Source organism: Copadichromis virginalis, linkage group LG15 (assembly GCF_057382275.1).
Source record: "Copadichromis virginalis isolate Kocher_CV1m ecotype Utaka linkage group LG15, C_Virginalis_male_GT1.1, whole genome shotgun sequence".
NCBI lineage: Eukaryota > Metazoa > Chordata > Actinopteri > Cichliformes > Cichlidae > Copadichromis > Copadichromis virginalis.
In genome coordinates this window covers 23,847,324-23,918,237 of record NC_140632.1, presented here as the reverse complement: position 1 = coordinate 23,918,237, position 70,914 = coordinate 23,847,324, and the positions used below count along the sequence as shown (strand labels likewise).

At 41.2% G+C, this 70,914-nt stretch overlaps 6 protein-coding genes and 1 long non-coding RNA gene across 9 annotated transcripts; 3 read left to right on the top strand and 4 right to left on the bottom strand.

Annotated features, from left to right (window-relative positions):
* The first annotated feature begins 1,372 nt into the window (after nucleotides 1-1,372).
* On the top strand, nucleotides 1,373-5,629 carry LOC146692512 (uncharacterized). Its single transcript, XM_085432617.1, has 5 exons — nucleotides 1,373-1,426; nucleotides 2,250-2,374; nucleotides 2,555-2,616; nucleotides 3,041-3,379; nucleotides 3,477-5,629. The coding sequence occupies exons 2-5, from the start codon at nucleotides 2,316-2,318 to the stop codon at nucleotides 3,590-3,592; spliced, it is 576 nt and encodes a 191-aa protein (XP_085288743.1). The 5' UTR covers nucleotides 1,373-1,426; nucleotides 2,250-2,315; the 3' UTR covers nucleotides 3,593-5,629.
* Nucleotides 5,630-11,497: 5,868 nt separating this feature from the next.
* On the top strand, nucleotides 11,498-14,180 carry LOC146692511 (protein NLRC3-like). Its single transcript, XM_085432616.1, has 2 exons — nucleotides 11,498-13,880; nucleotides 14,007-14,180. The coding sequence occupies exon 1, from the start codon at nucleotides 11,908-11,910 to the stop codon at nucleotides 12,394-12,396; it is 489 nt and encodes a 162-aa protein (XP_085288742.1). The 5' UTR covers nucleotides 11,498-11,907; the 3' UTR covers nucleotides 12,397-13,880; nucleotides 14,007-14,180.
* On the bottom strand, nucleotides 12,910-18,995 carry LOC146692510 (uncharacterized). Its single transcript, XM_085432615.1, has one exon. The coding sequence runs from the start codon at nucleotides 15,709-15,711 to the stop codon at nucleotides 13,330-13,332; it is 2,382 nt and encodes a 793-aa protein (XP_085288741.1). The 5' UTR covers nucleotides 15,712-18,995; the 3' UTR covers nucleotides 12,910-13,329.
* An 11,546-nt stretch (nucleotides 18,996-30,541) lies between these two features.
* LOC146692509 (uncharacterized) lies at nucleotides 30,542-33,587 on the bottom strand. Its single transcript, XM_085432614.1, has one exon. The coding sequence runs from the start codon at nucleotides 33,404-33,406 to the stop codon at nucleotides 30,962-30,964; it is 2,445 nt and encodes an 814-aa protein (XP_085288740.1). The 5' UTR covers nucleotides 33,407-33,587; the 3' UTR covers nucleotides 30,542-30,961.
* Nucleotides 33,588-46,141: 12,554 nt separating this feature from the next.
* Nucleotides 46,142-49,247, top strand: LOC146692508 (uncharacterized). Its single transcript, XM_085433451.1, has 3 exons — nucleotides 46,142-46,232; nucleotides 46,657-46,995; nucleotides 47,093-49,247. Exons 1-3 carry the CDS (start codon nucleotides 46,142-46,144, stop codon nucleotides 47,287-47,289), a joined length of 627 nt encoding a protein of 208 aa, XP_085289577.1. The 3' UTR covers nucleotides 47,290-49,247.
* A 7,280-nt stretch (nucleotides 49,248-56,527) lies between these two features.
* On the bottom strand, nucleotides 56,528-60,425 carry LOC146692507 (uncharacterized). Its single transcript, XM_085432612.1, has one exon. It carries the CDS (start codon nucleotides 59,327-59,329, stop codon nucleotides 56,948-56,950), a length of 2,382 nt encoding a protein of 793 aa, XP_085288738.1. The 5' UTR covers nucleotides 59,330-60,425; the 3' UTR covers nucleotides 56,528-56,947.
* Nucleotides 60,426-64,337: 3,912 nt separating this feature from the next.
* LOC146692506 (uncharacterized) lies at nucleotides 64,338-68,072 on the bottom strand. 3 transcript variants are annotated; one of them, XR_014915224.1, is made up of 4 exons: nucleotides 67,051-68,072; nucleotides 66,232-66,331; nucleotides 65,092-65,136; nucleotides 64,338-64,533 (listed from the first exon to the last, which is right to left on the bottom strand). It is a non-coding gene; the product is annotated as an uncharacterized LOC146692506 (long non-coding RNA). The 3 variants fall into 3 exon arrangements; XR_014915223.1 differs by having other exon boundaries at nucleotides 64,338-65,136; XR_014915225.1 differs by lacking the exon at nucleotides 66,232-66,331 and having other exon boundaries at nucleotides 64,338-65,136.
* Between the last annotated feature and the right edge of the window lie 2,842 nt (nucleotides 68,073-70,914).

Genomic DNA, 70,914 nt, shown 5'->3' with positions numbered 1-70,914 from the left:
TCTAGCTGTCATGCACATGGCCTCAGATTTGACTGTAGAATACTTTGGTGTGCAGAGATGTTCATGGTCATCTCAGTGACTGCAAGGTGCCCGAATCGCCACCCCTCCACTGATTCTGTCCTGTAGCTTCATAAAGTAAACAAAGGAAATCGCTGCAGTTTGTCAACAGATCAAAGTGAACTTCTCTTTTTATTGAGTGATATTATTGCTAATAATTAGCCTACACGCTGATCTGCTTTCTAGTGGCTGGAGCTCCAACAGAGTAAATGAATGTGAATGCATGCAAATTCCATTCATTGCTGGTTTCATATATAAAGAGTGAACATCTAGGCTTACAGTGTTGTCCGACAGTCCCTCCTTGGGTGTTTGCCATGCATTCTCTGGACACATAGAAGAAGCAGCAGAAGTCATCTGGTAGTTTATAAGCACTGATGGGTCTTAGATTTGGTAAATCACATAGATTAGATATTATATAGGAAATATATCAAAGTTCGCAAAGATTGTGAAATGGGGGTGTAAATGTTGGATTTTGGGGTTCCTGCATATGTAAGTGTAGAAGGAAATGAGGATTTGTACATATTACCAAAACATTAGGTGAAATTACAGTCATTTAATTTACAGATACCATTAGGCAAAGCTGAACTTAAACCTACAGATCATGGCAGGAGTACTGAGACATCAGTGATACAGGAAAGCATCTATACAACATTGAAAAACATGTTGGTTGTGGGAGGAGTGGGTAGGAGTGGAGTAGAAGAAATCATTTGTCTTGGGGTAGGACACACAGGTGCTGCAGCTGATAGGTAAGCACCCAACTAGACAGTGTGTGTACTGCACCTGAGTTTGTTCATGTAAGTGACGGCGAGTGCCTCACTCATGTCATTGCCTGGCCCTATTTGGTTCATAACAGACAGAAAGTACATTACCTTAAAAAGGTACAAGCTGCAACAGGTTTTGGCATTTATCCAGTAAAAACTGTCACTAACAGAGAAAGAGTCAGAAATTGCAACAAATATAACATGACAGTTTCTAAAAATGACTTAAATTGCAACAAATATAACATGACAGTTTCTAAAAATGACTTGACTGATTATAAGTAGAATACAAGGTCCGTACAATAATGCTGAGTCATAAATATACTCGGAAAACCGGTGATTTCTGCCAACATAAGGAAAGATATTGGAATTTAAGGATAAAAACAGAAACTTCGTGAAACACCGCGTGAGTTGAGTACGAGCCAATGAGGGTACGAGCAAAAACAGGGCTCGTACTCAACCGACCAATCAGCACGCCCCTATGGTTTTCTGTCCGAAGGGGGTGAAGCAACCTGAGTCCAGGGTGTCATCATTCGGATTGGAAGTGGTCTGTGTGGTGGGTTTCTTCCTGTATTTATTGAAGGACTTTCTTCTCGGATATGCACTTCTGAGTAAGTTCTATGAACCAGTTGCTGAGTCTGCTAGCTTTAGCTTCCTACATTTGGGTAGTATTTGTGTAACCGGTAACAGCAAATGACCGTACAGTAGTACAGTGACACGTTAGCTCGTCTGACCTGACCGTCTGAAGCCAGCCAAGATGCCAACTTATATTCAACGGTGTCGATTTCCGTAATTGTACAAAGAAAACGTGCGCTCATTATGTGCTGTGTAAATGCTAAGTACACGCCGCATATCTGTGGTGGCAGTGGTGGCTCGCTGTGTGACGCAGTGTTTGTGTTGAAGAGCACCGGAGAGTTTGCTGCACAGAGCTCGTATCGTATACAAGACTGTACTGGGAGTAATCACTGCTAAATCACTTGATGTGACTCATCGGTGTCATTATATTAGGAACTGTTGCACAGATGCTGAGCGTTTTCTTGATGGTCCTTTTGTGATGTGTTGCTCGCTGATTTTGGCATTATGGATATTCACTCGGCATCACAGCAGACTGTACTTGCCAGATCTATCAAATTTAATGAGTTTGGGATGAGCTGGCATAAAGCACAGAGTAATGTAAGGTCCATCATTTAAACTTCCTGCTTCCCTCCCTATAGTGTTAACGGATATAACATCTGAGTCTCAAATTAAAAACCAGGCAGGTAGCCAAGAAGAAAGAGTTTAACATTGTACTACTGCCAAAAAAAATAGGAAACGGACAAATCAGCTGTTTTAGTCATTTGGAAGACACTCTGATTTTTCATTGTTTTGTCTCCTGAAAACCGCAGATATTTGTATTATTTTACATGAAACCGTTTTTTCTCTTATTTCCTGCAGTCTGACACTTGTGCCCATGCTCCATTTCCACACCTCAGCTGCCAATAACCACTCAAGAGGAAGAAGATGATTTTCACAGCCCGTTCAATCCTGTCACCACAAAGATCGTGCAAAAACCTCTCGAAGTAAGTTATTTATTGTGATAGACTTAGTATTAGAGTTGTCATATGTCTGAAAGTTTTCAAAACTGTTAGTTTGAAAGTTCTTTTGAGGCAGAATAAACCAGCTTTTCTAGCAAATAACTTTACCCAGGAAACACTTTGTGATTTAAAGGATGTATCCCTCTGTCTTTATTGTTTCTTCAGGATGTGTCTTCAAATCTGCATATGGCTTTCTTTGGCGCTTACTTCAATAGTTGACGCTGTGGGTAAGTAGGTTTTGCTAAAAAGTTTGTAAACTACTGTTAAATCCTCGGTTACATTAGATTGCTATAACTGAGAACAAGACTAGTTATAACTGACTGTATTAATAGGTTATAAAGTCATTTCTTCCTTCACCCTCGTATTCCTCACACCTCTCTTCTTCTCTTGCTCATTCCCTGCTATGGCTGTGGGATATTATATGTATCGATTTAGAAAATCAACTTTTACTGCACTGCAAACAACTGCACTCAGAAAACAACTTAAATATATGAAAGAAATATGATAGTATTCCCTTAAAAGTAAATACTGGCTAGACAGTGAGCTCCCTTGGTGGAGGTTTGCGCTCTTGGAGTGCTTCTTGTTTAGTACATGCATTTCTGATGTATATTTTTATTCTTAAACCTCTGTCTTGTTTCTTTTGTCCTTCAGACTGCAAAAACATCATATGTTCACTTGGCCAGCAGGTCATTCTGCCATGTAATGCTCCTGGAAATATGGTAGTCCTCGCCATGCAGTGGTCCAGACGTGACCTGACAGAATACGTGCTGCACTATCGTGATGACCAACTTGATCCAGACGACCAGGATCCGTCTTATACGGGCCGGGTAAACCTGACCAATACCCACATGCAGAATGGGGATTTCTCAATGATACTGATGAACATGACGACTGCTGACATTGGAACATACGAGTGTATAGCCTTCCAGAGAAGACCAGGGATGGACTCTGAAATCCTCAGCATCGTAAACCTGAATGTCAGTCAGTCAGGTGAGTTTGTGCTCATGTCAAATGATGACACTTTAAAAGAGTTTTCACCTCCCTGACTCCTGACAATTCACACCAATGCATTTTTTTTTCTCGACAGATGAAGGAAGCAGGAATGGAGTCAGCAGTGGCGCAGCTACAGGAAGAAACCATCTTGGTCTCATTGTGTCACTGTCAGTTATTGCAGGGATCATTCTGGTGGCTGGTATTCTCTAATCTATATTAGGTGCCAAACTAACATTGGATCCTCAGCTTCCCCCCACTATGAAATGACATCAACATCTCAGCATGTCTAAATTAGAAAGACCCTCAAATTTATTCCAAACATCTAAAACTTAAAATGACAGTTAAAAGCTGAGGTGTGGCTTGTAGTAAAAAGCACAGAGAAGTTAATTAGAGTAGAATAATAGAAGCTCGGATCCATTTATCGTTTAACCTACATTAAGCAAATTCAGATTGTGGTTTGGCTCGGAACCACTTTGATTTGTGCCTTTGTCATATGTTTTCTAATGCTGGCCGTATATATGTCACGTGATAGATTGGCTGGGATTTTTTAGAGATTTCTTTGCACTGTTTACCATTAAGAGCACTGTGGAGCCCATCGAGAATGAAATTTTAACTTTGGTTAAAAAAAAATTACCGAAAGAATTTATATTTCATAACGAAGTCAACAGAGCAAACATTATGGCGCACAACAAGTTCATGCACCAAATTTGGAACGAGTCCAAATTAAGTTTCTTTCAAAGCTTTACTTCACAACATGAACCTTAACATGTCATACACTAAATGTGTAAACCTTATGCAAAAGTATTTATTATAATGCACTGAAACTTTTTCTTATTTATTTATTTGGTTTTTAGTATAAAGGTGCTTTTAAAACTCCTAAATGAAAAAAGGTCCTACGTTTTCCCGACAGAATTTTGTGTGTTTTACATCCAAGCACAAATTTCCTGAAAAGAGAAACATGTTTTTATTGAAGTTACTTTCTGCCAGTAAAATGTTTTCATGTTTGCAGATCCGTTTTGTCTTTAGGTTGTTCTAGCTGCCAAAAACAACAGTGTTGTGGTGCTAAGAGGGAAAAGTCCCGTAAATTGTTTAGTAAGATTTAAATTATGAGGGATTTTTACTGACACCGTCTTGATGTTTTCGAACTGGACATGACAATGAGGGATGGATCTCTCTGAAAAACTGAGTTTACTTACAGGGTACCCACACGCTTAAGGTATTACCCTGCTTCATCTCCCTTATGACTCTCATGGGGATCATGGTTTAGAAAGTGAGCATCATGTTTATCTCATAAGACTAGAAAAAGGTGGTTGACAGCATGAACTCATCTGGGAGATGTTTACAGAGTTCACAAAGTAAATCGCCAGTCGACCCCAAGCTGTTCAAGTATTTAAGCATTATTGTATTTTCACTAAAGCACTGCATTATACTGAATAATAGAAGTCTTTAACTTTGAGTAGCATTCCAGATGTGGTTATGTATTATGTGATACTGTATGGTAGACAATGTGCCCATTAAGCATTAGGGCACTTTATTAGATACTTTATCAAATGTTGAAAGTTGAATGTGAAGGATCATAGTCAGAGGGCTGTGGGACATTGGCTACCAGCTGCTTATCACTAAAGGAAAGAAAGGTGATTCATGCCTTACGTTTTTATCTTCTGTCGTTTTCTGCTTCATGGCCTGATTACAGTGAATTTGTGGGACCATACTGTATGTTTTTTGACTCCCCAAGAAATGCATTAGGCACATACAGAGTATACATTTTTGTAGCAATAATAACTGCTCTTTAACTGTTGAAATGGATGTTTTCAGGTACATGATCACATTTTTACCTGGTTAATAAAATTTCCTTGGTATCTCTAACAAAAGGGTAATGATAAGTGGCCCTATCATTATATTTATAGCGACAGTTTCATGTCTTTCAATGTGCTTTCCTATGTTACACTATTTAACATTGTGTTTGTTTTTATTTCCTTGGTCCAAAAAAGTTTGGGTTTAGTATTTTACAAAGGGCAAAGCATCCATACTTTTTACTGTGATGATGACATGATGACACTAAAGCCTTGAAACAAACTTTGAATATTTGTTCTTACTTTGTGAGTCTGTATATTGCTATGAACTGTGCTTTTTTAAAAAACATTTTTACAATGGAACATTCCAAGTGCCATCGTTTCTTTTGTATGTTCTGCACATGCTCTGTACAATCATGACCCTGAGACCAATAAAGATCTATTTATTCTTTCACTTGAGTGTGCTGCTCTTGTTGAGTCTTTATGGTTCACATAAAGATAATGTAGAGCAGAATTTGCGTTTTATTTTTTTTTATTAGTTTACATTTTTGTTTCCTCTTTAAATGTTTAGCTTTTGTTATTTTCAATGTCTGTTTTAGTTTTTAATTGAGAATATGAGGACTGTCAAATGGAAGATAGGTGTGACGATACACATATATACTAGCCTAATGATAAAATGGATCAGTTTGGCAAATATATTTTACAGTGTTTATTTATTCGACAAAATACGTTAAATGTCACCGTTATTATTGGCTGGCCGGAAACAGCGGGGGTGTCCAAATTCAGAGGCTGCTTCCACCTGAGGACCCGCCTTCGCGGTCTAAAGAAAGCCGCGTAGTACGTCACGAGCTCCCTCGGTGGAGTGAAACTGCGTCTGCTCCTTGCTGTCTAAAATGTAACCGGGCGCTGGCGTCAATTCTCCACCGTCTCACACTTTGTTTAATCAGTTTTCTGTTTGACGTTTATTCAGCTTTGTGAAAACCCCAGAGGACCCCTCCCGAGGGATTAATAAAGTTACATTTAAAGGAGCCAGCATCAGCTGAGAGATATAGAGGAGAACAGGGGGACAACAGACAGCTCTCTGTAGTTGACAGACTGGTAAAAACATTGAAAACAGTTTTTAGATATTTGCTTCCTGTATTTGCAGAAGTATCTCCAACACAAACTGTAACAGCTGCATGCAGGGAACCACTCAGTCATGTTTATCCTGCAGGACAGGATCTGACAGGGAAAGAAGGAAAAATAAGGGAACCACGGACAACTTTGATAATGCTTTGATTTATCCACAGTACATTTAGTTCAAATATTGTTTCCATCACAGAGGGATTGTGCTGGTTTCAGTGGGGAAAGTATGCAGCTCATTTAAATGTTCAAAGAGCTGTGAAAAGTTGTCCGTTCATAAAGTGTGTCAGTATTTTATAAGGATGCCATGTTTCTGTATCATCTCTCTCCTGTCAGAGCCTCTTCCAAACATCAGCCTGTTTAATGCTCTCATATCTTCAACATCTCGAGTAAATTATACTGCACAGTTTTCTCTCCAATAAAAGAATATTTACTGCATGAGTCTGTTTTCCATTTTATCTGAAACATTCAAGGAGGAGATCTTTTACTGTATTTTGGTGATATTGCCCTTAAATGTGACTAAAGCTTTCATACAGTGGTGATCACGGACATAACTCTGAGATCAGTCTGACTGAACTCTGAAAATCACTGAGTGTTATTTCACAGAACCATAATTAGATTAACTCAAACGGAAACACGCGGTGTTAAACAGTAGTATAATTATCATTAACTGTCAAAGTAAGTGCGTATTTTGCTTGTTTCCGTTTCCATCAAAAATCGAATTAATTAATAATTGTTTGATTTGTGTTGATGAAGGCCTGCCTCCTTCTCCTCACAGTCACTTTTTACGAGACCATGAGTGTGTTTCATTTTTTGTTCTGTCAGTCTTGGATGTGACTCCTGAAAAGAGATTCACCATGATTCTGGTTCTCCTTTCACAGTCAGTACTGCTGGTTTCTCTCTCAGACTGACTGAAGATGAGTGATCTGGAGTCTCCAGGATCCAGCCATCTGTCTGTGACCGACACAAAGTAAGATACTGTCTCTAATGTACACGAAGGAAATAGAGAACATAGGTGAAATCAGTATGTAGAAACAATTACAAGTTTAAAAGGACAAGTAAGATTGAGTGGGAGAGGACTGGTTTAACAGGAAGAAGAGAAAATTCCACAGTATCCGTGCAAAAAGTTTCACTTTGAAATCTTTAAAAGAATGTGGACAAACAGGTGGACTTGGTGTCAGTGGAGTTTACTCCTGGAAGTTTGAGATTATGATGATTATTACTTCAAAAACACCTGTACAGACGTTTATCACTCATTCCATACCAGCGCAGTGCCCAGTAACACTTTGAGGTGACTGGAGCTTTATATATAAAATGAATGCAGTCCGATCAGTTTATGAGAATAGTCAAAGTGACTTTGGTAATATTAGTTGCCAATTTTTAGTTGGTATTGGTTTGTAAGATTAGTTTAAAATAAAGACTTCATTTTAACTGAATTTTGTTACGTCTCAAGAATTTGGACGTTTAGCCTTAAGGACAAACCTAAGGAGGAGGTTGGACTTTAGAGTTGAGCCCAGAGATGTACGGCTGAGTGAGGGGCTACTTTTTGTCATCAAACTAAAAAGAAATAAAATGTAGGCTTAGAAGACACGGTTGGTTGTTTGGTTCAGCATCTCTGAATATCTTCAGAGCTGTAGAGGCTTCAGAATGTAGAAGTTTGGATGGAAACTCCAAATACTTGAAGCCCACAAGATGCATCTTTAAAAAGTCAAAAAGAAGCGAAGAATTGCTGTCGCTAAAACCAAAATAACATTTATAACAACAACAAAAGTGTATGATTTGGTAATATGATTGGAATGGAACAAATGGATTCTGAAAATCAGAGATTGAGTTTCCAAGTGAATAATGCAGCTGAAAAATTTTCCTGTTATATGAAGACTTTTAACCTGTAGTTCAGTATTGATCTGCCACAGTCAGCGAACAAAACTGCCAAAAAGGAAAAAGACATTAAGATCCTCAAAAGCTTGGCATAATATAGTCGTACATTTTCACCTGAATACATCTGCCCTGTGCAAATCCGTTTCGAAGGCCTTTGCAGCTAATAATGGTCAATATATTAATTTAAAGAACACAGAAAAACAGCTGGTTCTTTTTCAGGGTTTCATAGCTTTTTTGTGTAGAATGCCAAGCTTTAATATTATAGAGATTTGCAAGTATCTACAAAGCATGATATGATGTGAAGTTCAACATCTGGGACATGTGTCCCGCTATGCATTGCAGAAAATGACTCAATCTCTTAGTACAGCAAACAAACAATGCAGGAGGGCGGGAAAATAATGGTCTCCTCTGCCGTGGCATCAGAAGTTGAGAATTGACGGGACAAAGTGTTGGGTTTCTCGTTTTGGGTTGCCGGGTCTATAGATCATAACACAGTTGAACCAAGCAAAGGAGAGGGCCCACCTGGTTTGTCTTGAGTGGCTGCTGTGAGATATGCAAGATGCTTGTGGTCAGTCAAACGATGAACAATGAGCAGGTGTTCTGCTCCCTCCCGCCAGCTAGCAGTTCCACTTCTCCCACGTCATAGTTTTGCTCAGTTCGAGAAAGACAGCAGAAGGGAAAAAGCTGCATTTTCCCTTCCTTGTTCTGGAACAAGATGAACTCCATCAACGATAAATTGTTGGGTGGTCACACACAGCTGACTGCAGCTTTCCAGTCTTATAAACAGTACATTTGTACAATGACTGAAACCAGCCCACTGGCTGTGACGTCAGTTCCTTGATCATGAATATGCAAATTGTCATGACCATTGATCAACAATCATTGATCAAAGACCATTGATCGTGGAATAATCTTCCACACTGCACCTAACGTGACAAACTGAAAGCAGTCATTGGGTGGGAAACCTTGAGGAGAACACTTTTGACCTTAGAGAAGAGCTCTGCATAGAAAAGGATCAGGTTTGAACTTAGTTTGTGCAGCTGTACCTTTAACTAAGGCAAGTTCCTGCATCAACTCGTCCTGTTGTCTTTTTGAACTGTGCTTCACTATTCACTACAGATGAATGCACTGTAAACACCTGCGTGTGAGTCACTTTGGTCACTTTGACAGTTGCACTGGTAATAATAATTTTCCCTTTGTGTCCTCAGAGAGAACAGTGATGTTGGTGTGGAGGAGGAGGAGCAGTTGTCCTGCTGTGCTTTGGGTCAAGATGTCTCAGAGGATTCAGTCGCTACCAGTTGTGGCATCTCTGTCCAAAGTAAGAGTCGGTATCCGTGTGCTGATGAACACATTTTTGAAAACTTGACTTCTTGTTTTGTAGGTGCATGAAAAAGATTTCATTCGATTTTTTATGGTATAGGTTTTTTTCCTGTTTTACTTTGAATGTTGTTTCCTTTCATGTCTCACGTTAGTTTTACTTCCTGCTTTGTGATTGTCTTAATTATTTTTCACCTGGTTTGCTAAAGTTCAGCTGTCATGTTCCCCACCTGCTCACAATATCAGGCAATCCTCAATATATACTACTCAAAACAATCAGAGGAACACACTGAAAACATAATGGCTCTCGCGCGGAGAAAAACATGCTGGAGATCAATACTGATGCAAACTGGGTGATGTGTTAGAAACGAAAGGATTCAATTGTTTGTTGGAAATAAATGATCAAAATACTGGATACTGGCTGAATCCAAATACAAACAGAAAATCAGAGTAAAAAACGCTGCAGCAGGCTTTTCCATTTGGCTCTGATTTCATAGCAGCAGCTCAAAATGAAATAGTTTGTATGGCTGCGTGTGCTGCTGGGCCAAAAGTTTAGCTGGTCATTTGTAGATTTTTAGATGAAATAAAAAACAAAAAAAACACTCAACAAAAGATCATCTAAAGAAGAGCAGAGTTCATGTACACACTTTATTAAGCAGCTACTGTACAACAAGAACAGAATCATGTAAATGGCCAAACAACAGCAACAGTAATCCCAGGGTGTAGCACAGCAGGCAAAGAGACGCAGTAGCACAGAGAGAGTAAAGGATCACATGGAGAACAAATGGAGCGCGCTCACGAGCCCTCTCTTCGTACAGAGCCAGAAACGTCTGACCCACAGAGCTCACTAAGACGACAATAACTCGTTTTTCCCACACAGATTACATATAACATCACACTGAATGAAATTACATGTAGCAGATTACATGAACTATATAAGATGAGGATTCGCGTATTAAGCATATTCAGAACTATTTCCTTCCATTATTTTCTTGGGTTAACAGTTTTTGTTGCTTTTCTGCTATCGCTTAAATTTTATTCATATAGCACCAAGTCACAACAGCCACCTTAAGGCACTTTATAGTGTTAGGTAAAGCCTCAGTAATAAAGCCTCAGACAACTCCCTACGAGCAACGACTTGGAGACATTAAGAAAGAAAAACTCTCTCTTTGTACAGTCGAACACTGAGACGGAACCAGGTTCAGTGACGGGCCGCCATCCACCACGACTGGTTGGAATGAGGGGAGGAGGGCAGGATAAAACCTGCAGGCTGAGAGCAAAGTGCTCCATCTATCTGATATGATACTGTGAGGCCTCTCAGATAAGATGGGGCTGTTTTATTACGGCCCTTTTTATGTGAGAAGCATTTTGAATTCAGCTCTGGATTTAACAGGGAGCCAATGATGTGAAGCCAGTATGAGGGGGATTTTCCCTCCTCTTAAAATGTCTCATTAGGAACATTTTTAACAGTTGCTTCTTGTCTCTGCTGTGACAAAAAAAGGTTCTGATTATGAATCAAAATGTTTTAAATAAGTCACACACTGGTTATAACTTAATGCCGAAAATGTCATGTTACACTATTTTCTGAAGCTTATTTACAATTTACAATGCTTAACACCATTCCCATCCCTCCCGTCAAAAGATAAAAGTCTGTTTTTCATGCAGTTTCACACACTAAAGACATTTCATTCTTTTTGGTTTCTTGTTGTCAATCAGCAGATGCGAGTCTGGAAGAGGTTTTAGAAGAATATAAGATCAGTCTGAGGAGGAGGTTTGAAAGTGTGACTGAAGAAACTGATAATACAGGAAGTGGAACCCTCCCGAACAGGATCTACACTGAGCTCTACATCACAGAGGGACAGAATGAAGACGTTCATAACCAACATGAGGTGATGCAGCTGGAGACAGCTTCCAAGATGGAGGCTCTTGATGACATTACAGTCAGGTGTCACGACACCTTTAAAGCCTTACCTGACCAACAGAGACCCATCAGAGTGGTTCTGACCAACAGCGTCGCTGATCAGAGACGAGCAGTACAGTCTTCTGGAGCTGCTCCATGTTTTCCATCCAACATTACAGAAGGTCACAGCAGAGAAGCTCGCTGTCTGTAAACTTTTGTTCATCTTTGACGGCCTGGATGAAAGCAGACTTGGATCATTGGATTTCACCAACGGGAAGCTGCTGTCTGATGTCACAGAGAAGTCATCAGTCAGCCAGCTGCTGACAAACCTCATCCAGGGGAATCTGCTTCCCTCGGCTCTCGTCTGGATAACTCCCCGACCTGCAGCAGCCAATCAGATCCCTCCTAGACGTGTTGACAGGGTAACAGAAGTACGAGGCTTCACTGATGCCCAGAAGGAGGAGTACTTCAGGAGGAGATTCAGTGATGAAGAGCTGTCCAGAATCATCTCCCACATGAAGACATCCAGGAGCCTCCACATCATGTGTAGAATCCCAGTCTTCTGCTGGATCACTGCTACAGTTCTGGAGCACATGTTGACTACAGAGCAGAGAGGAGAGCTGCCCAAGACCCTGACTGACATGTACTCACACTTCTTGTTGGTTCAGATGAAGAAGGGGAACAAACATGTGGGGGGACATGAAACAAGTGAGATGGCTGAAAGGAAATTTCTTCTGAATCTGGGGAGGCTGGCATTTAAACATCTGGAAAAAGGAAACACCTTCTTCTACCAAGAAGACCTAGATCAGTGTGGTCTGGATGCTACAGAGGCCTTGTTGCACACAGAAGTTTATACGGAGCTCTTTAAACAGTGTTTGTTAATCTTGAAGGTGGCTTTTATTTGTGATTCAGGTCTCAATGTCTCTTTGTGTATACTTATATGCAGAAGTAACACAAAAGAAGAAGTGGGAGCTGGCCTGACACCAGTAACTGACTTCCAGTGAAAGCTTTGGCTAATAATATTTTTTAGCGAACATTTTTCTTGTAAAACAAAGGGGGGCCTAGCAAAAAAGGTTTGGGAACCACTGCTCTACAAGGTTGGCGAAATAAAAAAAAATGTATTAACATTTTTTTATTTGGACTTTTATTAGTCCAAATTTTTTTATTTGGACTAAAAAAAATGTTCGAAGTGGACTAGGTGCTAATTTTCAGATGTCAGGTCTACATCTAGAATCAAAATGAGCACATACATAAACAACCAAAGTGAAGCATTAAGACAAAACATAGCAACGTCAAACAGCGTCCACACATTTTGCCACAAATACATGCAAAACAACTAAATTGGGCCACAAAAGTGATGTAAATTGACCAAACTAAGACACGAATCAGACAAAAACAGATGCAGGATGATCACAAACAGACACGTCGGCTACAAACTGATGCAAAATGACTAAAATCACACGTGTAACACTTTCTACATATTTGACAACAGAAGAAAAACACAAACAAACTTGGAATGCATTTTTAATTTGGATTTTTTTTATTTCATGCCGAATTAGATATTTTAAAAATCAAGCCAAAGTCTCCTCCCTGTTTGTACTGTAAGGTCGAAGCCCTACTGTACTACAGAGAACCCCAACAATCAAATGATCCCCCTCTGAGCAAGCGCGAGGCGACTGTGGGGAAGAAAAACTCCCTTTAACAGGAAGAAACTTCCAACGGAACCGGGCTCAGAAGGGACGGCCATCCGCTGCGACCGGTTGGGGGGATGGAAATCAAAAGGAGACGAGATGGCGTGAACTACAGTTCTAAAATTTGGATTTGAGGGCTGATCCCAAAATTTTATGGTGATGTTTTTAAAAAAAGGATTTGGTGCTAAAAGTCTGCTTCAAGATTTTAAAAGAAGCAGGGCAGTGGGAAAAGCCAAAATGGTCATTTTAATGATCTCTGGCTTTAGTGAACCACCTGAAGGGTTTTAGCAATGTTTTTCCCACCGCAGAAAAAAACCTGGATATTTTGGACGTCTTTGGGGGACCCGGGATGACTCCGAGAGTGATTTTTAGATGTCTAATCAGAGCCTCATCAAAAGATGAATCATTTGCCATCAAAGCCTTTAAGACATTGTCTGGGGAGCCAAACTCCTTGATGAGGCGTTTGGCTATTTTCTTGATGAACTTTGTCTTGTCATTTGTCAGACTTGTGGCAGACGCTGTGCTGCTGAGTTCAGGCTGCATTAGATTGCTCAGACGGTTGATGACCGTGTCTATTTCTTTTGTAGTAGTTGCGATCCGAGCAGCAAACTTTTGGGTCTCAGGTTTAGATTTATAGATGACTCTCATGATAAGGAGCAACGCAAGGTCATTGGAAATTTTCTCAACATCAGAAGATGAACCTGACACAGAATCCATCTCTGATATTTTGGAGGAATCTTTGAGAGAGTGTTTCAGGCTCAAGGCTCCAGATGATTTATCTGGAGAAATGCTCCCAGGTTGTGGCGTTTGAGGTGACTTGTCAGATGCCACAGAGCATTTATCTGGAGAAATGCTCCCAGGTTGTGGCGTTGGAGGTGACTTGTCAGATGCCACAGAGCATTTATCTGGAGAAATGCTCCCAGGTTTTGGTGTTGGAAGTGATGCACCAGATTCTTTTCCTCTGCCATCTGAATCAGGGCTTTTTTCCTGTGTTGTGGTCTGTGCTCTTTTAATAAAGTTGTGGATGTCTTCCAGGGCCCCAGAAATCTTGTCCATTTGAATCATTTGATCTTTCTCTTCATTGCAGAAGAGTAAAAGCTTCTGCAAAAACCTTTCTACTGTGTCATCTATGAGGACATAGAGGACTTCAGCAGAAATGCGACGCTTTGAGCCCTGTACTGATTTCGGAGTCCTGGAGATGACCGTGTCTGAGAGGGACCTACCCATTAGAGGTATGGGGATTTGATAGCCTCGATCCACCGTAAGTAGATCAAACAGGTTTGCCACTAAGTCCTCCGTAAAATTCCTGATATGCCCACTATTTTTAAAGTCCCCCAAGGTCTTATCGATGAGGAAGAGTTCTTCTTTCTTTGTTAATTTGTCAAATAACTGATTAACGTCTGATCTAATGACGTTAAAGTCGACTGAAGAAGAACGTTTAATTGCGGTTCCCAGGCTTGCCGTATGTGGAGAAGGGGAGCGATGAGCCTCTGTACTCTGGGGAGCAGCCGTTTCAGGTACTGACCCTGGGAGAATGAAAACTATACTTTCATTGGAGGGCGCAGTTTCCTTCTTGGGGTGATTGCAAATGTTTTGTAGACAAACAAAATGTTTCCTGTTTGCCTTTATTCTTTTTTTCAGCTCTGTTTTCATTTTTTCAAATTGTTTTTTTGCAAACATGGAAAAGTTGTGTTTGCGTGCTTTGAGCCTGGCGTGTGAGGTGGATGGCACACATTTGGAGAAGAAGTGTCTCACCTTGTGGATAATTAAGCCTGCATTAAAGGCAGGTTTGGGTAAGTTACATTTCTCACAGAGCTCTTCACTGCTTGAATCCATGTTAGCAAGTATCTCACCTACGATGTCAACTGCAACCATTTCTACAGGGGTTGGAGCCTGGATACTTTGTGTTTCTGCAGTGGGTTTTATATGGCTTTGTGATTCTTCTGGGAGCTCATCTTTATCTTTTCCTGTCATCTCTCCATCTGAGCTCCTTGTTGACAGAATAACAGAAATCTCTGCGATTGCTGATTTCACTGATATTTTTGAACCAGTACGTTCTGTACTGGAATGAGACCCATTTGTCCCACACTGGCAGCGCAGCTTACATGCTGCATACCTTTTCAGGCATGAGGCAGCGCAACAAACCATGCGGTGTAGTTTCTTAATACTACTAAATTTGCCGCTAACATAAACGGCAGGGTCTACTGGGAAATCGGGGCTTTTTTCAATCAGTGCAATGGTTGAGCTGACCTTTTCTGAGATCTCTTCCTCAACCATCAGCGTCAGCTTGTCAGCGCTCTTATCTTGCTGTTTTGAGACATTAAGAGCGCCGGCGATGGCAGCTGAGATCGAGTCTCCGAGGGACACCCTTATTTTCCCCTCATCCATAAACTCTTCCCTTATCATGGGTTCCTGAATAACAGAAAGGGCAATCCTCAGGATGCTGGCAGAGGCGATCTGAATGATTTCAGAAATCATATCAGCGAGCACGGCATGGACGCTGGAGTCGCATTTTCCATTTTCTATAATGCTCCACTGAACTTCAGAGAGCCTTTCAAAGCACCTGTTGATTGGCGGGATAATCTGGTCTGGTGTGACCACGATTGAATTTTCGTTGATGGTTTCCATTGTTGTGTCACAAATTAGATTTTCTCCGTTTGAGCGTGTGAGAATTTTCTTGTATTACAGAGCGCCGACTGCTGAACGTTTTGCAAACACATGAGCATCGAGTTCTGATTTTTCTGTCTGAGAGCCGTTATTTATAGGCTCGGTTGTCTGTGACGTTACTGACAGACCAGCGCGAACGCCTTTGATCTGCCAGTGACGTCACAAGAAACGCACGCGGAGAGGCGGCGTTCCTTGCGCGCTCACAGATTTGAATGACGCTTTGGAGTTGACGGCACGCCGCAATGCATTGTGGGAGCCCGGCACCATTTTCGGGGTCTACGAATCAAAACAAACACGCTGTGTTGGAACGACGATTACAAGATGCTTAAAAGCAGTTCCTGACCCACCAGGATTCATTGGAATCATAGGTTGGAGGACGTTTTGGGGAAATGGCCGACGGTCGAAGCGGAGAAGAAATAAACTCTTAAAAGTTAGTTCTGGGTTTTTATCCCACTTCATATATACACCAGGACACATGTTAGCATAATGAAAGAATTGTAGAATTAAGTGGAGTCAACAACAGCAGCATAGTGCAGTCATATCACAAATGTTAGCGTAATGAAAAAGTCTTACAAAGTCAAATTTAGCTAACCTTCGGCTAAGTTACGTGACGTTAGTGATATCGCCACTTAACGCGGCTCTTTGGTCGGTTAGTTAGTGTCATCCAGGGAAGACGGACGTTGTTTTGCTGTGCTGTATTTTTATGTGAAGTGTATATATTTATTTTTTATATTGCATGTATTTTGTGCAGTGTTTTATTTAGTTTGCATGTTTTTAGTTGCCGGCAAATTGTCCTGGAGAGACTCCGCCTTTTCCCCCGTTTTTACTAATTGGACACACCTGAGAGAAAAGAAAAGGTAATTTACAGAGTGCTCAAGGACACATAAGAGGTTTGGAGCCGGTGTTCAACAAAAATGTAACACGGAGAATGCGAGACAGACAGAGGAAAGACACAGACGATCAGAGGGGAGAGCGAGAGACGATCAGAGAGTAGAGATGATCAGATGGAGCAGACGACCAGCGACTGGGAAGAGAGATTACCAGCGACTGGAAAGGGGAAACGATCAGAGGAAAAAAAGGCAGATGACCAGCGACTAGGGACGCGTAGCGGCAGTCTGGTGGCAATAACGACAAGAGCCAGCTCGTGCACTGCGGGAGAACAGAAGCAGTGAGACCGCGGTGCCGATTGCAGTTTGAGGAAGCGGCGGGCGGAGTTGAGAGCTCTGCCCACCCGGGTAAGTCTTTGACTTATCCTTTTTATAAAGTAAACTGCCAAAGGAATAGTGACTGCCGCTCCCTCCCTTTCTTCAGTGCACCAGGACGTGGAATGCGGGGAGGAAGGCGAGGACTCCGCTGGGTTTCCCTCTTTTAATACTACGCTGGACCTCTTAGTTTTCTGTGACTTTTAGGCCGTGGTGGATTCCACTGGACTTCTAATGTTGTGTGTTATTGATTTTTATTGTGTCTTCCCTTGGCCAAGGTTGTTTTAATTCATTTTATATTTTTAACTATTTAAACATAATAAATTATATTTTTAATTCTACAGTTTTTGTATCGTGTGCTTTTCCCTCGGCGGCTCCACTGCTCTGCCCGCTTTGAGGAAGGTTTCCTTCCTTTTAAAAAACACAAACCATCTTGGAAACATAATCAGCCTTTCCGCTCCGGTGTCATATTAGTTTAGGTTTGTGCCGAAGCTGGGTCTGTTTGTCAGTGTGAAGCCAAACGTGCTTTAACGTTTTAGGAAACACCGAGCAGACGGTTCATACTTGCCAACATTCAAAGGGCTGTTGGGGGGGGCAAATATATTTTACAGTGTTTATTTATTCGACAAAATACGTTAAATGTCACCGTTATTATTGGCTGGCCGGAAACAGCGGGGGTGTCCAAATTCAGAGGCTGCTTCCACCTGAGGACCCGCCTTCGCGGTCTAAAGAAAGCCGCGTAGTACGTCACGAGCTCCCTCGGTGGAGTGAAACTGCGTCTGCTCCTTGCTGTCTAAAATATAACCGGGCGCTGGCGTCAATTCTCCACCGTCTCACACTTTGTTTAATCAGTTTTCTGTTTGACGTTTATTCAGCTTTGTGAAAACCCCAGAGGACCCCTCCCGAGGGATTAATAAAGTTACAGCTGAGTAGTGAGTTGTATGTGAGGCTGGACACTAAGGAGAAAATGATTTTTAATGAATGGCAAGGCACATAAATTGTGCTGGAAGAGAGTAACCAAGTATAGAGATGGAAATGTGCTAATGTGAAGAAAGTGTGTTGAGAAGGGAGAAGGAGTACTTTGGACGAAAATTGAATTAGAGAAGGAAGTGAGGCAACTCTGAAGAGGATGGAGACGGGAGGCATAGAGAGGGTAGGAGTGAAGGCTATGATAAGGTGCGAAGAGAGTAACTGTGGTGCTGCATAAGAAAGTCCTGAGGGGCAGAGAAGTATGTGATGGGTTGAGATTACATCAGAGAGAGGCTCTGAGCCCCTTCTTGTTTGCACTGGTGATGGAGAGGCTGACAGATGAGATCAGGCAAGAGTCTCCGTGGATGATGTTTTCAGACAACCACAGAAAGGATTTGTGGATGTAGTGAAGGTGGACATGCAGGGGGTTGGTGTGACTGAGGAGGATGCTAGAAATAGAGAGATGGAGGCGGATGATCCACTGTAGCGACCTCTAAAGGGAGCAGCCGAAAGAAGAAGAAGCACAAATAATTCTAATCATGCTTTTCTTTTATTCTCAGTACTAAGCTATGTAAAGGAAGTCAAGGTTGTTTCCTCCTACAATCACTTTGGTCATGCTGTTCTTACAAGTGTGGAGGTGCCAGATGGTTTAGACTTGTTTAGATTGGTGCTCTGTCTCCCTTTATCCAAACTAAAACTTTGATGGGGTTTTTTATCTTCACTAAACACTTTTTTGCTTTGTGTTTATTATTGTGCTACTGCAAGTATTTCATATATTAGTCAGTTGATTGTTACTGTAGGGCAGCTCTAGGACAATCCCAGATGTGATGTAGCTTGCTTTTATCCAGCAGATACGACATCTCATGAGGAGGTTCGAACCCTGTACCCTGACCCTCCTGCTGACGCACAAAGTCTGGACATCCAGCAGCAGGCCCTTCTACGTGAACAACAGCACAACAGTTTCTATTTCTTTTAATATTGGAAGTCAGTTATTCATTAATGAATACAAATGGTGACTGAAGTTATTTAGACAGGACATTAAACAATAAACTTCCAATAAATGATGAACAATGTGTGACTGAATGTGTTCAGTGAAAGACTTTGAAAATATCGCAGCATAAAACCAGTGTAAAAGTACTCAGACTACTTTTGGGGGTATTTATTTGATGATGCAACCAGAAAATGTGCAGGTTGTGAGTTTAACATTTTCAACACTGGAGAAGAAGTACATGTACACAGACTAGCTAATGACAAACATTTTTTTTAAATTAACCTTTATTTAAACAGGTTGTTCATTTTTCTGAGCTTATCTGGTGTCCAGTTTCGGTGGCAGTAGCATAAGCAGAGAAGACCCAGACCTTACTCTCCCGAGCCAGCTCCTCCATTATTTGGGGGACACTGAGGCATTCTCTGCTGAGTGCTGTGATCTCCCCAACATGTCCTGGGTGTGTCCTGTCTGTCCTGGTGGGACATGCCTGGAACATCTCACCCAGGAGGCGTTCAAGAGGCACCCTTGTCAGATGCCTGAACCTCCTCAACTGGCTCGTTTAGATGTAGAGGAGTAGCAGTTAACTCGGAATGAGACAGACAGCACCTACTGCTGGGGTGGGCCTACAGGAGGGAGAGCTCATGTCGTCTCTTCAGGACACATCACTGGACCCCAAGAAGCTCTCCCCGGAGCTCCCTTTGGCTGCTGGGGTCGGCATACGTTCAACTTTAAAATCACTCTTGGTTCTTGGCTAGCTTTGTGTTAGCATCCTTTGTGTACTGATGCTTGCAAGAAGCTAAAGTTGCTTTGGCAGAATTTTCTTTCTCATATATGCACACATAAGGAGAGAGATGTTTTATAAGCTTTAGTCATCACCGTGCACTTTTCCTGATTCACACAAAATACAGCAATCTGGCACCTTCCCACAGGGTCTTGCACGAGTATTAAACATGTTCATTTGTGCTTTGGACTGTCACCAGATTTCTTCTAGAAGTTTCTTGCCAGTCAGCAACTATCTTGGCAACACCACTTGAGTTTGTGTGTTGCATGCTAACATCCTTATCATATGTGTAATAATACTAAAGCTTCATCTTATGCACACACAAAAAACAAATATGGCTCCTTCGTGCAGGGTTTTCTGGTATGTTCATTTATGCTTCCCAATTTAAAAAAAAAAAAAAAAAAAAAAAAACAGACAAAGCAAAGTTCTTGCTTCTCAGCCACTGCGGCCACATCCTCACCGTTTTTTAGGCAGTTATATAAACATACTGTGAGTGAGTCATAAGCTTAAATACAATAGTTGAAGGAACAAAAACTTAATGTTTAAAAATACCAGTCAAATCTGATTAAAGTAAATAAATAATAAGTATACAATGTAGTTTTAAGACTTCTCAATGTTTCGTAACATTAATGTTCTATGAACTCGTGAGTCCAGAAATCTGAATGTCATGAAAAGTATTTATTATTCGTGTATTATTATTTTACAATACAAGGTTGTTTTTTTCCTGATACTTCATGCAAACCACATTTCTCCAGGCCTGTCCTAATCAGCTTACTCAGTATCACTAGATCCAATGCTGCTCCTCCAGCAGAGCACACAAAAGTAGGAGAGACCAGAGATGCCATGGCTTAGTTAGGAGACTGTTTGCTTCAAGGCCACTAGAGGGTGCTGCCATAAAACTACAATAAATGAATTGACCTTTTGACCTGCTCACACTCTTTTATGCAAAACCCTGTTGATGTTACACACACACAAAGAGATTCTAGGTCTGACCAACCGTGGGCAAAAAGATGACAGTCAATAAAATTCTAAAATTTTATTTATAAACACAATGAATAGTAGTTAAAAGTCCAGTGTCCCATTTAGGTACAAAGTAAAAACACACAGTCCAAGGCCAGAGCCAGCTATGCCACAAAGCCAGTTGCACTCCACACGTTGTTCACTTCAACAGGGGTAGCAATTGTCCTCTGAGACCCACCACCCTGTAAGTAGAAAGCCTGCACAGAGCGACAAAATAAGACAATTCACTATATAATTCACAGCCCATCCATCCCAAACATATCAGATCATTAGAGGTTTTGTCACATTACATACCTGCACTGAGAGACAAAATAACACAGCAGTGTTTGTAATGTGGGCTATAAGTAGACTAGCATATCAGTGCAATCAATTACACCTGCCTCCAATTAGTCCAGCCCTTTTACAGTCATTGACTGGGTGAGAAAACACGAGCAAATCAACCCAAGAGACAAGCAGGAAGACTCTCTGAAGGCTCCTGTGGCTGCACAGGCAGTCTTACAATTACGAGGTTGGAGAGTTGTTGTTTCAAAATGTTCACACTGATTTCACATGCTCATTAACTCACAACCAGCTGACCATATATATTTCTGCTGCTGAGCTGCTTTTTGATGGAGATTTTCTGAATTTATTTTGCTACCATAAGAGCAGACTCCATGCTGAAAGCATGTGCACTGTCACTTGCAATGAGTGGCACTAATGACGCTAAATTTAATTACAGGTCATGGACAGCCTTCATAAATGCTCATATTACTCACCCACACTGAATTCCAGCACAGGTTCATCTGGGTCCTGACTATTTCCTGCAAAGTAACACAAACGTCATCAGAACATTAAGTCAGAGAAACAACATTTGGAGCTTTTGTACATGATAAATTATACTGCAGTAGTAAAACAAAGTCAAGCAGCAGTACATTTATTAAAATCACCTTCAGCTGTAATATTTAAACTGATTTAGTGTCAATTTAGATTATGTTTAGATTAAAATGAAACTAGTACCCTTGTAATGTCTTTTTAAATTAGAGGTAAATATTTGTATATTTTTTACATAATATAATTATATTTACTGGATTTTCTCTCTATTGTAGTTTAGTATTATAGTTATTACTTGTTTTTTATTGACTTGTCTTGTTTTTACAATGATTTGCTCTGAATGCAGCCTTTAAAGAAAAGACTATCTGTTCAGTAACTATCCATCAGACTGGGTCCATGTTACCAGCCAAATGGGTAATAATTAAAGTAAGTTTTGAATTACGTATATTTGGGTGTTTAGGTGACACTTTTGCAAAAAAAAAAATAATAATTAGGTTTAAAAGAACTAAACATGTATGTATTTAAAAACAATAAGTGTGTTAGAATTACTACAGCAACAGCTTGTAGCTCACTGTACTATTTTTGAGCACAACTTTGGTGCTTTTGCCTCATTTTTAAATCAGTGATCCCAGTAGCACAGTCTAAGCAGAGACCTCAGTGCTTGGCAAACAATCAATAGAATCAATATAATTATTAAAAAGAAACAAAATAAATGCCAACCATATAAAAAAAAAACATAAACTTAAGGAAAAAACTAAACTTGATTTTGTGTCTTTAGGCTATTGTTAACAGCAAGCATGAGGTTAGTGCATATGTATTATTATTGGAAAGATTACTGCAAAGAAAAAAAGGTTGAACCAGGAGGGGGCGATATTGCTCTTCTTACCATGAGTTACATGCAGGCTATTACTTACCATGTCACTCACATTTATTTCACAAAACAGCTGAACCCACTTAATTCGATTTAATTGTATTTATGCAGAGCTGAATCACAACAACAGTCTCCTCGAGGTGGTATAGATTGTAAGGTAGAAAGTCTACAATTAAAAAGAAAAAACCTCAATACAGTGGGAAGGAACAACTCACTTTTAACAGGAAGCACCCTCTGGCAGAACCACGGTCAGGGAGGGGCAGCCCGCTGCGACCCTTTGGGGATGAGGAGACGAAAAAGGGGACAAAAGACACACTGTGGACGAGAGCCAGAGATGAACAAGAACTAATTATTGAATGCAGAGAGGTGTATAAACACATGGTGGGAATCCCCCAGCAGGGTAGTCCCAGGGTAACTAAGGGAGGATTCATGGTCACCTGATTCAGCCCTAGCTATATGCGTTGGCAAAAAGGTAACTTTGAAACTTAATCTTAAAAGTAGAGATAGTGTCCGTCTCCTGCATTCAAACTGGGAGCTGGTTCCACAGAAGGATGATCCCCTTCTACTTCTAAATATCCTAAAAACCACAAGGAAGCCCACAGTCTGAGAGCAAACTATCAAACTACGAGGTCTTTAAAATAAGATGATTATTCAAGACCTCATGTGTGATGGGAAGGATTCTAAATTTGATGCTGGACCCACAAATCATAAAAGAGAAACACTAACTCACACACACCAGAAAGTGCCAAGAATTATAATTATATGTAATTTAGTTTTGCGTTCCTTTATAATGCTTTCAACTATACAAATAAGACACTTCATGGGGGCGCCTGAGCCTTGTAGACACAACAAATACTGAACAAACCTCATGCGCCCTGTTGTTGACAAAACGATAAAAATGAATGTGTACTTCTGTCTTATTTAGGTCATTTTTGTAGTTTTTGTAGACAGACTACTGTAATTTCTCAATAAAATGTCGCTTATTATCGCTCACTCTCAAGAACAAAAACGTGAGTAATTTCCCAGTAGCTCACCATATTTGGGATCTTCTAACATCCACACTTCATGTTTAAACGGTGGTGCGGAGGCGGTGTACCGTCGCAGGCCGGATGTAGCATTCAGCGCGGTGTGCCTTTTTTTCAGTTGCTAAGCAACAGATTTGTCCCGCCCCTTTCGTTATGACGGGGCGGGCCAGTCCTTTGACTGGTGACGTTACAAAGAAACGTCAGGTGACGTTACAAAGAAACCTTAAACCGACCTTATATATAGACCTGGCTGTTCAGTTGAAACGCATTCACACAGCGGGACAGCAGCGCTTTAAACGTTCAAACACGGAGTTTAACACAAAACAACATTTTAGACATAAAAAACAAAAAAGTGAAATGGCAAGCTCGAACTGTAACACAATGACAAATGATGAAACAGTTCAGACCAATGGGGATAATTCTACAGTACATGCTTTGGTATCCCTCTTGAATAACTTGTTCAGTAGTTTTTCGATCAAGCAGTGGGGAGAGCTTATCTCAGGCTATCCGGATTGCTTCACTGCTAAGCGGCTTGTAGGTTTTGTAGAGGACGCAATGGACCTGTGTGCACAGTCAGTAGCAGTATCACCACTGAGGTCTTCCCAGAACTCCCCTGTACATGAAAACTGTTCTGTCCACACCACTACTGGCAAAACGGTTTTGTCATGTGTGAAATTTTTGGACGATTCTGCTGAGCAGGAGTTTGATACAGCACAGAATATAGATGCTAACAGCCAAGAAACAGCTAACACAGAAGAAAGCTGTCAAAATGCTGACCAACACAGTGCTGCAAAACCAGAAAACAATCCAATTCCAGATCCCCAGCAGCAGAAATCCTGTGTTGAACATGAAGCCAGCATCCCACCGTTAACAAACGTAAGTCAAACGGAGTCATATAAAAAGATACAGCATCACAGATCTTCTGTAGACTGTGAGCCACCTGAAAAAACCTTAGACTTTGAAAGATGGTTAGAGACATTAATTCAGGCTGTGCTTTCAAAGCTTGGTAAACTTTTAAAGTGCCCTCATTCTCACCAAAAACGTTTGTTGGATCTACTCTTGGACAAATTCAAGGGGATGGATTTGCATTTAGACCGAAAAGTGCAGAATTATTTTGACTGCATTGCTAATGCGATTTTCACTGATATTTGTGACAAATTACATAAATTGTCACTAATATCATTGAAAATGGGGAGGAGTGGGGAGGAGGATTCAATGAATTTAATGGAACAACCAATATTTAATATCATAACTACTTCAGTATTCCAAGAACACCTGTTGGCAGTAACAGTTACTGATAGACTGGAATCATATGAAAAGAAAGAAAGATGCAGACTTTCAGTGGAAATCTTTGTGGAAGGACTGATTTCCCAGGTTTCAAAAAAATCAGGCACAGTCTTCAGCATTGAAAGTGCTGAAGCTATCTCCAACCGGCTTACCATGAAAATCTGGACTGAAATCAGGGCCAGATACGACAAAATCCCACCAGAGAAGTTCAAGAAACTCAGCGAGAGGGTTTTCAAATCCCTCTGTAAAAGATGGAAGCATGCATCTTTGGTGACATTCTGGCAATTAAACTTCCAAGATCTTGATGAAGATATTGTTAAAACTTTCAAAAGAAAGATATTCACAGAACCAAGTTGCATATCTAAGTGCTTCTCATCGGTGCGTGCATTTTTTGGGAGGTGTAAGGGAAGAAACAAAGTTTCCACTTTATAGTGACATCGTGATATCAACAGCAAAATATTTTCTAAAACTCACTGGACACTTTAAATGAGCTAGTTTTACATTTAGATCAGATCAAGTCATTTTTGAAATCCCCAGGAATGGTCGCGGCAGATGGCCACCCCGCCCTGAGCCTGGTTCTGTCGAAGGTTTCTTCCTCTTAAAAGGGAGTTTTTCCTTCCCACTGTCGCCTCGTGCTTGCTCAGAGGGGTTTGTTCTTTTGGGGTTTTCTTTTTAATACTGTAAGTTGTTACCTTACAGTGTGAAGCACCTTGAAAACACCATTGTTTCCTTTGGTGCTATACAGATTGAAGTGACTTGCACTGATAACATAACTAAGCTGGGACTTTAATTTAACATCAATAAAATTATAAAAATATTACATCTTGATTTCTGCTTGTTTTCATTGTCTGTGACTTAATGAATACAAATGTGTAATTTAACAGATTCTTTCTTTATGTTAGTCTGACCGGTGATTCCACGTTGGCCTTAGGTGTTGGCGCGGATACGCTGCAGCCCCTGAGCCATTAATGGCCCAGCACACTACAGTAAAAACAAAACAACAGCCATCTGTCCAACTAGGAAAGGAAAATAATAAACTGCCTCCTTGGAGGCAACCTGACTCAAAACAGTTGCAGTCCAACTCAGACCGACTGCAATCACTCTCAGGCAGATTGATGAAGATCTGCAAATAACTGTTGTCTAATTTATAAACGCAGACAGATTGCCAACACGTCTGTTCACAATAGAGGACTGTACTTACATGGTTGCAAACTGGTTGTTATCTTGCTTATATGAAAACATTGCTTTGGAGCAATGAAACTCAAACACATTCATTTTTAAAATGCTTCAAAATGAAATTTTGAAGCATTTGGCTTTATGCTTTGAAAGTGCCGTTGTGAGTGGGAGTGTGAAATCCTTACTTGATGTGTTCCCTTTGCCTTTACTGTTTTCAGTTTTATCAGTTTTCAGTTTTATTTGTCATATGCAAGTTAGCACAGGGTCAACATTGCAATGAAATGTGTTTGACGAGCAGCAGTCACTCAGCAGCATGGTACAGTAGAAGAAAATATAATAAAATATAATAAAATAAAATAAAAAATAGAAAAATAGTAAAGAGCAAAATATTTGAAAGACGTGGTAAAAGAGAAAAGATGACTAAATATATATATATATGTATCTATAAATATATGTACACTAGTGATTAAATAAGAAAATCTTGAAAAGAAATATGACGGGAGGTCAGATGGGATATTGCACAGGAATGAGCAGCAGAAAATTACAGTATTACTCAGACTTTTAATAGTCATATTGTCAGTTTTGGCCGACGGTCATGGGTCACTTCCACTAAAATAGCACGAGACTGGAGTAAAATGTACTTTATTAATGAGAACACATGGTGATACAGCAAAGAATCCAACCCTTCTGAAAAGCAAATGGCTTCCTGTTATACTCTACCTGATTCAGGTGAGCATCTGGAATAGACCAAGTCTGGGGGTCAGCAAACCAAAGGGAAACAAAACCCTCCCCATAAGAAAACCACTACAATATAACCAACACCATTGATCGTGGAATAATCTTCCACACTGCACCTAACGTGACAAACTGAAAGCAGTCATTGGGTGGGAAACCTTGAGGAGAACACTTTTGACCTTAGAGAAGAGCTCTGCATAGAAAAGGATCAGGTTTGAACTTAGTTTGTGCAGCTGTACCTTTAACTAAGGCAAGTTCCTGCATCAACTCGTCCTGTTGTCTTTTTGAACTGTGCTTCACTATTCACTACAGATGAATGCACTGTAAACACCTGCGTGTGAGTCACTTTGGTCACTTTGACAGTTGCACTGGTAATAATAATTTTCCCTTTGTGTCCTCAGAGAGAACAGTGATGTTGGTGTGGAGGAGGAGGAGCAGTTGTCCTGCTGTGCTTTGGGTCAAGATGTCTCAGAGGATTCAGTCGCTACCAGTTGTGGCATCTCTGTCCAAAGTAAGAGTCGGTATCCGTGTGCTGATGAACACATTTTTGAAAACTTGACTTCTTGTTTTGTAGGTGCATGAAAAAGATTTCATTCGATTTTTTATGGTATAGGTTTTTTTCCTGTTTTACTTTGAATGTTGTTTCCTTTCATGTCTCACGTTAGTTTTACTTCCTGCTTTGTGATTGTCTTAATTATTTTTCACCTGGTTTGCTAAAGTTCAGCTGTCATGTTCCCCACCTGCTCACAATATCAGGCAATCCTCAATATATACTACTCAAAACAATCAGAGGAACACACTGAAAACATAATGGCTCTCGCGCGGAGAAAAACATGCTGGAGATCAATACTGATGCAAACTGGGTGATGTGTTAGAAACGAAAGGATTCAATTGTTTGTTGGAAATAAATGATCAAAATACTGGATACTGGCTGAATCCAAATACAAACAGAAAATCAGAGTAAAAAACGCTGCAGCAGGCTTTTCCATTTGGCTCTGATTTCATAGCAGCAGCTCAAAATGAAATAGTTTGTATGGCTGCGTGTGCTGCTGGGCCAAAAGTTTAGCTGGTCATTTGTAGATTTTTAGATGAAATAAAAAACAAAAAAAACACTCAACAAAAGATCATCTAAAGAAGAGCAGAGTTCATGTACACACTTTATTAAGCAGCTACTGTACAACAAGAACAGAATCATGTAAATGGCCAAACAACAGCAACAGTAATCCCAGGGTGTAGCACAGCAGGCAAAGAGACGCAGTAGCACAGAGAGAGTAAAGGATCACATGGAGAACAAATGGAGCGCGCTCACGAGCCCTCTCTTCGTACAGAGCCAGAAACGTCTGACCCACAGAGCTCACTAAGACGACAATAACTCGTTTTTCCCACACAGATTACATATAACATCACACTGAATGAAATTACATGTAGCAGATTACATGAACTATATAAGATGAGGATTCGCGTATTAAGCATATTCAGAACTATTTCCTTCCATTATTTTCTTGGGTTAACAGTTTTTGTTGCTTTTCTGCTATCGCTTAAATTTTATTCATATAGCACCAAGTCACAACAGCCACCTTAAGGCACTTTATAGTGTTAGGTAAAGCCTCAGTAATAAAGCCTCAGACAACTCCCTACGAGCAACGACTTGGAGACATTAAGAAAGAAAAACTCTCTCTTTGTACAGTCGAACACTGAGACGGAACCAGGTTCAGTGACGGGCCGCCATCCACCACGACTGGTTGGAATGAGGGGAGGAGGGCAGGATAAAACCTGCAGGCTGAGAGCAAAGTGCTCCATCTATCTGATATGATACTGTGAGGCCTCTCAGATAAGATGGGGCTGTTTTATTACGGCCCTTTTTATGTGAGAAGCATTTTGAATTCAGCTCTGGATTTAACAGGGAGCCAATGATGTGAAGCCAGTATGAGGGGGATTTTCCCTCCTCTTAAAATGTCTCATTAGGAACATTTTTAACAGTTGCTTCTTGTCTCTGCTGTGACAAAAAAAGGTTCTGATTATGAATCAAAATGTTTTAAATAAGTCACACACTGGTTATAACTTAATGCCGAAAATGTCATGTTACACTATTTTCTGAAGCTTATTTACAATTTACAATGCTTAACACCATTCCCATCCCTCCCGTCAAAAGATAAAAGTCTGTTTTTCATGCAGTTTCACACACTAAAGACATTTCATTCTTTTTGGTTTCTTGTTGTCAATCAGCAGATGCGAGTCTGGAAGAGGTTTTAGAAGAATATAAGATCAGTCTGAGGAGGAGGTTTGAAAGTGTGACTGAAGAAACTGATAATACAGGAAGTGGAACCCTCCCGAACAGGATCTACACTGAGCTCTACATCACAGAGGGACAGAATGAAGACGTTCATAACCAACATGAGGTGATGCAGCTGGAGACAGCTTCCAAGATGGAGGCTCTTGATGACATTACAGTCAGGTGTCACGACACCTTTAAAGCCTTACCTGACCAACAGAGACCCATCAGAGTGGTTCTGACCAACAGCGTCGCTGATCAGAGACGAGCAGTACAGTCTTCTGGAGCTGCTCCATGTTTTCCATCCAACATTACAGAAGGTCACAGCAGAGAAGCTCGCTGTCTGTAAACTTTTGTTCATCTTTGACGGCCTGGATGAAAGCAGACTTGGATCATTGGATTTCACCAACGGGAAGCTGCTGTCTGATGTCACAGAGAAGTCATCAGTCAGCCAGCTGCTGACAAACCTCATCCAGGGGAATCTGCTTCCCTCGGCTCTCGTCTGGATAACTCCCCGACCTGCAGCAGCCAATCAGATCCCTCCTAGACGTGTTGACAGGGTAACAGAAGTACGAGGCTTCACTGATGCCCAGAAGGAGGAGTACTTCAGGAGGAGATTCAGTGATGAAGAGCTGTCCAGAATCATCTCCCACATGAAGACATCCAGGAGCCTCCACATCATGTGTAGAATCCCAGTCTTCTGCTGGATCACTGCTACAGTTCTGGAGCACATGTTGACTACAGAGCAGAGAGGAGAGCTGCCCAAGACCCTGACTGACATGTACTCACACTTCTTGTTGGTTCAGATGAAGAAGGGGAACAAACATGTGGGGGGACATGAAACAAGTGAGATGGCTGAAAGGAAATTTCTTCTGAATCTGGGGAGGCTGGCATTTAAACATCTGGAAAAAGGAAACACCTTCTTCTACCAAGAAGACCTAGATCAGTGTGGTCTGGATGCTACAGAGGCCTTGTTGCACACAGAAGTTTATACGGAGCTCTTTAAACAGTGTTTGTTAATCTTGAAGGTGGCTTTTATTTGTGATTCAGGTCTCAATGTCTCTTTGTGTATACTTATATGCAGAAGTAACACAAAAGAAGAAGTGGGAGCTGGCCTGACACCAGTAACTGACTTCCAGTGAAAGCTTTGGCTAATAATATTTTTTAGCGAACATTTTTCTTGTAAAACAAAGGGGGGCCTAGCAAAAAAGGTTTGGGAACCACTGCTCTACAAGGTTGGCGAAATAAAAAAAAATGTATTAACATTTTTTTATTTGGACTTTTATTAGTCCAAATTTTTTTATTTGGACTAAAAAAAATGTTCGAAGTGGACTAGGTGCTAATTTTCAGATGTCAGGTCTACATCTAGAATCAAAATGAGCACATACATAAACAACCAAAGTGAAGCATTAAGACAAAACATAGCAACGTCAAACAGCGTCCACACATTTTGCCACAAATACATGCAAAACAACTAAATTGGGCCACAAAAGTGATGTAAATTGACCAAACTAAGACACGAATCAGACAAAAACAGATGCAGGATGATCACAAACAGACACGTCGGCTACAAACTGATGCAAAATGACTAAAATCACACGTGTAACACTTTCTACATATTTGACAACAGAAGAAAAACACAAACAGACTTGGAATGCATTTTTAATTTGGATTTTTTTTATTTCATGCCGAATTAGATATTTTAAAAATCAAGCCAAAGTCTCCTCCCTGTTTGTACTGTAAGGTCAAAGCCCTACTGTACTACAGAGAACCCCAACAATCAAATGATCCCCCTCTGAGCAAGCGCGAGGCGACTGTGGGGAAGAAAAACTCCCTTTAACAGGAAGAAACTTCCAACGGAACCGGGCTCAGAAGGGACGGCCATCCGCTGCGACCGGTTGGGGGGATGGAAATCAAAAGGAGACGAGATGGTGTGAACTACAGTTCTAAAATTTGGATTTGAGGGCTGATCCCAAAATTTTATGGTGATGTTTTTAAAAAAAGGATTTGGTGCTAAAAGTCTGCTTCAAGATTTTAAAAGAAGCAGGGCAGTGGGAAAAGCCAAAATGGTCATTTTAATGATCTCTGGCTTTAGTGAACCACCTGAAGGGTTTTAGCAATGTTTTTCCCACCGCAGAAAAAAACCTGGATATTTTGGACGTCTTTGGGGGACCCGGGATGACTCCGAGAGTGATTTTTAGATGTCTAATCAGAGCCTCATCAAAAGATGAATCATTTGCCATCAAAGCCTTTAAGACATTGTCTGGGGAGCCAAACTCCTTGATGAGGCGTTTGGCTATTTTCTTGATGAACTTTGTCTTGTCATTTGTCAGACTTGTGGCAGACGCTGTGCTGCTGAGTTCAGGCTGCATTAGATTGCTCAGACGGTTGATGACCGTGTCTATTTCTTTTGTAGTAGTTGCGATCCGAGCAGAAAACTTTTGGGTCTCAGGTTTAGATTTATAGATGACTCTCATGATAAGGAGCAACGCAAGGTCATTGGAAATTTTCTCAACATCAGAAGATGAACCTGACACAGAATCCATCTCTGATATTTTGGAGGAATCTTTGAGAGAGTGTTTCAGGCTCAAGGCTCCAGATGATTTATCTGGAGAAATGCTCCCAGGTTGTGGCATTTGAGGTGACTTGTCAGATGCCACAGAGCATTTATCTGGAGAAATGCTCCCAGGTTGTGGCGTTGGAGGTGACTTGTCAGATGCCACAGAGCATTTATCTGGAGAAATGCTCCCAGGTTGTGGCGTTCGAGGTGACTTGTCAGATGCCACAGAGCATTTATCTGGAGAAATGCTCCCAGGTTTTGGTGTTGGAAGTGATGCACCAGATTCTTTTCCTCTGCCATCTGAATCAGGGCTTTTTTCCTGTGTTGTGGTCTGTGCTCTTTTAATAAAGTTGTGGATGTCTTCCAGGGCCCCAGAAATCTTGTCCATTTGAATCATTTGATCTTTCTCTTCATTGCAGAAGAGTAAAAGCTTCTGCAAAAACCTTTCTACTGTGTCATCTATGAGGACATAGAGGACTTCAGCAGAAATGCGACGCTTTGAGCCCTGTACTGATTTCGGAGTCCTGGAGATGACCGTGTCTGAGAGGGACCTACCCATTAGAGGTATGGGGATTTGATAGCCTCGATCCACCGTAAGTAGATCAAACAGGTTTGCCACTAAGTCCTCCGTAAAATTCCTGATATGCCCACTATTTTTAAAGTCCCCCAAGGTCTTATCGATGAGGAAGAGTTCTTCTTTCTTTGTTAATTTGTCAAATAACTGATTAACGTCTGATCTAATGACGTTAAAGTCGACTGAAGAAGAACGTTTAATTGCGGTTCCCAGGCTTGCCGTATGTGGAGAAGGGGAGCGATGAGCCTCTGTACTCTGGGGAGCAGCCGTTTCAGGTACTGACCCTGGGAGAATGAAAACTATACTTTCATTGGAGGGCGCAGTTTCCTTCTTGGGGTGATTGCAAATGTTTTGTAGACAAACAAAATGTTTCCTGTTTGCCTTTATTCTTTTTTTCAGCTCTGTTTTCATTTTTTCAAATTGTTTTTTTGCAAACATGGAAAAGTTGTGTTTGCGTGCTTTGAGCCTGGCGTGTGAGGTGGATGGCACACATTTGGAGAAGAAGTGTCTCACCTTGTGGATAATTAAGCCTGCATTAAAGGCAGGTTTGGGTAAGTTACATTTCTCACAGAGCTCTTCACTGCTTGAATCCATGTTAGCAAGTATCTCACCTAGGATGTCAACTGCAACCATTTCTACTGGGGTTGGAGCCTGGATACTTTGTGTTTCTGCAGTGGGTTTTATATGGCTTTGTGATTCTTCTGGGAGCTCATCTTTATCTTTTCCTGTCATCTCTCCATCTGAGCTCCTTGTTGACAGAATAACAGAAATCTCTGCGATTGCTGATTTCACTGATATTTTTGAACCAGTACGTTCTGTACTGGAATGAGACCCATTTGTCCCACACTGGCAGCGCAGCTTACATGCTGCATACCTTTTCAGGCATGAGGCAGCGCAACAAACCATGCGGTGTAGTTTCTTAATACTACTAAATTTGCCGCTAACATAAACGGCAGGGTCTACTGGGAAATCGGGGCTTTTTTCAATCAGTGCAATGGTTGAGCTGACCTTTTCTGAGATCTCTTCCTCAACCATCAGCGTCAGCTTGTCAGCGCTCTTATCTTGCTGTTTTGAGACATTAAGAGCGCCGGCGATGGCAGCTGAGATCGAGTCTCCGAGGGACACCCTTATTTTCCCCTCATCCATAAACTCTTCCCTTATCATGGGTTCCTGAATAACAGAAAGGGCAATCCTCAGGATGCTGGCAGAGGCGATCTGAATGATTTCAGAAATCATATCAGCGAGCACGGCATGGACGCTGGAGTCGCATTTTCCATTTTCTATAATGCTCCACTGAACTTCAGAGAGCCTTTCAAAGCACCTGTTGATTGGCGGGATAATCTGGTCTGGTGTGACCACGATTGAATTTTCGTTGATGGTTTCCATTGTTGTGTCACAAATTAGATTTTCTCCGTTTGAGCGTGTGAGAATTTTCTTGTATTACAGAGCGCCGACTGCTGAACGTTTTGCAAACACATGAGCATCGAGTTCTGATTTTTCTGTCTGAGAGCCGTTATTTATAGGCTCGGTTGTCTGTGACGTTACTGACAGACCAGCGCGAACGCCTTTGATCTGCCAGTGACGTCACAAGAAACTCACGCGGAGAGGCGGCGTTCCTTGCGCGCTCACAGATTTGAATGACGCTTTGGAGTTAACGGCACGCCGCAATGCATTGTGGGAGCCCGGCACCATTTTCGGGGTCTACGAATCAAAACAAACACGCTGTGTTGGAACGACGATTACAAGATGCTTAAGCGGAGAAGAAATAAACTCTTAAAAGTTAGTTCTGGGTTTTTATCCCACTTCATATATACACCAGGACACATGTTAGCATAATGAAAGAATTGTAGAATTAAGTGGAGTCAACAACAGCAGCATAGTGCAGTCATATCACAAATGTTAGCGTAATGAAAAAGTCTTACAAAGTCAAATTTAGCTAACCTTCGGCTAAGTTACCTGACGTTAGTGATATCGCCACTTAACGCGGCTCTTTGGTCGGTTAGTTAGTGTCATCCAGGGAAGACGGACGTTGTTTTGCTGTGCTGTATTTTTATGTGAAGTGTATATATTTATTTTTTATATTGCATGTATTTTGTGCAGTGTTTTATTTAGTTTGCATGTTTTTAGTTGCTGGCAAATTGTCCTGGAGAGACTCCGCCTTTTCCCCCGTTTTTACTAATTGGACACACCTGAGAGAAAAGAAAAGGTAATTTACAGAGTGCTCAAGGACACATAAGAGGTTTGGAGCCGGTGTTCAACAAAAATGTAACACGGAGAATGCGAGACAGACAGAGGAAAGACACAGACGATCAGAGGGGAGAGCGAGAGACGGTCAGAGAGTAGAGATGATCAGATGGAGCAGACGACCAGCGACTGGGAAGAGAGATTACCAGCGACTGGAAAGGGGAAACGATCAGAGGAAAAAAAGGCAGATGACCAGCGACTAGGGACGCGTAGCGGCAGTCTGGTGGCAATAACGACAAGAGCCAGCTCGTGCACTGCGGGAGAACAGAAGCAGTGAGACCGCGGTGCCGATTGCAGTTTGAGGAAGCGGCGGGCGGAGTTGAGAGCTCTGCCCACCCGGGTAAGTCTTTGACTTATCCTTTTTATAAAGTAAACTGCCAAAGGAATAGTGACTGCCGCTCCCTCCCTTTCTTCAGTGCACCAGGACGTGGAATGCGGGGAGGAAGGCGAGGACTCCGCTGGGTTTCCCTCTTTTAATACTACGCTGGACCTCTTAGTTTTCTGTGACTTTTAGGCCGTGGTGGATTCCACTGGACTTCTAATGTTGTGTGTTATTGATTTTTATTGTGTCTTCCCTTGGCCAAGGTTGTTTTAATTCATTTTATATTTTTAACTATTTAAACATAATAAATTATATTTTTAATTCTACAGTTTTTGTATCGTGTGCTTTTCCCTCGGCGGCTCCACTGCTCTGCCCGCTTTGAGGAAGGTTTCCTTCCTTTTAAAAAACACAAACCATCTTGGAAACATAATCAGCCTTTCCGCTCCGGTGTCATATTAGTTTAGGTTTGTGCCGAAGCTGGGTCTGTTTGTCAGTGTGAAGCCAAACGTGCTTTAACGTTTTAGGAAACACCGAGCAGACGGTTCATACTTGCCAACATTCAAAGGGCTGTTGGGGGGGGGCAAATATATTTTACAGTGTTTATTTATTCGACAAAATACGTTAAATGTCACCGTTATTATTGGCTGGCCGGAAACAGCGGGGGTGTCCAAATTCAGAGGCTGCTTCCACCTGAGGACCCGCCTTCGCGGTCTAAAGAAAGCCGCGTAGTACGTCACGAGCTCCCTCGGTGGAGTGAAACTGCGTCTGCTCCTTGCTGTCTAAAATGTAACCGGGCGCTGGCGTCAATTCTCCACCGTCTCACACTTTGTTTAATCAGTTTTCTGTTTGACGTTTATTCAGCTTTGTGAAAACCCCAGAGGACCCCTCCCGAGGGATTAATAAAGTTACATTTAAAGGAGCCAGCATCAGCTGAGAGATATAGAGGAGAACAGGGGGACAACAGACAGCTCTCTGTAGTTGACAGACTGGTAAAAACATTGAAAACAGTTTTTAGATATTTGCTTCCTGTATTTGCAGAAGTATCTCCAACACAGACTGTAACAGCTGCATGCAGGGAACCACTCAGTCATGTTTATCCTGCAGGACAGGATCTGACAGGGAAAGAAGGAAAAATAAGGGAACCACGGACAACTTTGATAATGCTTTGATTTATCCACAGTACATTTAGTTCAAATATTGTTTCCATCACAGAGGGATTGTGCTGGTTTCAGTGGGGAAAGTATGCAGCTCATTTAAATGTTCAAAGAGCTGTGAAAAGTTGTCCGTTCATAAAGTGTGTCAGTATTTTATAAGGATGCCATGTTTCTGTATCATCTCTCTCCTGTCAGAGCCTCTTCCAAACATCAGCCTGTTTAATGCTCTCATATCTTCAACATCTCGAGTAAATTATACTGCACAGTTTTCTCTCCAATAAAAGAATATTTACTGCATGAGTCTGTTTTCCATTTTATCTGAAACATTCAAGGAGGAGATCTTTTACTGTATTTTGGTGATATTGCCCTTAAATGTGACTAAAGCTTTCATACAGTGGTGATCACGGACATAACTCTGAGATCAGTCTGACTGAACTCTGAAAATCACTGAGTGTTATTTCACAGAACCATAATTAGATTAACTCAAACGGAAACACGCGGTGTTAAACAGTAGTATAATTATCATTAACTGTCAAAGTAAGTGCGTATTTTGCTTGTTTCCGTTTCCATCAAAAATCGAATTAATTAATAATTGTTTGATTTGTGTTGATGAAGGCCTGCCTCCTTCTCCTCACAGTCACTTTTTACGAGACCATGAGTGTGTTTCATTTTTTGTTCTGTCAGTCTTGGATGTGACTCCTGAAAAGAGATTCACCATGATTCTGGTTCTCCTTTCACAGTCAGTACTGCTGGTTTCTCTCTCAGACTGACTGACACACGTTGAACCCGAGCTCATCTTCGAACAGGTAAAGCCACTTATTACCGCACAAAGTAACTGATTTTGTTGTTAGCAACGACTGAACGCTGGGTCTCGCTTTGAGTAACCGGAAGTATAAAACCGGACAACGGAAGTAGTGGTCTGTCATGGCAGCCTACGTACGCTCTTACAGAAACCTGTGGATACAGCTAAAAAACTGCGACCTCAAAACCGCTAGGGAGTTATTGTCACCATATAGAGAATCTAGATATGCGAATATTTTCCTAATCTGGTCTCTATCTTTTTCTTCTAACACGCTTACTTGACGCTTTGCCTCACCGCTTAAAGCCCCAATTAAAATTTCTACTTTCCGGGCCTCAGCTATTTCTTGAGCATTCAATAAACCTTGTATTTGTTCTTTCCAATCTCCATATGAAACATCTGCTTCAGGACCCTTATATTTTGGTACCCAAGGGGCACCCGGATACACCGGCATCATCATCTCTATATCTGCACTCCAGGTGCGGAACACTGCTCCCCAAACTTGTATCCTGTCGACAAACGCCAAAATTATGTAGCCGCTAAACTGGTGGAACTAAATCTTCACCACCACGCCTATACAAGCAGAAAGGGGAGTGAGTGGGTCAGAGCTCAGAGGACAGAAATTTAGCTGGCTTCAAACACACCATTTATTTTCAGGATAAAACACAGAACCCCAAATACAAGCTAAAATCCCCGTATACAATAAAAATAGTGTTTACAACCCGCTAAAAACCCTGCCGGCAGGAATGATTAAACGCTAAAAACACAAAGCTAAATGAATGTTTTTCCCTATACTAAAAACTCCCCCCCAGGGTCCTAATTCTCCCAGTCCCGCAACACACGGGCAAATTCTCCTGAGCTGAGAGAGACAGGAGAGGAACTCCTCTTCCGGGATGTGGACTCTCGCCAGCAGAAGACCAGGGAGGAGGCTCCTATCTCCACCTGACTGTGCGCAATCGTGCAGTCCAGCTACTCTCCACCTCCGCGCACGGCCTCCCTCGTAGCTCCGCCAGATGCAGGCAGAGGCGTACCCCTGCCCTACTGTGGATTTCACGCGTCGCCTCCCACGGTCGCTATTCTGTCCGTCGGGACTGGATCGCCGGGTTGTGCTGGCCGATCGCCGAATGTCTCGTGGCGCCCCACAGTCAGGCCAGAGGTCCTTCTTCTCATATGCTGGCTTGCACACGTTTTGTTTTCCAGCTCTCCACTTTTCGTGTGTCTCTCTCTTTTTAGTCTTTGCGCTCACTATCTCCCTTAAGTCAGTTTGGTGGCTGATAGGCCACCTCGGGGAACGCCCCCACCTCACAGGTGCCTACAATTGTCCGCTTAATCCACAGTGGAATAATAAAAAACATATTGTTCAATCAACACTAAACACACACTATAAATATGGAGATAAAATCATGCAATAGGAATATCAATAAACAAACATGCAATATCACTATTACAATAAAATCATGCAAATAAAATCGACACCCTGTACCAACACAGTCTGATCCAAAACAAAATATAAAAACACAATTTTCCACTGTGTGACATTAATAAGTTTGAAACCACCACTCAACCCATTTGAGTTCAGATATATACACTTAAAAGGGCAGGTGCAACAAGCCAAAAATAAAATTAATAATAATGTTGTCCCCTGTTGAAGAAATAGACAAATCTACAGAGGCACAAGAGGCCAGGTCCAGCTCCATAGAGCGAAGACTAACAGAAAAGGGGCAGGAGATGCATGAACAGGAAGCCAAGAAAAATGAAAGGTCATTTAGCAAGGCATATGAGTCCTGGAAGGAGTTAGCAAGAGGAGTTAGAACAAAGCTGAAAGGTTTCTGCTCAAACGAAGACCTTGTTAGAACACAAACGGACATTAAGGCTAAAGAAGTATTAATGCATGAACTGTATGAGCCTATCCGACGTAATCATACTTCTACTCCAGATGTTGTCAAGAAAATGCGTGTGTTGCCCTAACAACAGAAATTTGTGATCTCATTAGTAAACGACTAGAAGATATAGATAAGACTTTTAATGACAGGCTCGAGAAGGAGCGTGTAAGGATGATATTAAGTAAGGAGGAGTATGGATCTGTTTTTGGGAAAACAGAAACCGTTATTTCAGAGCATTCAAAGGGCTCAGATTCATACTCTGGAGCCACCTCTACGACTTCTAGCAAACGTGTGGATGCCGAAGCTGACCTTGCAGCTAAACTAGAACAGGCGAAGGCAATGCAACGAATACATGAACAGCAAGCCAAGTTGAGTAGCTTAGAGCATGAGTGGAAAATCAAGGAAGCACAAATGATTGCAGAAATGACAGCAAAGCTAGAGGAAGAGAGAACTAAACTGCAACAGCTACAGGCAGAAAATGAGGTAAAAGTAGCAGCAGCCAGAGTGAGAGCTTACAACAACTACGATGGATTGGAAAGCCTTAAGTATGAAGCAGATGACAAATCACAACTTGATAGCCAAATCATTGAATCTCAGAATCCATTGAATCCACAGGCTGAATCATTTCGACCTCAGTGTGCACCACCTGAGATTTTGCAAAAGCAACAGGAGGTCAGCTTAACACAGGAGCTTGCAAGCTTGTTCGTCTCCAACCGTCTGCCTGCACCTGAACCCACAGTGTTCACTGGTAACCCTTTAAAGTTTATACACTGGAAGATATCCTTTATGGCATTGATTGGCCACAAACCCCTCCCCGCAGGAGAAAAAATGTTGTACTTGAAAAGTTATCTTGCAGGTGAGGCACGGAAGGCGGTCGAAGGATTCTTCTATCGAAACTCAGAAGATGCATATCAGGGTGCCTGGGAGATTCTTCAGGAGAGGTATGGAAGTTAATTTGTCGTCCAAAAGGCTTTCAGGGATAAACTGATGAAATGGCCAAAAATAGCTCCCAATGACCCAGTAGCCCTCAGAGAGTTTTCAGATTTCCTTCAAAGTTGTGCCGAGGCCATCCCTCATGTTAAAGGGCTGGCAATTCTAAATGATTGTGAAGAAAATCATAAACTTCTCAAAAAACTACCCGAATGGCTGGTACGCAGATGGGGTCGCGTTGTTGTGGATGAACTAGACAGATGTCAAGAGTATCCACCATTTGCTCATTTCACCAGATTTCTACAAAGGGAAGCTAGAATAGCCTGCAACCCCATTGCTTCTCCCTTCTTATTAACCACTAAAGTAACAGATGAAAGGCTTCCTAAGAGAACCAAGGCACTCAGCACCAATGCTCAAGCTAAGCACTCTGCAGGTAAACCAGGGACCTTAATTTCAAAGCCAAGACCACCATGCTTCGTCTGCAACGATGAAACACACGGTGTCGCCAAGTGCCCAACCTTTGCCACAAGGCTTCCTGATGAAAAGAGAGCTTTCATTCGTGAAAACCGTCTTTGCTTCGGCTGTTTAAGAAAGGGCCACACTAGTAAAGAATGCAAAAGAAGGCACACATGCACTATATGTGGTCGAAATCATCCAACTTGCTTGCACAGAGAGAATTGAGGGAGCCAGTGAAATGTTAAACAGTGATTCACCATCTGCAGGAAATGAGACAAAGGAAGTCCGTAATGTCATGTCACACACATTGACAAGATACTCCTCAGCTACGTCTAGCATTGTTCCAGTTTTTGTGTCATTGGCAGAAGACCCCCACAGTGAGATTCTCACATATGCTCTGCTCGACACACAGAGCGATTCAACTTTCATCTTGGGAGATCTGGTCTCTGCACTAAATGTGAAGACTCAGCCAGTGCAATTAAGGCTCAGTACAATGACAGCAGTAGACACAGTCATAGCTAGCAAAGTGGCTTGTGGATTGCAAGTTCGTGGGCTCCATAGTGAGTCGCATGTTCAGCTACGCCAGGCATACACAAGGGATTTCATCCCAGTCGATAAGTCTCACATTCCTACAAAGGACACCGCACTTCAGTGGCCACATCTGAGGCAACTGGCAAACAAGCTGCAGCCACTTCAAGACTGTGAAGTGGGATTGCTGATTGGCTATGATTGCCCATCAGCACTGGCCCCTCTAGAAGTCATTGTAGGGTCAGAAAACCATCCATTTGCTCAAAGAACCGTGCTTGGCTGGAGCATCATAGGATCAGCAAATCCATATCTTGATAGAAAGGAACATCAAAGCTTTGTACACAGAGTGGCAGTAAAGGAAATGCCATTGCCTCCGGTCAATGATGTGTTAAAGGTCCTAGAAATGGATTTCAGCGAAAGAAACTATCAAGATAAATATGTTTCTCAAGATGATGTTCATTTTGTAAAACTCCTCGGCAGCACAATCACAAAAAGGAAGGATGGACACTATGAGATGCCACTTCCTTTCAAGGGCAGCTCTCCACCCATGCTGCCAAACAACAAGCGACTGGCTGAAGCTCGTTTGCAACACCTCAAGAGGAAGTTAAGGTCCAATAGGCAGTACCATGACCTAGAGCTGGGCGATATGAGATTTTTTCATATCACGATATGTTTTTTTTCATTTCAGGCGATAACGATATCTATCACGATATAAGCCAAATAACTATATTTGTAAGATTTAAATGTGCCGTTGCTCACAAGTAAAATGTGAAATAATCAGCAGCTTGTTTTTATTTAAATATTTATTTCCCATAATAAGTTCAACAGGGTAGATGTACTTAAGGAACATGAGACTTTTTCAGATAAATAAAGGCAAATATTGCAAACTACACAAAAGGCAGCCGCTAAAGCGTTTAAGTTTCAAAATAGAACAAACGAAACAGACTAAATTGTCAATTCCACTTATTCTAAAAATAAATCTTAGTTTGTTTTACAGAAGAACAGACAAAACTGACTAACTTTTGTCAATATCAAATAAACTGAAAACTAAAAGGAAATTCTCAATCTCTCCTTGTTGTATAGCTGAGCTTTTCAAACAGTTTTAACAGTTACTTTAGTCTGACAAAAGCCGAATGACGAATTAGCGCTTCCAGTCAGAGACTGAGGCTATGTCCACACGTACACGGGTATTTTTGAAAACGGAGATTTTCCGTTTTCGTTTAAAAAAATAATCCCGTCCACACATAAAGGCAGAAATGAAGGAAAACGCTGCTATGAACATGCCAAAGCAGCAGGTGGCGCTAGATTCCTAACCGTGCGGAAATGTTGGCCAATCAGAAGTCTAGAAGCCTCGGTGGGAAAAAGTAAACAAAGCTGGGGCATAGAAGCAGAACCGAGTCGTATGTGTGGAGGGACAGTAACTGTGTGTATATGTAAGCATTTAAACACTGCAGAGAGTAGAATTAACAGTATTGTATTGACGACAAACACCGACAACTAACGCCGAGGAGAGGGGCGGTGCTGACTCACGAGCGAAGCAGCGAGTGAATAAAATCAAACAGCCGTACCAGCCTTATGCTGTTCTGTGGTTTCTAAAGATGCTTTATCACTGAGTAAATTAAGGAAATTATTTCTAAATGTCGCCTGGAGGACAAACAGATGTTAAATAATACGTCACGTTTCATTTGAGGTTTGATGCTAAACAACAGCAGGACTGTTAGAGCTTATGTTTTTACAGGAATGAATTATTTATGACGTTACAATAAGAGGCAGTTCCAGCAGAAACAGAGCCAGTCACAGGCTGTCACTGCAGAGAAGAAGTTAACTCATTTTTACTTTACTTAGAAAGCTTAGGTCTACTTTTCTGTGCATGTATTTATCCACACAGACAGATTTGGTCTTGATTACGGTTACAGTTTAAAAGCGGCAGAGGTGAATTTAACTGTGTAGCTTTGAAGCGCTCAAAGCAAAATTGTAGAAAAAAAACACACAGATGAAACATGGTGGATACATAGACGGACCAACTACAATGACAAGACGCGACTTAAATACACACAGAGAACACAGGGAGATTACACACAGGTAGGGAACACAGCTGGGAGTAATCAACAAGACGAGACAGAGGTAAAACTGAACACACACACACGAGACGCAGACCTTCACAATAAAACAGGAAACAAGAACACTACACAAAGACGCAGACTCGACACTGAGAGACAGACAGAAAATGACACATGGAACTAAACCCACACAAAACATGAGAACACAAATAAATAGAAACATGGAACTCTAATAATAATCATCATAGCACCCAAAACCACAACAATCATTCAAAAATAAACTAACAATCAAAACTCAAAATACTGGTTCGAAACTGACCCAGAACCGTGACAGTACCCCCCCTCCAAGGGCTGGCTCCCGACAGCTCTAAACAAAAACCCAGAACAAAACCGAGCACCAGACCAGGGTGGGCGGAGGGGATCCAGGAAGGAGCGTCCGAAACAAAAAACAAGGAGCACAAGAGTCCAGAGTAAACCAAAAACACAAGAAAACAGTCCAAGAACACAGGACAACAGATCAAAAACAAAACCAGAGCTCAACAAGAGTCCGAGAAAAGTTCAGGGGGTCGACACGGGGGTCGACAACACAAGGACCAAGACAGTTCCGGAGGCCGACCGTGCACACGGCAACGGCGGCAGAGCAGGCAAAACCAATCAGGAGATTTGTAAAATAGCAATTGTGTATTTTGTTCACCTTGTATATATTGTTCACTGCAGCAGCCTAGTAGGCGTGACAAACCATTTTTGTTGATTAAGTTTTCTCCTGTTTTTCGTTTAGAAAGTTAGGTAAGTGAATTGTCTTTTGGTTGGTTTTCATTTTGTGTAGGAAAGTGTAGGGACCATTAGGGAGTTTTGTTTGTTATTTTTGGCACTGCTCACTGCTGAAGCAAATAAATGGCTTCTTAGCGCTTTAAAAGATACTACTGTTTGTGTTCTTTCTTGGGTGGTGCGTGAGTGGGGCCAATTTGTTGTTGCGTTCAATACACGCCTAGACTAAGAACGTAACACATTGAAGAAACCTGTAGCATGGCACATGGTGGACCCACTTTTCAGTCGGGTTGAGTTCTGGACTTTGACTGGATCGCTGCAGTACTTTGATTCTCTTTAAGCTCTTCTTATGGAGATTTGCTGCTGTGCTTCGGATCATTGTCCTGTTTCCTGACCCATTTTGGTCAAACTCTAGCTGTCATGCACATGGCCTCAGATTTGACTGTAGAATACTTTGGTGTGCAGAGATGTTCATGGTCATCTCAGTGACTGCAAGGTGTCCGAATCGCCACCCCTCCACTGATTCTGTCCTGTAGCTTCATAAAGTAAACAAAGGCAATCGCTGCAGTTTGTCAACAGATCAAAGTGAACTTCTCTTTTTATTGAGTGATATTATTGCTAATAATTAGCCTACACGCTGATCTGCTTTCTAGTGGCTGGAGCTCCAACAGAGTAAATGAATGTGAATGCATGCAAATTCCATTCATTGCTGGTTTCATATATAAAGAGTGAACATCTAGGCTTACAGTGTTGTCCGACAGTCCCTCCTTGGGTGTTTGCCATGCATTCTCTGGACACATAGAAGAAGCAGCAGAAGTCATCTGGTAGTTTATAAGCACTGATGGGTCTTAGATTTGGTAAATCACATAGATTAGATATTATATAGGAAATATATCAAAGTTCGCAAAGATTGTGAAATGGGGGTGTAAATGTTGGATTTTGGGGTTCCTGCATATGTAAGTGTAGAAGGAAATGAGGATTTGTACATATTACCAAAACATTAGGTGAAATTACAGTCATTTAATTTACAGATACCATTAGGCAAAGCTGAACTTAAACCTACAGATCATGGCAGGAGTACTGAGACATCAGTGATACAGGAAAGCATCTATACAACATTGAAAAACATGTTGGTTGTGGGAGGAGTGGGTAGGAGTGGAGTAGAAGAAATCATTTGTCTCGGGGTAGGACACACAGGTGCTGCAGCTGATAGGTAAGCACCCAACTAGACAGTGTGTGTACTGCACCTGAGTTTGTTCATGTAAGTGACGGCGAGTGCCTCACTCATGTCATTGCCTGGCCCTATTTGGTTCATAACAGACAGAAAGTACATTACCTTAAAAAGGTACAAGCTGCAACAGGTTTTGGCATTTATCCAGTAAAAACTGTCACTAACAGAGAAAGAGTCAGAAATTGCAACAAATATAACATGACAGTTTCTAAAAATGACTTAAATTGCAACAAATATAACATGACAGTTTCTAAAAATGACTTAAATTGCAACAAATATAACATGACAGTTTCTAAAAATGACTTGACTGATTATAAGTAGAATACAAGGTCCGTACAATAATGCTGAGTCATAAATATACTCGGAAAACCGGTGATTTCTGCCAACATAAGGAAAGATATTGGAATTTAAGGATAAAAACACAGAAACTTCGTGAAACACCGCGTGAGTTGAGTACGAGCCAATGAGGGTACGAGCAAAAACAGGGCTCGTACTCAACCGACCAATCAGCACGCCCCTATGGTTTTCTGTCCGAAGGGGGTGAAGCAACCTGAGTCCAGGGTGTCATCATTCGGATTGGAAGTGGTCTGTGTGGCGGGTTTCTTCCTGTATTTATTGAAGGACTTTCTTCTCGGATATGCACTTCTGAGTAAGTTCTATGAACCAGTTGCTGAGTCTGCTAGCTTTAGCTTCCTACATTTGGGTAGTATTTGTGTAACCGGTAACAGCAAATGACCGTACAGTAGTACAGTGACACGTTAGCTCGTCTGACCTGACCGTCTGAAGCCAGCCAAGATGCCAACTTATATTCAACGGTGTCGATTTCCGTAATTGTACAAAGAAAACGTGCGCTCATTATGTGCTGTGTAAATGCTAAGTACACGCCGCATATCTGTGGTGGCAGTGGTGGCTCGCTGTGTGACGCAGTGTTTGTGTTGAAGAGCACCGGAGAGTTTGCTGCACAGAGCTCGTATCGTATACAAGACTGTACTGGGAGTAATCACTGCTAAATCACTTGATGTGACTCATCGGTGTCATTATATTAGGAACTGTTGCACAGATGCTGAGCGTTTTCTTGATGGTCCTTTTGTGATGTGTTGCTCGCTGATTTTGGCATTATGGATATTCACTCGGCATCACAGCAGACTGTACTTGCCAGATCTATCAAATTGAATGAGTTTGGGATGAGCTGGCATAAAGCACAGAGTAATGTAAGGTCCATCATTTAAACTTCCTGCTTCCCTCCCTATAGTGTTAACGGATATAACATCTGAGTCTCAAATTAAAAACCAGGCAGGTAGCCAAGAAGAAAGAGTTTAACATTGTACTACTGCCAAAAAAAATAGGAAACGGACAAATCAGCTGTTTTAGTCATTTGGAAGACACTCTGATTTTTCATTGTTTTGTCTCCTGAAAACCGCAGATATTTGTATTATTTTACATGAAACCGTTTTTTCTCTTATTTCCTGCAGTCTGACACTTGTGCCCATGCTCCATTTCCACACCTCAGCTGCCAATAACCACTCAAGAGGAAGAAGATGATTTTCACAGCCCGTTCAATCCTGTCACCACAAAGATCGTGCAAAAACCTCTCGAAGTAAGTTATTTATTGTGATAGACTTAGTATTAGAGTTGTCATATGTCTGAAAGTTTTCAAAACTGTTAGTTTGAAAGTTCTTTTGAGGCAGAATAAACCAGCTTTTCTAGCAAATAACTTTACCCAGGAAACACTTTGTGATTTAAAGGATGTATCCCTCTGTCTTTATTGTTTCTTCAGGATGTCTTCAAATCTGCATATGGCTTTCTTTGGCGCTTACTTCAATAGTTGACGCTGTGGGTAAGTAGGTTTTGCTAAAAAGTTTGTAAACTACTGTTAAATCCTCGGTTACATTAGATTGCTATAACTGAGAACAAGACTAGTTATAACTGACTGTATTAATAGGTTATAAAGTCATTTCTTCCTTCACCCTCGTATTCCTCACACCTCTCTTCTTCTCTTGCTCATTCCCTGCTATGGCTGTGGGATATTATATGTATCGATTTAGAAAATCAACTTTTACTGCACTGCAAACAACTGCACTCAGAAAACAACTTAAATATATGAAAGAAATATGATAGTATTCCCTTAAAAGTAAATACTGGCTAGACAGTGAGCTCCCTTGGTGGAGGTTTGCGCTCTTGGAGTGCTTCTTGTTTAGTACATGCATTTCTGATGTATATTTTTATTCTTAAACCTCTGTCTTGTTTCTTTTGTCCTTCAGACTGCAAAAACATCATATGTTCACTTGGCCAGCAGGTCATTCTGCCATGTAATGCTCCTGGAAATATGGTAGTCCTCGCCATGCAGTGGTCCAGACGTGACCTGACAGAATACGTGCTGCACTATCGTGATGACCAACTTGATCCAGACGACCAGGATCCGTCTTATACGGGCCGGGTAAACCTGACCAATACCCACATGCAGAATGGGGATTTCTCAATGATACTGATGAACATGACGACTGCTGACATTGGAACATACGAGTGTATAGCCTTCCAGAGAAGACCAGGGATGGACTCTGAAATCCTCAGCATCGTAAACCTGAATGTCAGTCAGTCAGGTGAGTTTGTGCTCATGTCAAATGATGACACTTTAAAAGAGTTTTCACCTCCCTGACTCCTGACAATTCACACCAATGCATTTTTTTTTCTCGACAGATGAAGGAAGCAGGAATGGAGTCAGCAGTGGCGCAGCTACAGGAAGAAACCATCTTGGTCTCATTGTGTCACTGTCAGTTATTGCAGGGATCATTCTGGTGGCTGGTATTCTCTTAATCTATATTAGGTGCCAAACTAACATTGGATCCTCAGCTTCCCCCCACTATGAAATGACATCAACATCTCAGCATGTCTAAATTAGAAAGACCCTCAAATTTATTCCAAACATCTAAAACTTAAAATGACAGTTAAAAGCTGAGGTGTGGCTTGTAGTGAAAAGCACAGAGAAGTTAATTAGAGTAGAATAATAGAAGCTCGGATCCATTTATCGTTTAACCTACATTAAGCAAATTCAGATTGTGGTTCGGCTCGGAACCACTTTGATTTGTGCCTTTGTCATATGTTTTCTAATGCTGGCCGTATATATGTCACGTGATAGATTGGCTGGGATTTTTTAGAGATTTCTTTGCACTGTTTACCACTAAGAGCGCTCTGGAGCCCATCGAGAATGAAATTTTAACTTTGGTTAAAAAAAAAATTACCGAAAGAATTTATATTTCATAACGAAGTCAACAGAGCAAACATTATGGCGCACAACAAGTTCATGCACCAAATTTGGAACGAGTCCAAATTAAGTTTCTTTCAAAGCTTTACTTCACAACATGAACCTTAACATGTCATACACTAAATGTGTAAACCTTATGCAAAAGTATTTATTATAATGCACTGAAACTTTTTCTTATTTATTTATTTGGTTTTTAGTATAAAGGTGCTTTTAAAACTCCTAAATGAAAAAAGGTCCTACGTTTTCCCGACAGAATTTTGTGTGTTTTACATCCAAGCACAAATTTCCTGAAAAGAGAAACATGTTTTTATTGAAGTTACTTTCTGCCAGTAAAATGTTTTCATGTTTGCAGATCCGTTTTGTCTTTAGGTTGTTCTAGCTGCCAAAAACAACAGTGTTGTGGTGCTAAGAGGGAAAAGTCCCGTAAATTGTTTAGTAAGATTTAAATTATGAGGGATTTTTACTGACACCGTCTTGATGTTTTCGAACTGGACATGACAATGAGGGATGGATCTCTCTGAAAAACTGAGTTTACTTACAGGGTACCCACACGCTTAAGGTATTACCCTGCTTCATCTCCCTTATGACTCTCATGGGGATCATGGTTTAGAAAGTGAGCATCATGTTTATCTCATAAGACTAGAAAAAGGTGGCTGACAGCATGAACTCATCTGGGAGATGTTTACAGAGTTCACAAAGTAAATCGCCAGTCGACCCCAAGCTGTTCAAGTATTTAAGCATTATTGTATTTTCACTAAAGCACTGCATTATACTGAATAATAGAAGTCTTTAACTTTGAGTAGCATTCCAGATGTGGTTATGTATTATGTGATACTGTATGGTAGACAATGTGCCCATTAAGCATTAGGGCACTTTATTAGATACTTTATCAAATGTTGAAAGTTGAATGTGAAGGATCATAGTCAGAGGGCTGTGGGACATTGGCTACCAGCTGCTTATCACTAAAGGAAAGAAAGGTGATTCATGCCTTACGTTTTTATCTTCTGTCGTTTTCTGCTTCATGGCCTGATTACAGTGAATTTGTGGGACCATACTGTATGTTTTTTGACTCCCCAAGAAATGCATTAGGCACATACAGAGTATACATTTTTGTAGCAATAATAACTGCTCTTTAACTGTTGAAATGGATGTTTTCAGGTACATGATCACATTTTTACCTGGTTAATGAAATTTCCTTGGTATCTCTAACAAAAGGGTAATGATAAGTGGCCCTATCATTATATTTATAGCGACAGTTTCATGTCTTTCAATGTGCTTTCCTATGTTACACTATTTAACATTGTGTTTGTTTTTATTTCCTTGGTCCAAAAAAGTTTGGGTTTAGTATTTTACAAAGGGCAAAGCATCCATACTTTTTACTGTGATGATGACATGATGACACTAAAGCCTTGAAACAAACTTTGAATATTTGTTCTTACTTTGTGAGTCTGTATATTGCTATGAACTGTGCTTTTTTAAAAAACATTTTTACAATGGAACATTCCAAGTGCCATCGTTTCTTTTGTATGTTCTGCACATGCTCTGTACAATCATGACCCTGAGACCAATAAAGATCTATTTATTCTTTCACTTGAGTGTGCTGCTCTTGTTGAGTCTTTATGGTTCACATAAAGATAATGTAGAGCAGAATTTGCGTTTTATTTTTTTTTATTAGTTTACATTTTTGTTTCCTCTTTAAATGTTTAGCTTTTGTTATTTTCAATGTCTGTTTTAGTTTTTAATTGAGAATATGAGGACTGTCAAATGGAAGATAGGTGTGACGATACACATATATACTAGCCTAATGATAAAATGGATCAGTTTGGCAAATATATTTTACAGTGTTTATTTATTCGACAAAATACGTTAAATGTCACCGTTATTATTGGCTGGCCGGAAACAGCGGGGGTGTCCAAATTCAGAGGCTGCTTCCACCTGAGGACCCGCCTTCGCGGTCTAAAGAAAGCCGCGTAGTACGTCACGAGCTCCCTCGGTGGAGTGAAACTGCGTCTGCTCCTTGCTGTCTAAAATGTAACCGGGCGCTGGCGTCAATTCTCCACCGTCTCACACTTTGTTTAATCAGTTTTCTGTTTGACGTTTATTCAGCTTTGTGAAAACCCCAGAGGACCCCTCCCGAGGGATTAATAAAGTTACATTTAAAGGAGCCAGCATCAGCTGAGAGATATAGAGGAGAACAGGGGGACAACAGACAGCTCTCTGTAGTTGACAGACTGGTAAAAACATTGAAAACAGTTTTTAGATATTTGCTTCCTGTATTTGCAGAAGTATCTCCAACACAGACTGTAACAGCTGCATGCAGGGAACCACTCAGTCATGTTTATCCTGCAGGACAGGATCTGACAGGGAAAGAAGGAAAAATAAGGGAACCACGGACAACTTTGATGATGCTTTGATTTATCCACAGTACATTTAGTTCAAATATTGTTTCCATCACAGAGGGATTGTGCTGGTTTCAGTGGGGAAAGTATGCAGCTCATTTAAATGTTCAAAGAGCTGTGAAAAGTTGTCCGTTCATAAAGTGTGTCAGTATTTTATAAGGATGCCATGTTTCTGTATCATCTCTCTCCTGTCAGAGCCTCTTCCAAACATCAGCCTGTTTAATGCTCTCATATCTTCAACATCTCGAGTAAATTATACTGCACAGTTTTCTCTCCAATAAAAGAATATTTACTGCATGAGTCTGTTTTCCATTTTATCTGAAACATTCAAGGAGGAGATCTTTTACTGTATTTTGGTGATATTGCCCTTAAATGTGACTAAAGCTTTCATACAGTGGTGATCACGGACATAACTCTGAGATCAGTCTGACTGAACTCTGAAAATCACTGAGTGTTATTTCACAGAACCATAATTAGATTAACTCAAACGGAAACACGCGGTGTTAAACAGTAGTATAATTATCATTAACTGTCAAAGTAAGTGCGTATTTTGCTTGTTTCCGTTTCCATCAAAAATCGAATTAATTAATAATTGTTTGATTTGTGTTGATGAAGGCCTGCCTCCTTCTCCTCACAGTCACTTTTTACGAGACCATGAGTGTGTTTCATTTTTTGTTCTGTCAGTCTTGGATGTGACTCCTGAAAAGAGATTCACCATGATTCTGGTTCTCCTTTCACAGTCAGTACTGCTGGTTTCTCTCTCAGACTGACTGAAGATGAGTGATCTGGAGTCTCCAGGATCCAGCCGTCTGTCTGTGACCGACACAAAGTAAGATACTGTCTCTAATGTACACGAAGGAAATAGAGAACATAGGTGAAATCAGTATGTAGAAACAATTACAAGTTTAAAAGGACAAGTAAGATTGAGTGGGAGAGGACTGGTTTAACAGGAAGAAGAGAAAATTCCACAGTATCCGTGCAAAAAGTTTCACTTTGAAATCTTTAAAAGAATGTGGACAAACAGGTGGACTTGGTGTCAGTGGAGTTTACTCCTGGAAGTTTGAGATTATGATGATTATTACTTCAAAAACACCTGTACAGACGTTTATCACTCATTCCATACCAGCGCAGTGCCCAGTAACACTTTGAGGTGACTGGAGCTTTATATATAAAATGAATGCAGTCCGATCAGTTTATGAGAATAGTCAAAGTGACTTTGGTAATATTAGTTGCCAATTTTTAGTTGGTATTGGTTTGTAAGATTAGTTTAAAATAAAGACTTCATTTTAACTGAATTTTGTTACGTCTCAAGAATTTGGACGTTTAGCCTTAAGGACAAACCTAAGGAGGAGGTTGGACTTTAGAGTTGAGCCCAGAGATGTACGGCTGAGTGAGGGGCTACTTTTTGTCATCAAACTAAAAAGAAATAAAATGTAGGCTTAGAAGACACGGTTGGTTGTTTGGTTCAGCATCTCTGAATATCTTCAGAGCTGTAGAGGCTTCAGAATGTAGAAGTTTGGATGGAAACTCCAAATACTTGAAGCCCACAAGATGCATCTTTAAAAAGTCAAAAAGAAGCGAAGAATTGCTGTCGCTAAAACCAAAATAACATTTATAACAACAACAAAAGTGTATGATTTGGTAATATGATTGGAATGGAACAAATGGATTCTGAAAATCAGAGATTGAGTTTCCAAGTGAATAATGCAGCTGAAAAATTTTCCTGTTATATGAAGACTTTTAACCTGTAGTTCAGTATTGATCTGCCACAGTCAGCGAACAAAACTGCCAAAAAGGAAAAAGACATTAAGATCCTCAAAAGCTTGGCATAATATAGTCATACATTTTCACCTGAATACATCTGCCCTGTGCAAATCCGTTTCGAAGGCCTTTGCAGCTAATAATGGTCAATATATTAATTTAAAGAACACAGAAAAACAGCTGGTTCTTTTTCAGGGTTTCATAGCTTTTTTGTGTAGAATGCCAAGCTTTAATATTATAGAGATTTGCAAGTATCTACAAAGCATGATATGATGTGAAGTTCAACATCTGGGACATGTGTCCCGCTATGCATTGCAGAAAATGACTCAATCTCTTAGTACAGCAAACAAACAATGCAGGAGGGCGGGAAAATAATGGTCTCCTCTGCCGTGGCATCAGAAGTTGAGAATTGACGGGACAAAGTGTTGGGTTTCTCGTTTTGGGTTGCCGGGTCTATAGATCATAACACAGTTGAACCAAGCAAAGGAGAGGGCCCACCTGGTTTGTCTTGAGTGGCTGCTGTGAGATATGCAAGATGCTTGTGGTCAGTCAAACGATGAACAATGAGCAGGTGTTCTGCTCCCTCCCGCCAGCTAGCAGTTCCACTTCTCCCACGTCATAGTTTTGCTCAGTTCGAGAAAGACAGCAGAAGGGAAAAAGCTGCATTTTCCCTTCCTTGTTCTGGAACAAGATGAACTCCATCAACGATAAATTGTTGGGTGGTCACACACAGCTGACTGCAGCTTTCCAGTCTTATAAACAGTACATTTGTACAATGACTGAAACCAGCCCACTGGCTGTGACGTCAGTTCCTTGATCATGAATATGCAAATTGTCATGACCATTGATCAACAATCATTGATCAAAGACCATTGATCGTGGAATAATCTTCCACACTGCACCTAACGTGACAAACTGAAAGCAGTCATTGGGTGGGAAACCTTGAGGAGAACACTTTTGACCTTAGAGAAGAGCTCTGCATAGAAAAGGATCAGGTTTGAACTTAGTTTGTGCAGCTGTACCTTTAACTAAGGCAAGTTCCTGCATCAACTCGTCCTGTTGTCTTTTTGAACTGTGCTTCACTATTCACTACAGATGAATGCACTGTAAACACCTGCGTGTGAGTCACTTTGGTCACTTTGACAGTTGCACTGGTAATAATAATTTTCCCTTTGTGTCCTCAGAGAGAACAGTGATGTTGGTGTGGAGGAGGAGGAGCAGTTGTCCTGCTGTGCTTTGGGTCAAGATGTCTCAGAGGATTCAGTCGCTACCAGTTGTGGCATCTCTGTCCAAAGTAAGAGTCGGTATCCGTGTGCTGATGAACACATTTTTGAAAACTTGACTTCTTGTTTTGTAGGTGCATGAAAAAGATTTCATTCGATTTTTTATGGTATAGGTTTTTTTCCTGTTTTACTTTGAATGTTGTTTCCTTTCATGTCTCACGTTAGTTTTACTTCCTGCTTTGTGATTGTCTTAATTATTTTTCACCTGGTTTGCTAAAGTTCAGCTGTCATGTTCCCCACCTGCTCACAATATCAGGCAATCCTCAATATATACTACTCAAAACAATCAGAGGAACACACTGAAAACATAATGGCTCTCGCGCGGAGAAAAACATGCTGGAGATCAATACTGATGCAAACTGGGTGATGTGTTAGAAACGAAAGGATTCAATTGTTTGTTGGAAATAAATGATCAAAATACTGGATACTGGCTGAATCCAAATACAAACAGAAAATCAGAGTAAAAAACACTGCAGCAGGCTTTTCCATTTGGCTCTGATTTCATAGCAGCAGCTCAAAATGAAATAGTTTGTATGGCTGCGTGTGCTGCTGGGCCAAAAGTTTAGCTGGTCATTTGTAGATTTTTAGATGAAATAAAAAACAAAAAAAACACTCAACAAAAGATCATCTAAAGAAGAGCAGAGTTCATGTACACACTTTATTAAGCAGCTACTGTACAACAAGAACAGAATCATGTAAATGGCCAAACAACAGCAACAGTAATCCCAGGGTGTAGCACAGCAGGCAAAGAGACGCAGTAGCACAGAGAGAGTAAAGGATCACATGGAGAACAAATGGAGCGCGCTCACGAGCCCTCTCTTCGTACAGAGCCAGAAACGTCTGACCCACAGAGCTCACTAAGACGACAATAACTCGTTTTTCCCACACAGATTACATATAACATCACACTGAATGAAATTACATGTAGCAGATTACATGAACTATATAAGATGAGGATTCGCGTATTAAGCATATTCAGAACTATTTCCTTCCATTATTTTCTTGGGTTAACAGTTTTTGTTGCTTTTCTGCTATCGCTTAAATTTTATTCATATAGCACCAAGTCACAACAGCCACCTTAAGGCACTTTATAGTGTTAGGTAAAGCCTCAGTAATAAAGCCTCAGACAACTCCCTACGAGCAACGACTTGGAGACATTAAGAAAGAAAAACTCTCTCTTTGTACAGTCGAACACTGAGACGGAACCAGGTTCAGTGACGGGCCGCCATCCACCACGACTGGTTGGAATGAGGGGAGGAGGGCAGGATAAAACCTGCAGGCTGAGAGCAAAGTGCTCCATCTATCTGATATGATACTGTGAGGCCTCTCAGATAAGATGGGGCTGTTTTATTATGGCCCTTTTTATGTGAGAAGCATTTTGAATTCAGCTCTGGATTTAACAGGGAGCCAATGATGTGAAGCCAGTATGAGGGGGATTTTCCCTCCTCTTAAAATGTCTCATTAGGAACATTTTTAACAGTTGCTTCTTGTCTCTGCTGTGACAAAAAAAGGTTCTGATTATGAATCAAAATGTTTTAAATAAGTCACACACTGGTTATAACTTAATGCCGAAAATGTCATGTTACACTATTTTCTGAAGCTTATTTACAATTTACAATGCTTAACACCATTCCCATCCCTCCCGTCAAAAGATAAAAGTCTGTTTTTCATGCAGTTTCACACACTAAAGACATTTCATTCTTTTTGGTTTCTTGTTGTCAATCAGCAGATGCGAGTCTGGAAGAGGTTTTAGAAGAATATAAGATCAGTCTGAGGAGGAGGTTTGAAAGTGTGACTGAAGAAACTGATAATACAGGAAGTGGAACCCTCCCGAACAGGATCTACACTGAGCTCTACATCACAGAGGGACAGAATGAAGACGTTCATAACCAACATGAGGTGATGCAGCTGGAGACAGCTTCCAAGATGGAGGCTCTTGATGACATTACAGTCAGGTGTCACGACACCTTTAAAGCCTTACCTGACCAACAGAGACCCATCAGAGTGGTTCTGACCAACAGCGTCGCTGATCAGAGACGAGCAGTACAGTCTTCTGGAGCTGCTCCATGTTTTCCATCCAACATTACAGAAGGTCACAGCAGAGAAGCTCGCTGTCTGTAAACTTTTGTTCATCTTTGACGGCCTGGATGAAAGCAGACTTGGATCATTGGATTTCACCAACGGGAAGCTGCTGTCTGATGTCACAGAGAAGTCATCAGTCAGCCAGCTGCTGACAAACCTCATCCAGGGGAATCTGCTTCCCTCGGCTCTCGTCTGGATAACTCCCCGACCTGCAGCAGCCAATCAGATCCCTCCTAGACGTGTTGACAGGGTAACAGAAGTACGAGGCTTCACTGATGCCCAGAAGGAGGAGTACTTCAGGAGGAGATTCAGTGATGAAGAGCTGTCCAGAATCATCTCCCACATGAAGACATCCAGGAGCCTCCACATCATGTGTAGAATCCCAGTCTTCTGCTGGATCACTGCTACAGTTCTGGAGCACATGTTGACTACAGAGCAGAGAGGAGAGCTGCCCAAGACCCTGACTGACATGTACTCACACTTCTTGTTGGTTCAGATGAAGAAGGGGAACAAACATGTGGGGGGACATGAAACAAGTGAGATGGCTGAAAGGAAATTTCTTCTGAATCTGGGGAGGCTGGCATTTAAACATCTGGAAAAAGGAAACACCTTCTTCTACCAAGAAGACCTAGATCAGTGTGGTCTGGATGCTACAGAGGCCTTGTTGCACACAGAAGTTTATACGGAGCTCTTTAAACAGTGTTTGTTAATCTTGAAGGTGGCTTTTATTTGTGATTCAGGTCTCAATGTCTCTTTGTGTATACTTATATGCAGAAGTAACACAAAAGAAGAAGTGGGAGCTGGCCTGACACCAGTAACTGACTTCCAGTGAAAGCTTTGGCTAATAATATTTTTTAGCGAACATTTTTCTTGTAAAACAAAGGGGGGCCTAGCAAAAAAGGTTTGGGAACCACTGCTCTACAAGGTTGGCGAAATAAAAAAAAATGTATTAACATTTTTTTATTTGGACTTTTATTAGTCCAAATTTTTTTATTTGGACTAAAAAAAATGTTCGAAGTGGACTAGGTGCTAATTTTCAGATGTCAGGTCTACATCTAGAATCAAAATGAGCACATACATAAACAACCAAAGTGAAGCATTAAGACAAAACATAGCAACGTCAAACAGCGTCCACACATTTTGCCACAAATACATGCAAAACAACTAAATTGGGCCACAAAAGTGATGTAAATTGACCAAACTAAGACACGAATCAGACAAAAACAGATGCAGGATGATCACAAACAGACACGTCGGCTACAAACTGATGCAAAATGACTAAAATCACACGTGTAACACTTTCTACATATTTGACAACAGAAGAAAAACACAAACAAACTTGGAATGCATTTTTAATTTGGATTTTTTTTATTTCATGCCGAATTAGATATTTTAAAAATCAAGCCAAAGTCTCCTCCCTGTTTGTACTGTAAGGTCGAAGCCCTACTGTACTACAGAGAACCCCAACAATCAAATGATCCCCCTCTGAGCAAGCGCGAGGCGACTGTGGGGAAGAAAAACTCCCTTTAACAGGAAGAAACTTCCAACGGAACCGGGCTCAGAAGGGACGGCCATCCGCTGCGACCGGTTGGGGGGATGGAAATCAAAAGGAGACGAGATGGCGTGAACTACAGTTCTAAAATTTGGATTTGAGGGCTGATCCCAAAATTTTATGGTGATGTTTTTAAAAAAAGGATTTGGTGCTAAAAGTCTGCTTCAAGATTTTAAAAGAAGCAGGGCAGTAGGAAAAGCCAAAATGGTCATTTTAATGATCTCTGGCTTTAGTGAACCACCTGAAGGGTTTTAGCAATGTTTTTCCCACCGCAGAAAAAAACCTGGATATTTTGGACGTCTTTGGGGGACCCGGGATGACTCCGAGAGTGATTTTTAGATGTCTAATCAGAGCCTCATCAAAAGATGAATCATTTGCCATCAAAGCCTTTAAGACATTGTCTGGGGAGCCAAACTCCTTGATGAGGCGTTTGGCTATTTTCTTGATGAACTTTGTCTTGTCATTTGTCAGACTTGTGGCAGACGCTGTGCTGCTGAGTTCAGGCTGCATTAGATTGCTCAGACGGTTGATGACCGTGTCTATTTCTTTTGTAGTAGTTGCGATCCGAGCAGCAAACTTTTGGGTCTCAGGTTTAGATTTATAGATGACTCTCATGATAAGGAGCAACGCAAGGTCATTGGAAATTTTCTCAACATCAGAAGATGAACCTGACACAGAATCCATCTCTGATATTTTGGAGGAATCTTTGAGAGAGTGTTTCAGGCTCAAGGCTCCAGATGATTTATCTGGAGAAATGCTCCCAGGTTGTGGCATTTGAGGTGACTTGTCAGATGCCACAGAGCATTTATCTGGAGAAATGCTCCCAGGTTGTGGCGTTCGAGGGGACTTGTCAGATGCCACAGAGCATTTATCTGGAGAAATGCTCCCAGGTTTTGGTGTTGGAAGTGATGCACCAGATTCTTTTCCTCTGCCATCTGAATCAGGGCTTTTTTCCTGTGTTGTGGTCTGTGCTCTTTTAATAAAGTTGTGGATGTCTTCCAGGGCCCCAGAAATCTTGTCCATTTGAATCATTTGATCTTTCTCTTCATTGCAGAAGAGTAAAAGCTTCTGCAAAAACCTTTCTACTGTGTCATCTATGAGGACATAGAGGACTTCAGCAGAAATGCGACGCTTTGAGCCCTGTACTGATTTCGGAGTCCTGGAGATGACCGTGTCTGAGAGGGACCTACCCATTAGAGGTATGGGGATTTGATAGCCTCGATCCACCGTAAGTAGATCAAACAGGTTTGCCACTAAGTCCTCCGTAAAATTCCTGATATGCCCACTATTTTTAAAGTCCCCCAAGGTCTTATCGATGAGGAAGAGTTCTTCTTTCTTTGTTAATTTGTCAAATAACTGATTAACGTCTGATCTAATGACGTTAAAGTCGACTGAAGAAGAACGTTTAATTGCGGTTCCCAGGCTTGCCGTATGTGGAGAAGGGGAGCGATGAGCCTCTGTACTCTGGGGAGCAGCCGTTTCAGGTACTGACCCTGGGAGAATGAAAACTATACTTTCATTGGAGGGCGCAGTTTCCTTCTTGGGGTGATTGCAAATGTTTTGTAGACAAACAAAATGTTTCCTGTTTGCCTTTATTCTTTTTTTCAGCTCTGTTTTCATTTTTTCAAATTGTTTTTTTGCAAACATGGAAAAGTTGTGTTTGCGTGCTTTGAGCCTGGCGTGTGAGGTGGATGGCACACATTTGGAGAAGAAGTGTCTCACCTTGTGGATAATTAAGCCTGCATTAAAGGCAGGTTTGGGTAAGTTACATTTCTCACAGAGCTCTTCACTGCTTGAATCCATGTTAGCAAGTATCTCACCTACGATGTCAACTGCAACCATTTCTACTGGGGTTGGAGCCTGGATACTTTGTGTTTCTGCAGTGGGTTTTATATGGCTTTGTGATTCTTCTGGGAGCTCATCTTTATCTTTTCCTGTCATCTCTCCATCTGAGCTCCTTGTTGACAGAATAACAGAAATCTCTGCGATTGCTGATTTCACTGATATTTTTGAACCAGTACGTTCTGTACTGGAATGAGACCCATTTGTCCCACACTGGCAGCGCAGCTTACATGCTGCATACCTTTTCAGGCATGAGGCAGCGCAACAAACCATGCGGTGTAGTTTCTTAATACTACTAAATTTGCCGCTAACATAAACGGCAGGGTCTACTGGGAAATCGGGGCTTTTTTCAATCAGTGCAATGGTTGAGCTGACCTTTTCTGAGATCTCTTCCTCAACCATCAGCGTCAGCTTGTCAGCGCTCTTATCTTGCTGTTTTGAGACATTAAGAGCGCCGGCGATGGCAGCTGAGATCGAGTCTCCGAGGGACACCCTTATTTTCCCCTCATCCATAAACTCTTCCCTTATCATGGGTTCCTGAATAACAGAAAGGGCAATCCTCAGGATGCTGGCAGAGGCGATCTGAATGATTTCAGAAATCATATCAGCGAGCACGGCATGGACGCTGGAGTCGCATTTTCCATTTTCTATAATGCTCCACTGAACTTCAGAGAGCCTTTCAAAGCACCTGTTGATTGGCGGGATAATCTGGTCTGGTGTGACCACGATTGAATTTTCGTTGATGGTTTCCATTGTTGTGTCACAAATTAGATTTTCTCCGTTTGAGCGTGTGAGAATTTTCTTGTATTACAGAGCGCCGACTGCTGAACGTTTTGCAAACACATGAGCATCGAGTTCTGATTTTTCTGTCTGAGAGCCGTTATTTATAGGCTCGGTTGTCTGTGACGTTACTGACAGACCAGCGCGAACGCCTTTGATCTGCCAGTGACGTCACAAGAAACGCACGCGGAGAGGCGGCGTTCCTTGCGCGCTCACAGATTTGAATGACGCTTTGGAGTTGACGGCACGCCGCAATGCATTGTGGGAGCCCGGCACCATTTTCGGGGTCTACGAATCAAAACAAACACGCTGTGTTGGAACGACGATTACAAGATGCTTAAAAGCAGTTCCTGACCCACCAGGATTCATTGGAATCATAGGTTGGAGGACGTTTTGGGGAAATGGCCGACGGTCGAAGCGGAGAAGAAATAAACTCTTAAAAGTTAGTTCTGGGTTTTTATCCCACTTCATATATACACCAGGACACATGTTAGCATAATGAAAGAATTGTAGAATTAAGTGGAGTCAACAACAGCAGCATAGTGCAGTCATATCACAAATGTTAGCGTAATGAAAAAGTCTTACAAAGTCAAATTTAGCTAACCTTCGGCTAAGTTACGTGACGTTAGTGATATCGCCACTTAACGCGGCTCTTTGGTCGGTTAGTTAGTGTCATCCAGGGAAGACGGACGTTGTTTTGCTGTGCTGTATTTTTATGTGAAGTGTATATATTTATTTTTTATATTGCATGTATTTTGTGCAGTGTTTTATTTAGTTTGCATGTTTTTAGTTGCCGGCAAATTGTCCTGGAGAGACTCCGCCTTTCCCCCCCGTTTTTACTAATTGGACACACCTGAGAGAAAAGAAAAGGTAATTTACAGAGTGCTCAAGGACACATAAGAGGTTTGGAGCCGGTGTTCAACAAAAATGTAACACGGAGAATGCGAGACAGACAGAGGAAAGACACAGACGATCAGAGGGGAGAGCGAGAGACGATCAGAGAGTAGAGATGATCAGATGGAGCAGACGACCAGCGACTGGGAAGAGAGATTACCAGCGACTGGAAAGGGGAAACTATCAGAGGAAAAAAAGGCAGATGACCAGCGACTAGGGACGCGTAGCGGCAGTCTGGTGGCAATAACGACAAGAGCCAGCTCGTGCACTGCGGGAGAACAGAAGCAGTGAGACCGCGGTGCCGATTGCAGTTTGAGGAAGCGGCGGGCGGAGTTGAGAGCTCTGCCCACCCGGGTAAGTCTTTGACTTATCCTTTTTATAAAGTAAACTGCCAAAGGAATAGTGACTGCCGCTCCCTCCCTTTCTTCAGTGCACCAGGACGTGGAATGCGGGGAGGAAGGCGAGGACTCCGCTGGGTTTCCCTCTTTTAATACTACGCTGGACCTCTTAGTTTTCTGTGACTTTTAGGCCGTGGTGGATTCCACTGGACTTCTAATGTTGTGTGTTATTGATTTTTATTGTGTCTTCCCTTGGCCAAGGTTGTTTTAATTCATTTTATATTTTTAACTATTTAAACATAATAAATTATATTTTTAATTCTACAGTTTTTGTATCGTGTGCTTTTCCCTCGGCGGCTCCACTGCTCTGCCCGCTTTGAGGAAGGTTTCCTTCCTTTTAAAAAACACAAACCATCTTGGAAACATAATCAGCCTTTCCGCTCCGGTGTCATATTAGTTTAGGTTTGTGCCGAAGCTGGGTCTGTTTGTCAGTGTGAAGCCAAACGTGCTTTAACGTTTTAGGAAACACCGAGCAGACGGTTCATACTTGCCAACATTCAAAGGGCTGTTGGGGGGGGGGGCAAATATATTTTACAGTGTTTATTTATTCGACAAAATACGTTAAATGTCACCGTTATTATTGGCTGGCCGGAAACAGCGGGGGTGTCCAAATTCAGAGGCTGCTTCCACCTGAGGACCCGCCTTCGCGGTCTAAAGAAAGCCGCGTAGTACGTCACGAGCTCCCTCGGTGGAGTGAAACTGCGTCTGCTCCTTGCTGTCTAAAATATAACCGGGCGCTGGCGTCAATTCTCCACCGTCTCACACTTTGTTTAATCAGTTTTCTGTTTGACGTTTATTCAGCTTTGTGAAAACCCCAGAGGACCCCTCCCGAGGGATTAATAAAGTTACAGCTGAGTAGTGAGTTGTATGTGAGGCTGGACACTAAGGAGAAAATGATTTTTAATGAATGGCAAGGCACATAAATTGTGCTGGAAGAGAGTAACCAAGTATAGAGATGGAAATGTGCTAATGTGAAGAAAGTGTGTTGAGAAGGGAGAAGGAGTACTTTGGACGAAAATTGAATTAGAGAAGGAAGTGAGGCAACTCTGAAGAGGATGGAGACGGGAGGCATAGAGAGGGTAGGAGTGAAGGCTATGATAAGGTGCGAAGAGAGTAACTGTGGTGCTGCATAAGAAAGTCCTGAGGGGCAGAGAAGTATGTGATGGGTTGAGATTACATCAGAGAGAGGCTCTGAGCCCCTTCTTGTTTGCACTGGTGATGGAGAGGCTGACAGATGAGATCAGGCAAGAGTCTCCGTGGATGATGTTTTCAGACAACCACAGAAAGGATTTGTGGATGTAGTGAAGGTGGACATGCAGGGGGTTGGTGTGACTGAGGAGGATGCTAGAAATAGAGAGATGGAGGCGGATGATCCACTGTAGCGACCTCTAAAGGGAGCAGCCGAAAGAAGAAGCACAAATAATTCTAATCATGCTTTTCTTTTATTCTCAGTACTAAGCTATGTAAAGGAAGTCAAGGTTGTTTCCTCCTACAATCACTTTGGTCATGCTGTTCTTACAAGTGTGGAGGTGCCAGATGGTTTAGACTTGTTTAGATTGGTGCTCTGTCTCCCTTTATCCAAACTAAAACTTTGATGGGGTTTTTTATCTTCACTAAACACTTTTTTGCTTTGTGTTTATTATTGTGCTACTGCAAGTATTTCATATATTAGTCAGTTGATTGTTACTGTAGGGCAGCTCTAGGACAATCCCAGATGTGATGTAGCTTGCTTTTATCCAGCAGATACGACATCTCATGAGGAGGTTCGAACCCTGTACCCTGACCCTCCTGCTGACGCACAAAGTCTGGACATCCAGCAGCAGGCCCTTCTACGTGAACAACAGCACAACAGTTTCTATTTCTTTTAATATTGGAAGTCAGTTATTCATTAATGAATACAAATGGTGACTGAAGTTATTTAGACAGGACATTAAACAATAAACTTCCAATAAATGATGAACAATGTGTGACTGAATGTGTTCGGTGAAAGACTTTGAAAATATCGCAGCATAAAACCAGTGTAAAAGTACTCAGACTACTTTTGGGGGTATTTATTTGATGATGCAACCAGAAAATGTGCAGGTTGTGAGTTTAACATTTTCAACACTGGAGAAGAAGTACATGTACACAGACTAGCTAATGACAAACATTTTTTTTAAATTAACCTTTATTTAAACAGGTTGTTCATTTTTCTGAGCTTATCTGGTGTCCAGTTTCGGTGGCAGTAGCATAAGCAGAGAAGACCCAGACCTTACTCTCCCGAGCCAGCTCCTCCATTATTTGGGGGACACTGAGGCATTCTCTGCTGAGTGCTGTGATCTCCCCAACATGTCCTGGGTGTGTCCTGTCTGTCCTGGTGGGACATGCCTGGAACATCTCACCCAGGAGGCGTTCAAGAGGCACCCTTGTCAGATGCCTGAACCTCCTCAACTGGCTCGTTTAGATGTAGAGGAGTAGCAGTTAACTCGGAATGAGACAGACAGCACCTACTGCTGGGGTGGGCCTACAGGAGGGAGAGCTCATGTCGTCTCTTCAGGACACATCACTGGACCCCAAGAAGCTCTCCCCGGAGCTCCCTTTGGCTGCTGGGGTCGGCATACGTTCAACTTTAAAATCACTCTTGGTTCTTGGCTAGCTTTGTGTTAGCATCCTTTGTGTACTGATGCTTGCAAGAAGCTAAAGTTGCTTTGGCAGAATTTTCTTTCTCATATATGCACACATAAGGAGAGAGATGTTTTATAAGCTTTAGTCATCACCGTGCACTTTTCCTGATTCACACAAAATACAGCAATCTGGCACCTTCCCACAGGGTCTTGCACGAGTATTAAACATGTTCATTTGTGCTTTGGACTGTCACCAGATTTCTTCTAGAAGTTTCTTGCCAGTCAGCAACTATCTTGGCAACACCACTTGAGTTTGTGTGTTGCATGCTAACATCCTTATCATATGTGTAATAATACTAAAGCTTCATCTTATGCACACACAAAAAACAAATATGGCTCCTTCGTGCAGGGTTTTCTGGTATGTTCATTTATGCTTCCCAATTTAAAAAAAAAAAAAAAAGACAAAGCAAAGTTCTTGCTTCTCAGCCACTGCGGCCACATCCTCACCGTTTTTTAGGCAGTTATATAAACATACTGTGAGTGAGTCATAAGCTTAAATACAATAGTTGAAGGAACAAAAACTTAATGTTTAAAAATACCAGTCAAATCTGATTAAAGTAAATAAATAATAAGTATACAATGTAGTTTTAAGACTTCTCAATGTTTCGTAACATTAATGTTCTATGAACTCGTGAGTCCAGAAATCTGAATGTCATGAAAAGTATTTATTATTCGTGTATTATTATTTTACAATACAAGGTTGTTTTTTTCCTGATACTTCATGCAAACCACATTTCTCCAGGCCTGTCCTAATCAGCTTACTCAGTATCACTAGATCCAATGCTGCTCCTCCAGCAGAGCACACAAAAGTAGGAGAGACCAGAGATGCCATGGCTTAGTTAGGAGACTGTTTGCTTCAAGGCCACTAGAGGGTGCTGCCATAAAACTACAATAAATGAATTGACCTTTTGACCTGCTCACACTCTTTTATGCAAAACCCTGTTGATGTTACACACACACACACACACACACACACACAAAGAGATTCTAGGTCTGACCAACCGTGGGCAAAAAGATGACAGTCAATAAAATTCTAAAATTTTATTTATAAACACAATGAATAGTAGTTAAAAGTCCAGTGTCCCATTTAGGTACAAAGTAAAAACACACAGTCCAAGGCCAGAGCCAGCTATGCCACAAAGCCAGTTGCACTCCACACGTTGTTCACTTCAACAGGGGTAGCAATTGTCCTCTGAGACCCACCACCCTGTAAGTAGAAAGCCTGCACAGAGCGACAAAATAAGACAATTCACTATATAATTCACAGCCCATCCATCCCAAACATATCAGATCATTAGAGGTTTTGTCACATTACATACCTGCACTGAGAGACAAAATAACACAGCAGTGTTTGTAATGTGGGCTATAAGTAGACTAGCATATCAGTGCAATCAATTACACCTGCCTCCAATTAGTCCAGCCCTTTTACAGTCATTGACTGGGTGAGAAAACACGAGCAAATCAACCCAAGAGACAAGCAGGAAGACTCTCTGAAGGCTCCTGTGGCTGCACAGGCAGTCTTACAATTACGAGGTTGGAGAGTTGTTGTTTCAAAATGTTCACACTGATTTCACATGCTCATTAACTCACAACCAGCTGACCATATATATTTCTGCTGCTGAGCTGCTTTTTGATGGAGATTTTCTGAATTTATTTTGCTACCATAAGAGCAGACTCCATGCTGAAAGCATGTGCACTGTCACTTGCAATGAGTGGCACTAATGACGCTAAATTTAATTACAGGTCATGGACAGCCTTCATAAATGCTCATATTACTCACCCACACTGAATTCCAGCACAGGTTCATCTGGGTCCTGACTATTTCCTGCAAAGTAACACAAACGTCATCAGAACATTAAGTCAGAGAAACAACATTTGGAGCTTTTGTACATGATAAATTATACTGCAGTAGTAAAACAAAGTCAAGCAGCAGTACATTTATTAAAATCACCTTCAGCTGTAATATTTAAACTGATTTAGTGTCAATTTAGATTATGTTTAGATTAAAATGAAACTAGTACCCTTGTAATGTCTTTTTAAATTAGAGGTAAATATTTGTATATTTTTTACATAATATAATTATATTTACTGGATTTTCTCTCTATTGTAGTTTAGTATTATAGTTATTACTTGTTTTTTATTGACTTGTCTTGTTTTTACAATGATTTGCTCTGAATGCAGCCTTTAAAGAAAAGACTATCTGTTCAGTAACTATCCATCAGACTGGGTCCATGTTACCAGCCAAATGGGTAATAATTAAAGTAAGTTTTGAATTACGTATATTTGGGTGTTTAGGTGACACTTTTGCAAAAAAAATATATATAATTAGGTTTAAAAGAACTAAACATGTATGTATTTAAAAACAATAAGTGTGTTAGAATTACTACAGCAACAGCTTGTAGCTCACTGTACTATTTTTGAGCACAACTTTGGTGCTTTTGCCTCATTTTTAAATCAGTGATCCCAGTAGCACAGTCTAAGCAGAGACCTCAGTGCTTGGCAAACAATCAATAGAATCAATATAATTATTAAAAAGAAACAAAATAAATGCCAACCATATAAAAAAAAACATAAACTTAAGGAAAAAACTAAACTTGATTTTGTGTCTTTAGGCTATTGTTAACAGCAAGCATGAGGTTAGTGCATATGTATTATTATTGGAAAGATTACTGCAAAGAAAAAAAGGTTGAACCAGGAGGGGGCGATATTGCTCTTCTTACCATGAGTTACATGCAGGCTATTACTTACCATGTCACTCACATTTATTTCACAAAACAGCTGAACCCACTTAATTCGATTTAATTGTATTTATGCAGAGCTGAATCACAACAACAGTCTCCTCGAGGTGGTATAGATTGTAAGGTAGAAAGTCTACAATTAAAAAGAAAAAACCTCAATACAGTGGGAAGGAACAACTCACTTTTAACAGGAAGCACCCTCTGGCAGAACCACGGTCAGGGAGGGGCGGCCCGCTGCGACCCTTTGGGGATGAGGAGACGAAAAAGGGGACAAAAGACACACTGTGGACGAGAGCCAGAGATGAACAAGAACTAATTATTGAATGCAGAGAGGTGTATAAACACATGGTGGGAATCCCCCAGCAGGGTAGTCCCAGGGTAACTAAGGGAGGATTCATGGTCACCTGATTCAGCCCTAGCTATATGCGTTGGCAAAAAGGTAACTTTGAAACTTAATCTTAAAAGTAGAGATAGTGTCCGTCTCCTGCATTCAAACTGGGAGCTGGTTCCACAGAAGGATGATCCCCTTCTACTTCTAAATATCCTAAAAACCACAAGGAAGCCCACAGTCTGAGAGCAAACTATCAAACTACGAGGTCTTTAAAATAAGATGATTATTCAAGACCTCATGTGTGATGGGAAGGATTCTGAATTTGATGCTGGACCCACAAATCATAAAAGAGAAACACTAACTCACACACACCAGAAAGTGCCAAGAATTATAATTATATGTAATTTAGTTTTGCGTTCCTTTATAATGCTTTCAACTATACAAATAAGACACTTCATGGGGGCGCCTGAGCCTTGTAGACACAACAAATACTGAACAAACCTCATGCGCCCTGTTGTTGACAAAACGATAAAAATGAATGTGTACTTCTGTCTTATTTAGGTCATTTTTGTAGTTTTTGTAGACAGACTACTGTAATTTCTCAATAAAATGTCGCTTATTATCGCTCACTCTCAAGAACAAAAACGTGAGTAATTTCCCAGTAGCTCACCATATTTGGGATCTTCTAACATCCACACTTCATGTTTAAACGGTGGTGCGGAGGCGGTGTACCGTCGCAGGCCGGATGTAGCATTCGGCGCGGTGTGCCTTTTTTTCAGTTGCTAAGCAACAGATTTGTCCCGCCCCTTTCGTTATGACGGGGCGGGCCAGTCCTTTGACTGGTGACGTTACAAAGAAACGTCAGGTGACGTTACAAAGAAACCTTAAACCGACCTTATATATAGACCTGGCTGTTCAGTTGAAACGCATTCACACAGCGGGACAGCAGCGCTTTAAACGTTCAAACACGGAGTTTAACACAAAACAACATTTTAGACATAAAAAACAAAAAAGTGAAATGGCAAGCTCGAACTGTAACACAATGACAAATGATGAAACAGTTCAGACCAATGGGGATAATTCTACAGTACATGCTTTGGTATCCCTCTTGAATAACTTGTTCAGTAGTTTTTCGATCAAGCAGTGGGGAGAGCTTATCTCAGGCTATCCGGATTGCTTCACTGCTAAGCGGCTTGTAGGTTTTGTAGAGGACGCAATGGACCTGTGTGCACAGTCAGTAGCAGTATCACCACTGAGGTCTTCCCAGAACTCCCCTGTACATGAAAACTGTTCTGTCCACACCACTACTGGCAAAACGGTTTTGTCATGTGTGAAATTTTTGGACGATTCTGCTGAGCAGGAGTTTGATACAGCACAGAATATAGATGCTAACAGCCAAGAAACAGCTAACACAGAAGAAAGCTGTCAAAATGCTGACCAACACAGTGCTGCAAAAGCAGAAAACAATCCAATTCCAGATCCCCAGCAGCAGAAATCCTGTGTTGAACATGAAGCCAGCATCCCACCGTTAACAAACGTAAGTCAAACGGAGTCATATAAAAAGATACAGCATCACAGATCTTCTGTAGACTGTGAGCCACCTGAAAAAACCTTAGACTTTGAAAGATGGTTAGAGACATTAATTCAGGCTGTGCTTTCAAAGCTTGGTAAACTTTTAAAGTGCCCTCATTCTCACCAAAAATGTTTGTTGGATCTACTCTTGGACAAATTCAAGGGGATGGATTTGCATTTAGACCGAAAAGTGCAGAATTATTTTGACTGCATTGCTAATGCGATTTTCACTGATATTTGTGACAAATTACATAAATTGTCACTAATATCATTGAAAATGGGGAGGAGTGGGGAGGAGGATTCAATGAATTTAATGGAACAACCAATATTTAATATCATAACTACTTCAGTATTCCAAGAACACCTGTTGGCAGTAACAGTTACTGATAGACTGGAATCATATGAAAAGAAAGAAAGATGCAGACTTTCAGTGGAAATCTTTGTGGAAGGACTGATTTCCCAGGTTTCAAAAAAATCAGGCACAGTCTTCAGCATTGAAAGTGCTGAAGCTATCTCCAACCGGCTTACCATGAAAATCTGGACTGAAATCAGGGCCAGATACGACAAAATCCCACCAGAGAAGTTCAAGAAACTCAGCGAGAGGGTTTTCAAATCCCTCTGTAAAAGATGGAAGCATGCATCTTTGGTGACATTCTGGCAATTAAACTTCCAAGATCTTGATGAAGATATTGTTAAAACTTTCAAAAGAAAGATATTCACAGAACCAAGTTGCATATCTAAGTGCTTCTCATCGGTGCGTGCATTTTTTGGGAGGTGTAAGGGAAGAAACAAAGTTTCCACTTTATAGTGACATCGTGATATCAACAGCAAAATATTTTCTAAAACTCACTGGACACTTTAAATGAGCTAGTTTTACATTTAGATCAGATCAAGTCATTTTTGAAATCCCCAGGAATGGTCGCGGCAGATGGCCACCCCGCCCTGAGCCTGGTTCTGTCGAAGGTTTCTTCCTCTTAAAAGGGAGTTTTTCCTTCCCACTGTCGCCTCGTGCTTGCTCAGAGGGGTTTGTTCTTTTGGGGTTTTCTTTTTAATACTGTAAGTTGTTACCTTACAGTGTGAAGCACCTTGAAAACACCATTGTTTCCTTTGGTGCTATACAGATTGAAGTGACTTGCACTGATAACATAACTAAGCTGGGACTTTAATTTAACATCAATAAAATTATAAAAATATTACATCTTGATTTCTGCTTGTTTTCATTGTCTGTGACTTAATGAATACAAATGTGTAATTTAACAGATTCTTTCTTTATGTTAGTCTGACCGGTGATTCCACGTTGGCCTTAGGTGTTGGCGCGGATACGCTGCAGCCCCTGAGCCATTAATGGCCCAGCACACTACAGTAAAAACAAAACAACAGCCATCTGTCCAACTAGGAAAGGAAAATAATAAACTGCCTCCTTGGAGGCAACCTGACTCAAAACAGTTGCAGTCCAACTCAGACCGACTGCAATCACTCTCAGGCAGATTGATGAAGATCTGCAAATAACTGTTGTCTAATTTATAAACGCAGACAGATTGCCAACACGTCTGTTCACAATAGAGGACTGTACTTACATGGTTGCAAACTGGTTGTTATCTTGCTTATATGAAAACATTGCTTTGGAGCAATGAAACTCAAACACATTCATTTTTAAAATGCTTCAAAATGAAATTTTGAAGCATTTGGCTTTATGCTTTGAAAGTGCCGTTGTGAGTGGGAGTGTGAAATCCTTACTTGATGTGTTCCCTTTGCCTTTACTGTTTTCAGTTTTATCAGTTTTCAGTTTTATTTGTCATATGCAAGTTAGCACAGGGTCAACATTGCAATGAAATGTGTTTGACGAGCAGCAGTCACTCAGCAGCATGGTACAGTAGAAGAAAATATAATAAAATATAATAAAATAAAATAAAAAATAGAAAAATAGTAAAGAGCAAAATATTTGAAAGACGTGGTAAAAGAGAAAAGATGACTAAATATATATATATATGTATCTATAAATATATGTACACTAGTGATTAAATAAGAAAATCTTGAAAAGAAATATGACGGGAGGTCAGATGGGATATTGCACAGGAATGAGCAGCAGAAAATTACAGTATTACTCAGACTTTTAATAGTCATATTGTCAGTTTTGGCCGACGGTCATGGGTCACTTCCACTAAAATAGCACGAGACTGGAGTAAAATGTACTTTATTAATGAGAACACATGGTGATACAGCAAAGAATCCAACCCTTCTGAAAAGCAAATGGCTTCCTGTTATACTCTACCTGATTCAGGTGAGCATCTGGAATAGACCAAGTCTGGGGGTCAGCAAACCAAAGGGAAACAAAACCCTCCCCATAAGAAAACCACTACAATATAACCAACACCATTGATCGTGGAATAATCTTCCACACTGCACCTAACGTGACAAACTGAAAGCAGTCATTGGGTGGGAAACCTTGAGGAGAACACTTTTGACCTTAGAGAAGAGCTCTGCATAGAAAAGGATCAGGTTTGAACTTAGTTTGTGCAGCTGTACCTTTAACTAAGGCAAGTTCCTGCATCAACTCGTCCTGTTGTCTTTTTGAACTGTGCTTCACTATTCACTACAGATGAATGCACTGTAAACACCTGCGTGTGAGTCACTTTGGTCACTTTGACAGTTGCACTGGTAATAATAATTTTCCCTTTGTGTCCTCAGAGAGAACAGTGATGTTGGTGTGGAGGAGGAGGAGCAGTTGTCCTGCTGTGCTTTGGGTCAAGATGTCTCAGAGGATTCAGTCGCTACCAGTTGTGGCATCTCTGTCCAAAGTAAGAGTCGGTATCCGTGTGCTGATGAACACATTTTTGAAAACTTGACTTCTTGTTTTGTAGGTGCATGAAAAAGATTTCATTCGATTTTTTATGGTATAGGTTTTTTTCCTGTTTTACTTTGAATGTTGTTTCCTTTCATGTCTCACGTTAGTTTTACTTCC

Bases quoted from the DNA above. Each gene is read 5' to 3' on its own strand.
- LOC146692508 (XM_085433451.1), top strand. From the start codon at position 46,142: ATGTATCCCTCTGTCTTTATTGTTTCTTCAGGATGTCTTCAAATCTGC. The intron at 46,233-46,656 runs GTAAGTAGGTTT...TTTGTCCTTCAG, and splicing joins TTCAATAGTTGACGCTGTGG to ACTGCAAAAACATCATATGT. The intron at 46,996-47,092 runs GTGAGTTTGTGC...TTTTCTCGACAG, and splicing joins CCTGAATGTCAGTCAGTCAG to ATGAAGGAAGCAGGAATGGA.
- LOC146692507 (XM_085432612.1), bottom strand. From the start codon at position 59,329: ATGGAAACCATCAACGAAAATTCAATCGTGGTCACACCAGACCAGATT.
- LOC146692511 (XM_085432616.1), top strand. From the start codon at position 11,908: ATGAAGACATCCAGGAGCCTCCACATCATGTGTAGAATCCCAGTCTTC.
- LOC146692510 (XM_085432615.1), bottom strand. From the start codon at position 15,711: ATGGAAACCATCAACGAAAATTCAATCGTGGTCACACCAGACCAGATT.
- LOC146692512 (XM_085432617.1), top strand. From the start codon at position 2,316: ATGATTTTCACAGCCCGTTCAATCCTGTCACCACAAAGATCGTGCAAA. The intron at 2,375-2,554 runs GTAAGTTATTTA...TTGTTTCTTCAG, and splicing joins TCGTGCAAAAACCTCTCGAA to GATGTGTCTTCAAATCTGCA. The intron at 3,380-3,476 runs GTGAGTTTGTGC...TTTTCTCGACAG, and splicing joins CCTGAATGTCAGTCAGTCAG to ATGAAGGAAGCAGGAATGGA.
- LOC146692509 (XM_085432614.1), bottom strand. From the start codon at position 33,406: ATGGAAACCATCAACGAAAATTCAATCGTGGTCACACCAGACCAGATT.